General features: G+C 48.7%; 1 protein-coding gene across 6 annotated transcripts; it reads right to left on the reverse strand.

The window, feature by feature from the left end:
- Window positions 1–16,000: 16,000 nt before the first annotated feature.
- TOP1MT (DNA topoisomerase I mitochondrial) lies at window positions 16,001–44,085 on the reverse strand. 6 transcript variants are annotated; one of them, XM_050940728.1, is made up of 15 exons: window positions 41,133–41,204; window positions 40,649–40,731; window positions 37,513–37,628; window positions 36,289–36,410; window positions 33,933–34,055; window positions 32,942–33,129; window positions 31,825–31,969; window positions 29,656–29,799; window positions 28,234–28,419; window positions 25,645–25,713; window positions 24,128–24,242; window positions 23,125–23,252; window positions 22,783–22,877; window positions 19,897–20,046; window positions 16,001–17,477 (listed from the first exon to the last, which is right to left on the reverse strand). In XM_050940728.1, exons 2-15 carry the CDS (start codon window positions 40,678–40,680, stop codon window positions 17,375–17,377), a joined length of 1,716 nt encoding a protein of 571 aa, XP_050796685.1. In that variant the 5' UTR covers window positions 40,681–40,731; window positions 41,133–41,204; the 3' UTR covers window positions 16,001–17,374. The 6 variants fall into 6 exon arrangements, with proteins under 6 accessions (XP_050796685.1, XP_050796683.1, XP_050796684.1 ...); XM_050940726.1 differs by lacking the exons at window positions 40,649–40,731; window positions 41,133–41,204 and adding an exon at window positions 42,884–44,085; XM_050940727.1 differs by lacking the exon at window positions 40,649–40,731 and having other exon boundaries at window positions 41,092–41,359.
- Between the last annotated feature and the right edge of the window lie 19,579 nt (window positions 44,086–63,664).

Here is a 63,664-nt window from a genome sequence, read left to right on the forward strand (position 1 = left end):
CACTTAGGGAAGAAAAACCAAATGCACAAATACAGAATGGGGGATAACTGGCTTGGCAGCAGCACTGCTGAGAAGGATCTGGAGGTTGTGGTAGATCACAACCTCAACATGAGTCAGCAATGAGATGCTGTTGCCAAAAAAAGCAAACGCAATTTTAGATTGCATTAATGGAGGCTTTGCATACAAGTCACAAGAGGTAACAGGACCACCCTACTCGGCACTGGTTAGGCCTCAGCTGGTGTACCGGGTTCAATTTTTAGTCACCAATATATAGAAAGGATGTAGAGAAACTGGAGAGGATTCAGAGGTGAGCGACAAAGATGATCAAAGGAATAGAACACAAGCCAGATGAGCAAAGGCTGAAGGAACTGGGCATGTTTAGTTTGGAAAAGAGGAGATTAAGGGGGGGACATGACAGTGTTCTTGAAATACTTGAAAGACCAGCATAAAAAAGATGGAGAAAAGTTGTTCCCTCTTGTCAGAGAAGGCAGGACAAGAAGAGGCAGTGGGTTCAACCTCCAGCAGGGCAGATTTAGATGAGATCTCAGGAAAAACCTAAATTCCTTGGGAGGGCTTGGAAGCACCTTCACTGGAGGTTTTCAAAAGGAGGCTGGAGCCAGCTGTCTGGGATGGTTTAGACACAACAAATCCTGAATCTTGGCAGGGGTTAGACTAGATGACCCTTGCGGTCCCTTCTAACCCTATGATTCTATGATTCTGAGATAGTTCTCCAAAAACTTCAGCTCAGTGTACAGCTGTGGTCAAAAAGGGTAACAGAATGTTAGGATCTAGTAGGAAAGGGATAGAAAATCAGACAGAAAATATCATAATGCCACTATATGAATCCATGGTGCACGCACACCTTCAATACTGTGCCCATTTCTGGTGGCCTTATCTCAAAAAGGAGATAGTGGGACTGGAAAAGGTTCAGAGAAAGGCAACAAAGATGATCAAGGGTTTGAAACGGCTTCCATATGAGAGACTAAAAAGATCAGGGATGTTCTGTTTAGAAAAGAGACATTGAGAGAGGATATGAAAGAGGTCTACAAAATCATGAATGGTGTGGGAAAAGTGACTAGAGAAGCATTATTTCCCTTTCTTGCAATACAAAAATTGGGGGTTAACCAATTAAATGAATAGACAGCAGTTTAATACAAACAAAAGGAAGTACTTTTTACACAATGCACAATTATCCTGTGCAATTCATTGCCATGGGATATTGTGAGGCCAAAAGTATAACTGGGTTCAAAAAAGAGCTAGAGAAGTTCATGGAGGATAGATCCACTCCTGGCTATTAGCCAGCATGGTCAGTGAGCCAATCCTATGCTCTTCTGACTGCTAGAAGCTGGGAGTGGGAGACAGCAGTGGAGCACTCCAAAATTGCCCTGTTCTGTACATTTCCCTGAAGCTCTGGTACTGGATACTGTCTGAGGCAGGATACTGGGCTAGATGGACCAATGGTCTGATCCAATATGGCAGCTCTTATGTTCTTATGGCTTCATCCTTCAGTCAGCACAAAAGCTGCAAAAAGCCAATGATTTCATTCTTTCCTTTCCCCAGATTGGACGCCTGGACGCTGGCAGGGGTGATGCACTTGCATTTCTGGAATTTGCTTCCCTGGTGGTCCAATGTTATCCAAGCTTGCTGACCTTTCCCCTGTGGTCTGAAGCCCATTTTCTCCCTCAGGCTTTAACCGCTCAGTGTAAAGCTGGGGGAGATCTCCTGGGGGAGATCTGCTCTGGCTGTTTGGCTTTTGGAGTTGAGTCTGTATTTCGTTGACATTAGTGTCACTAGAATCTTTAGAGTCCGGAAAGAGGAGGAGCACTGGAGGGAGCTGGTCAGAGGGAGGGACAGTAAGGGAGATCATCAGAAAACTACAGACACTGCATGAATGTGACTTCGAGACCACACAAGGACCTGGACAGAAGCAGGGTAATGACAGTGGTTAGTCCATATGTCCCTTATTGGTGGGGTAATTGAAAACCCTGCACTTCGCATGAACACAAGGAGCTGATCTGGATGTGGGACAAGTTTCCTGGTGAAGGAACAGCCTCAACCAGATGCCTAAGATCTGCAGGGTGCCGTTGTTCCTGGTTTGGCTGCTGGATTGCAAGAATGGATTTTAGTCCATTTTAACCAGGGCCGCCCAGAGGATTCAGGGGGCCTGGGGCAAATCGGGGGAGCTGCAGCCCATGTACTCACCCGGCTGCAGTCCGTGTCTTCGGTGGCACTGAAGGGCCCCCTGCCGCCAAAATGCCGCCAAGACCCGGACTGCCACCGGGCCAGGGCTCACGGGGCCCCTCCAGGGCCCAAGGCCTGGGGCAAATTGCCCTACTTGCCGCCCCCGCCAGGCGGCCCTGATTTTAACACTGCACTGTAGTGTAGGATCTGTTGCTTAACTGGAAGCTGCATCTATCATGCAGTATAGTGGGTGTTGTCCCTTGTGGTTTATATTCTCTACAGCTGTCATCGAGAGAATAACAACATAAAATCCACTGCCTACATCTCACGGGCACTGCAGAAAGTTCTGCAGCGTGTTCTGAATAGTTCTTGGAACGCCCACGTGTCCGTTAGGAAACGTACTGTCCTACTGAAATACCGCAGAAGGGACCTTCTCTTGGAAAACATCTCTGCAGTGTTGAGTAACCTTTGGGGCTCTCCCAAGCCTGGCATGTCTCTCTCCCATCTGCAGCCTGCCTGAGCCCAGTGTTACCGTATGATTATCAGACTGATCCCGGGTCTCACAGCAAGTCCCTCTTTTAATACATTGTCCAAGAGGACAGAGTGCTGGGTGAGGCTCTGACTCTCCTTTCCATGGGTGAACAAAAACTCCATCCATCTTGCAACTGCAGCCACCAAATATGGTTGATGGGGCAGGAATGGCCAGCATGTACGAGGTGCTGGCAATTGGGAAGCCACTGGAGAAGCAGACGTACCCAGGGTGAAGACTGCGGAGGTGTCTGAAGATGGTGTGATAAGAGACAAGAGCAGATAACTGACCTCAGCTCTGCCTTTCCCGTGTAGCAGTGATTAGCCCGGCACACAGTATCCCAGATGGGCTCTGGCCTGGGCCTTATATAACCACAGCATCACCCACTCCAGGGTAATTATCTTTCGGCGGGACGATGACAGGTCTCTCCCCTATATAGCCAGTGAGTAGGTGCAAGATCAACTTCCCAGCTCTCCTGTTCCTAGCCTGGCATCCAGGGGATGGTGGCTGTGGGGCTATGTTATCCATCTATCACCGTGGCATCTGAGCACCTTCCATGTAAAATCAACAGCAAGAATCAAATCCTTAGTATGGTCCATACTAACTCTGTTTTGGGTTTTATTTTGTAGATTTTATTAATTTACTTTATTCTGGGTTGATTTGTTTAGGGCTTTTGGGGGATTAATTAGGAATTTGGGGGTAGAAAGGGATTACAGGATTAGGAGTGTCCATTCTGCTGATGGGAAGGCCTTTTTGAAGGGGAGGGCTTTGCAATGATTCCTAAGAATGGCCTCGCTTTGGGGCTGCCTGATCTCCTCTGGCAGATTGGTTCATAGCCACATCCCCTCAGTTGAGAACGCTTTGTCCCCAGATCTCATGGCTTGGGGATCTGCAGAGCCCCAGAGCACAACTGTTCCCATGGCAGCTCATAGATCAAAATTTGGTCATTAATGTAGCTAGGGCTAGAACATAAGAACTGCCATACCGGGTTAGACCAAAAGTCCATCTAGCCCAGTATCCTGTTTTCTGGCAGTGGCTATGTCAGATGCCTTAGAGGGAATAACCAGAACAGGGTAATTGTCGAGTGATCCATCCTCTGTCATCCAGTGCCAGCTTCTGGCAGTCAGGGCTTTAGGGACACTTGGAGCATGGGGTTGTATCCCTGACCATCTTGGCTAATAGCCATCGATGGACCTATCCTCCAGGAACTTATCTAGTTCTTTTCTGAACCTAGTTATACTTTTGGCCTTCATAACATCCCATGTCAATGAGTTCCACAGCTTGACTGTGCGTTGTGTGAAGTATTTCCTTCTGTTTGTTTTAAACCTGCTGCCTATTCATTTCATTGGATGACCCCTGGTTCTTATGTTATGAGGAGGAGTAAATAACACTTCCCCATTCACTTTCTCCACACCAGTCATGACTTTATAGACCTCTATCATATCCCCCCTTAGTCATCTCTTTTCCAAGCTGAACAATCCGAGTCTGTTAAATCTCTTCTCGTATGTTCGATACCCTTAATAATTTTTGTTGCCCTTCTCTGCACCGTTTCCAGTTCTAATATATCTTTCTTGAGATGAGGTGACCAGAACTGCACACAGTATATTAAAGGTGTGGACATACCATGGATTTATAAAATTTAAAAGTGCAGCAGCAAACAGCCTTTGCAAGGGCTTGTCCGGAATCCACTAATTACTTGAAGGGCTCCACCCAGCTGCCCTCCGCTCAGGGGTAGCCTTAGTTTATTCATTCCCATGGTGCATTTGGAACAGGCAATGAGGAAAGATGACTCATTGGAGGTGTTTATTTCCCATGCAAGGCCAGAGACTCCCTGCGGGGTGAGGGTGAATATTGGATATTAGGAAACACTATTTCACTAGGAGGGTGGTGAAGCACTGGAATGGGTTCCCTAGGGAGGTGGCAGAATCTCCATCCTTAGAGGTTTTTAAGGTCTGGCTTGACAAAGCCCTGGCTGGGATGATTTAGTTGGGGTTGGTCCTGCTTTGAGCAGGGGTTGGACTAGATGATCTCCTGAGGTCCCTTCCAACCCTGATAGTCTATGATCCTATGATTCATCCTGAGGAATGGAAAACCTGTTCTCTCCTGATGTAATTCCTCCCTAGAGAGCCCCTGACCTCCATTGCACCAGCACGTTCAGCAGGAAATATAGACTCACGCCACAAACCCCAGTCTACAGAACATCCACCAATGTGTGTTGGCACTTCCTGCCAGAACAAGCACTGTGATGATGTATTACTAGGGTAGAACCAGTGGGCCCCATTCAGGGATCAGGGCCCCCACTCTGCTAAGCACTGCGGAGATAAATAAAACGGAGTCCCTGCTCCAGAGAGCTCACAAGCTAGAGCCCAGGCAGGCTTGTCTGGAAGGGGCAGCACTGTTCAGCCGGGCGTCTTGTGCTTTCAACCCCACGAACATGGCAGTGAATGTACTGGGCCCGCAGAGCTGCAGCTGGGAACAGAACTGTGGTAGGAAGGGCGACTGATGTGTTGCATACGAGAGCTAGTGCTTAGGGGGCCAGCGCGGGTTCTTCAAGACAAACCCCTGATTTCTCAACACGTCACCTTCCAGTCCAGACAAGGAGACAGAAAACTGGCCAAAAGCCCAACCCCCAGTGTTGCGTAGCTGATTCTCACTTGGGCCGCGCTGCTATGGTAGCAATAGTCCCTCTGGCAGCAGGAGGTAGAAGTGTTTCCCAGGCTAGCGGGCTGGCTGGTTGCTGTACACATAGGTGGGCACAACTTGGTGATACGCATCGTACCAGAGGAGCCTGAATCAAAAGAGAAATAAAGGGTTCTGCAGCCGTCTCCTAAGGGCGCTCAGCCTGGCCCGGACGGGAGCCCAGCCTCGTGGATTAGCTCAACTGGCAATCCAGGGCTGAGAAAGCTTCATTATCCACAGCCATCCTACCTCAGGGAGCTCATGTGTGAGGCTCTACGTGGAGTGAAGCCAAACCCGCAGAGTTCTTTGTCCTCCACTTGCTGGAGAGGACAAGGATGTGGTGTTTGGGGTGGGGGTGGAGGGTCTTAGCAAAGCGAGGGAGCTCCAGCATTGCAGAATAGCCAAGTAGTTAGGGCATTACTCTACGGCTTGAGAGAGGACGGGCAATTCCCTGCTCTGCCACAGCCTTCCTGTGGGACCTTGGGCAGGTTGCTTAGGCCCAGATTCAAGTGTCATTGAAATCAATGGGAACGAGGCACCTAAATACCTTTGAGGATCGGTGCCTCGGTTCCCCCACCTGTACAATGGGGACAATGGCACTGCCCTAGCTCACTGGGGTGAGGCCAGGTTAAAGACTGGAAGATGCTCAGATAAGACAGCAGAGGGGGCCAGGTAAAAACCTAAGGGATTATTTAGCACCCTACTGAAGCACACAGTGTTGGTGTCTGTTCTGCCACCGCTGTCAGAACAAGGAGGGACCAAGAGCCAGGTTATTACCATAACACGACTCCCAGTGCTTGCCAACGACCCGGGTTTCACTGCACAGGGCTCCGGGCTGGCTCCTGATCTTGGCGGTGGCACAGTGGAGGGGCAGCTGGGAGAAAGCGCAGTCCTACTGACCCTGGGGAAGTTCCTGGAGCCAGTCCTGCTTGTTCAGATTCTTACCTCTGCTTCAGAAATGAGCAGAATCTAGTTTTCCCCAAGCGCCTTCCTCAGGAGACCACCAGGGTCCAGGGATTCGCTGGGTGATGCCTAGCTACCTCACCCCCCAACTGGCCATTCAACTTTAGTGGGGTTGGAAACACCACCAGGTATGTCAGCAAGCCTCCCGGGCACCGGGCTAGATCAAAATTCTCACAAGCTCCTGCATGAGTAGCCTGGGAAGGGTGGAACCCCATTTCTTCTTCCCCAGTTTCCAACACGGCCAGGTGTGGGCAGCCAGAGCTAAAACCAGACTTACTGCATCCGCTGCTCAGAACGTGCACTTACTTTCATGAATTGCAGGGGCTTCATAAGGCTCTAGGTGGGGCCCAGCACTGCCAGTGTCAAACTATGATCCATGCAGACTGTTTGGTGTGTGTGGGGAGGAAATAGGCTTAGATGACCACACTGCATCTATAGACAATTGAGAGCCAAAGAGCTGTCTCTGGCAAGGAGTTTCTCATGCCCCTCACCCCTGTGGGACCTTGGCTCATTTTCAGGGTTTTCCAACAACAAACTTTCATATAGTGTGTGTGTGTGTCTGTGTGTGCGTGTGCGTGCGTGCGCGCGCGCACACTCTCTTAGCAAAACGGCTCCTGCCCACAACAGACTCGGGTACGTCCGACAGTTGTAACTGAAAGCTTCAGGTCGTCATTTCATGACAGATCCTTGGTAAGAAGCAGGTGAGCTCTTTTGAAGTCCCAGGCTGATATGGCTGGGCCGAATGAGCGCGGTGTCCTTTTAATACTGTGTTCACTGGTTATTAATTAGGAGAATACTTAACAATTATATGGGGCTATACCTATGAACAAACATTAATTAAGCCTCTCAATATCCCAGTGAGGTAGGTTGAGTGGATTTGATTATCTCCATTTCAAAGCCAGGGAAAGTAGGGCAGAGGGAATGTAAGTGATGTGGCCAAGGTCAGAGAAAGAGTCAGTGTCATGTAGCATGAGGCATTAAAAAGCAGGAGTTCTCTGTTCTCAGTCCTGTGCCCAGACCAGCAGACAGACTCGCTCTGCTTGTCACTAATGCTGAAACTTACTAGATTTGTCAGTCCTGATTACTGTTGCACAGTATTTGTCAGTGTCGGCGCAGTCTGTGGGGATCATGCACTGGTCGTTGCTGGCCTGGGCGATGCAGGTGTAGCATTTCAGCGAGTGAGCTAAGGAAGAGAAACACCATGCAGATCATAGAAGATGTTCTGATGAGATCTCACAAAGATTTACAACACATGACACATACCCTCTGTCCCTCCATCCCCCAATCCATCTGCTGATAAACACCTAACTCTCATTACAATAGTAAAAACCACTTTCTAATAGATTTGTCTCACTTTTCAACACATATCAGAAAATAATTAAGAGAACGTCGGGATTTCTATGCCAGATCCCTCTACTTCGCTATCTTACCTCCAACAGTGATCAACACTAATGCCTCCTAGCAGGAAAATCCTCCCACAATTAAAGCACTGGGATACTCTTGCAATTCTATACCTGTGAGACTGGCTTTAATAATACTCAGCACATTTAGAGCACTCTGCAAACAGTAACATGGCAGTAGTCTCTCTGGAGCAAAGCTTGCAGTTTCTGTTTACGACTGAATTTTGCACCCTCTCTACACTCCTCCAAGAAACGACAGCTTGGCCTGAAAATTGGTAGGTCAAGCCAGGGACTGGGGTAGAGTTTGTGGATAAAATTTAAAGTAATTTGAGTGAGGGGTTTCCCAGACAGAGCACCCTCAGCTAGTTCAGCACCTCACTGAGATAGGGAAATGCAATTGGCCTCAGTTTACAGATGGGCAAAGGGCAGCACACAGATGTTTGAAAACCCAGCTTTAGGGATTAGGGTAGGTCAGTGACAATGCAAGAAATGGGTGAAATAAATTATGCAGAAAGGCTCCACAAAGCTTTATTTCACTTACAGCTGAGAGACATCAGGGGATGAGGGTGGGGAGTTGGAAGGGAGGGACTCTAAGATTCCCACCTTCCAGATTCTGATGCTTAATAGCTCTGACCATCCTTCCCCCTACAGAAATGCTGGTCTGCAAACCACAAGGCAGGTCATTTCAGGTCATGTCCCCTTCCTTTCTGAGCATGCTGTAATACTGTGCAGCCCAAGAGAGCCGCTGGAAACCTCACCTCGCTCAGCACACAGGACAGCAGCCAGCAACATAGTCAGGCAAGTCCTCATCTTGGTTTGCATTCCTTGGCCTGCACCAGAGGGGTGGTTTATGTACCTCCCCAAGGTTCTCGTGACTAGGAAGGCCGGAATTTTAAAGGTCCATTTCTGACTCGGGCTGGGTCACTAACACCACCACATTCTGCTTCACATGGCAGCTGTGCTGAAGAGCTGCTGCATGGCTTACTGGGCACTGAATCCTCAGAGGAACCAAGAACTGGCTTTTCATGCCCAGTCTTGTCCTCAGCTTGGCTTGGTCTTGGATTCTAGGGGGCTGATTGTCTGGGGACAGCTGGAACAGGTTAGGGATTAGGTCACATCACTGTCTGTAAACCTAGGGCCTCTTCTAAGGATGCATCACCTTAGTCAGCTTTGTAGGGTTATTGTTCATGATCCGTATTATGAATCCTTGTCTCCTCCTCTGATTCCAAGTGAGGGGTAAAAAGAATGGAGTTTCATCTGAGGCACAGAACAGTGTCTGGTGGGGTGACTCAACTGTCCAGATCAAATCTCGCCGTTCAAGTGCTGGGTGCAGAGCCGATGTGTGCTGGACCAGATCAGGGCATCCCCAAGGTATCCCACAAAGCCCAGGCACACATGAAGAGATGCTGCCAAGAGAAGTCAGCAATGCATGGGAGTCTGACAGAGCAAACAAAGGAAAAGGCGGAGGAAACTGTAAGATCAAGTCCAATGCACATGGCACAAGGGTATGGATGTCACTTCTTGAGCAGCGATGTTGTAATAGCAGTAGATGTCCTCCCTCCCCCAACTATGCTAGGACTCTGAAGTTGTCATGATACCGGAGTCAGGAAAATTTGCCTGAGCAACAAGAAGATACTGTCCACCAGTGAGGGGTTCAAGGTCTTTGAGCTCTCCACAGCTCAGGGACGGATAGGTGACCGTTTTTTTAAATAGGCAGCAGGGTTAAAACAAACACAAGGAAGTATTTCTTCACATAACGCACAGTCAACCTGTGGAACTCCTTGCCAGAGGATGTTGTGAAGGCCAAGACTATAACAGGGTTCAAAAAAGAACTGAATAAGTTCAAGGAGGACAGGCCCATCAATGGCTATTAGCCAGAATGGGCAGGGATGGTGTCCCTAGCCTCTGTTTGCCAGAAGCTGGGAACGGACGACAGGGGATGGATCACTTGATGGTTACCTGTTCTGTTCATTTCCTCTGGGAGCACCTGGCATTGGCCACTGTTGGAAGCTAGGATACTGGGCTAGATGGACCTTTGGTCTGACCCAGTATGGTCGTTCTTATGTTCCTGTGATAATGGTGTAACACTCATGGTTCCTCTCCAGATGGCTGTGTCAGATGGTAACGGAGACGACAAGGGAGATCTAGTGCCTAGTGTTTCACAGTGGCAACCAATGAGACGAGGGACTCATGCACACTACTGGTAGTCACGGCAGCTGGGCTGTGTATGCAATCTCCACATGTGACCTTGGAAATGCCATTTACCGCTTGGTGACTCCTTTTATATCTTTGCAAAAAAAGGGAGGTTGAAGAATTGAGTGAGTTGAGCCTCACGATGTGGGAAGAGCCTCGGAGGGGTCGGGGCTGGTGAAGTGCAGAAAATCGCTCTGAAAGATGGGAGCAGAGATTGTTTGGGGGAGCAGCATGACATCCAGATCAGTGCATCCTGTCTATCAATTCCATCCAAATTTGACGAACATGGACCCCTGAAGAGCCAAGCTACATCCCTCCAGAATCTGGCGTGTCATTTTGATGCCTCCGTACAGACCGTTCCATGGCACTCGGTCCCTGTATGGAAGTTGTGACTGCATCAAGGCGAGCACACTAGTAAAAGCAAGAAACACGACTTATCTGCAGGCAGTGAGAGGAGGCAAATGACTGGAGTAACGTGTCCCATCACGTGCTGTGGGTAGGAAAATGCATGTCACTCCCTGGTGTGATCTCACGCTGCGGGGAGCGTGCAGGCGTAGCTAGTAATAGGTAAAACATCATGCAAACCACAAGGGACAGAGCTCTAATTAAGTGCTGTCCGTAGGCTGTTTTCTGTGCACTGCAATTAATACATACGCTCAGCCCCACACGTGCTCAGCAAGGGGCAGATGTTCTGGCCTTGCATCAGAACACCAGCATGGAGCAATAGTTACAGAACCCAAATTCTTAAAGCAAAAGAACTGACCGCCCATGTCAACTGGCAGGTGTTCCCTGGGAGAGAGGCATCAGCATTGCTTTGCACAGGGGATGGGCTGCTGGGGCAAGAGAGGGGATAGAATTCCCTTTGCGAAGGTCAGGGACGACACCCAGGGTCACAGAGCTGGGCTGAGCCCCAAGTAGAGGTGTTCTGGTGACTCTTTGTTGCCACTTCTCTGAATTTATCTTGATTTCTCAATGTAAACGTTACCCCTTGAGTCAGAGACCTTGCAGGCTTAGTTTGTTTCTGCCGAGCCTTTGCACCTTCTTGCAATGACCTGGGCAGGGCTCTCGACATGTTCACTTCAAATAACTCCCTGGAGAAGTTTGCCCCTGAGCTCATTGAGTGCTAGGACAGCAAGAGGTGCCACCCACCAAATTGTGTCTGCTCATGTTAGCCAGCAGTCCTCCAACTCTTCCCCAGCACCCCCCACATCTTAGATATGAGGAACAAACTAACTCTCAGGGTATTTACACTCTGGAGTAGGCATTCAAGGGAGGTTGGGGAATTCTCACCACTGGAGGTTTTGAAGAACAGGTTGGACAAACACCTGTCAGCGATGATCTCGGTTTACTTGGTCCTGCCTCACCTGATTAGGTGACCTCTCGGGGTCCCTTCCATCCTATAATCTTAATGTCGAGATTGCCCCGGATATCTCCTCTTTTATTTAGAGGCAGTGCTAAGGTGCTCGTGATTGCAATATCTGAGCCCATTACCTTTGCTCACGAATTTACCCTCACAACCCCCTTGTGAGGCAGGGCAGGGTTACCAGTCACACACTGCAGATGTGCAAACGGTAGCACAGAGAGGTTAAGTGAGTTACCCAAGCTCATGCCACAAGTCTGTGTCAGACCCAAGACTCAATCCCGGTCTCCTGAGGCCTGGGCCTGTCCTTCAACCACAAGGCCCTCCTCTCCTGTTTGCATCCAGCTAATATCCCTCTAGCAGGTACAGCAATTGCTGATGGGGGAAGGTGATACTAGGGAAGTATTAAGTGTGGTTTTAGCTTCTGTTAATGTGTTTCAATAGGTGAAACAAGGGGGAGAAGCCAGAACCAGCAAGTGCCCCACAGACCACAATATGGGACTGATCAGTGATTAAAGGCACTCACCAAAGACTTGGAAGAAGACCTTGCTTCTGCCGCAGGCTGCCTGTGCGCCCTTGGGCAAGTCACTTAGCAGGTCTGTGCCTCAGTTTCCCATCTCAGCAATGGAGTTAATAGCCCTGCCCTGCCTCATGGGGGATTATTGGGGAAAACACACTCAAGGCAATGAGGTACTCAGGTAATGCAGAGATAAGAGCCAGGTAAGTACCATAGGTACAAACAACTGTTTCTGAACATTATCTTCAGAACGCAAAGGGAAATGTTGGCATTTGCCAATGTGGGGGCATGTCAGGCCCACGCCTTGGAGCTGTGAGGAATTATTTTGGGTCACGCTGGGTTCACAGCCTGCCTGGCTTCACGTGTTAGGACCTTCCAAAAGAAAAACACATGGGCTGCTTAAATGAGTAACACACCCCAACCCCACTGCAAGGCCGGCATAGGGCATTTATAACTATTGATGATTTGTATTGCCATTGGGCCTCGAGGCCCCAGTCAGGGACTGACGCCCCATTGCGCTAGGGGCTGTACACTCATGTAACTAAAAAGACAGCCCGTTCCAAAGAACTCACAGTCCCAGCCTATGATGAGAGAACAACAGGTGGACATAAAAGGGGCGGAGGACAAGCTAACAGGGAGACGAGCCAGTTTGCAGTGACGGGCAGCTACCGCACAACTGCCTAGCCGTTGTTGAGGTGTTTTGGGCATCACCACAGAGGTGAGTTTGAAGGAGGATAGTGGAGGCTTTGGAGTTTTTACTGACGCTCCTCCCACGCACAGGGGACGGCACAGGAGAACATGCTATGTATATTACCGCTCTCTGAACGTGAACAGCCAGGGCAAGAGGGCTGAGGATTTTCAGCATTGCAGAATGAAAACTTGCCTGTTGTTATTCAGATTGTGGCAGCAGCTAGCAGCTCCAGTCCTGGACCAGGATCCCCACTGTGCTCAGTGCTGCACAAACATGGACTGCCCCAAGGGGCTTACAGTCGAAATACAACAGCCCATCATGACTGAAATAACTTTTTAGCCCCACCCTGAGTAGGTTCAAGCTGGAGAACGAATTAGCAGTGGCTGTTTTCCCAAGGCAACAGCTTCACTTCAGCAACGTCAAAGGAGAACCCTCACCCTACAGCTCCAGTTCTCTATTTAGAAAGTTATTAGGAAGTGAAATAGGCGTCTCAAGAGACCTGCCTCCTGTGGTTTAAGTACTGGGAAGGTCCCATGACCCTGTAATAATGAAGCAATCACTAGCTATTTTTAGGAGCTTTGGATTGGAAAATGACTGATGGTACAGTGACTGTTTATTCACAACTTAAATTCCATTCACTCATGATGCCAGAATGAGGTGCCACTCAGCATGTTGACTCTGAAACCTAATGATGTCTCTGTCGTATCAATTATTTCACTGCTAATCAAAGCACACAAGAAAGATGATTGACATATGTGACCAAAGGCCTTCAAAATGCCAGTTGGCAGAGGGCTGCATAAGAGTTACAGGGATCCCCTAGGTCTGGTATCTTCATAGTAGGTCACCAAAGAGTGTCATTTAAGTTATCTACCAAACACCTGGGTCATAGTGGGCATCATACTCATTGCCAGATGTGTGTGCAGATAATATGTAAGGAGCTATGTACATATTCTGGAAATCATGGTCCTAGAGCCTTGTAGTTAAGGGCAGGTCTCCCAGAGGTACATGCCTTAAGATAGGTCCCACCAGACAGGAGTTGAGACAAACACAAGCTCCCTGGCTGACCATTGTGGACTGTGTGGCTTACAGTGGAAATCTATTTGAACGCTGCGTCAAATGCCAGTGAAGAGATTGTGGGGGACTCCTGGAGAAGAAATTAACAGGGAGAGGTGAGCAGCGGGGGAAGGGAGGGCAATCCTACAGAAAATTGGTGCCTCTGGTGAAAGGAGCACTTTGGGGAAGCAGCCTGTATTAGATGAGAGGGCAGCCTGTTAGCGGAGTTTAGGCTCTAGCATGCCTGTCATGGTTTGACTTTGTATGTAACCCTTTGAGTCCAATATTTCCCTTTGCTTCTTCTCCAGTTTCTTCCTTTGTTGGTAAAAGCCTGACGACGTTTATCTATGAACCAATCTACATGCTGCATGTTAAGGGAAGCGGGGTCCCACTGTGCCACTGGTCAGCTGCTCCTTTGGGAGCTAGGGTGACCAGACAGCAAGTGTGAAAAATCAGGATGGGGGGGGGTAGTTGGCCCAAATATCAGGACTAAGACTAAGCCCCAAATATTAGTACTATCCCTATAAAATCGGGACATCTGCTCACCCTATTGGGAGCTGTGGTGCTGGGAATTCTGGGAGTGTCCAGCAGCTCTGAGGCTGGACGCTGCAGGCAGGTGCTCAGGGGGCAGCATGTGCCTATTGCTAACCTGCCAAGGGACAGCGGAGCTTGCTGGAAGTTCAACCCAATAAACATCAAATTGTTTGCGCCTTTGGACTTCAGGTATTGTTGCTCTCTGTTCACGTGAGAAGGACCAGGGATGTGAGGGTGAAGGAATAAGCCCCCTAGCAGGTATGATCAGTTAAACGATTGTTTTACAATACGTCAGGCTTGGTTAGGGAATTGTTCAGAAAGCAAGACTCAAATTTCACTATATAAAGTGGGTTCCAAAAGGAAGTTATTTGGGAACCAACTCCAAGACACAGCCCCAAAGACCAGAGCTGCCAGACCTCTGCCAATCACACCGTGTGGAAGCTGGAGTCTCCCGATGACCTGATCCAGACTGGCCATCAGGAAAAGTTCATCTGCCTTATTGGGAATGGTGAGCGCTGTATGCTGAGTGTGTGCAGTCTGCTTTGGTGATTGTTAATAGAGGTTAAGGATATTACTGGGTAAGGCTCTTTCACAGGTAAAAGACTCCATAAACCCACAGAAGATTATGCCCTCTAGTCATCCTCCAATAACCATTCAGCTGAGGCAGGAACAACACAGGTGAGCTCTGAATGTGTTTAGTGCAGGCATCCTAATGTGGGAAGATGGTTTAAAGGAGGGATCTTTAGAGCTAAGAATTGCTTTCGGGGCACAGGGAAAGTGTATGTTATTGAAATGCAGATGAGCTAATTTACATTTAGGGCTCTCCCAAATTCATGGCCATGAAAAACATGTCATGGACGGTGAAATCTGGTTGCCCCCCCGTGAAATCTGGTCTTTTGTGTGCGTTTACCCTATACTATGCTGATTTCATGGGGGAGACCAGCGTTTCTCAAATTGGGGGTTCTGACACAAACGGGGTTGCAGAGGGCTCACTAGATTATTTTAGGGTGGTTGCAATATTGCCACGCTTTCTTCTGAACTGCCTTCAGAGCGGGTGGTCAGAGAGCCCTGAAGGCAGCGTCTTGCCAGGAGCAGCGCAGAAGTATGGGTGGTAATACCAGCCATGCCACCGTTATTTCTGCACTGCTGTCTTCAGAGCTGGGCAACCAGAAAGCAGCAGCTGCAGACTGAGGGCCCAGCTCTGCAGAGCTGCACAGAAGTAGAGGAGGCAATACCATCCCAGGCCACCCTTACTTCTGTGCTGCTGCTGGCGGCGGCTCTGCCTCCAGCGCTGGGCTCCCGGCCAGCAGCTACTGCTCTCCAGCTGCCCAGCTCTGAAGGCAGCGCTGCAGCCAGCGCCAGTGCAGAAGGGTAGCAGTACCACAACCCCCCCTACAACAACCTTGTGACCCCTCCACAACTCCTTTCTGGAGTCATTGACCCCTGCAATTACACCACCATGAAATTTCAGATTTAAATAGCTGAAATCATGAAATTAACTATTTTTAAAACCGTGAAATGGACCAAAATGGACCGTGAAATTGGTAGGGCCCTATCTATATTACTAGGAGACATGTATCCGCCGAACATGAACTAGAAAAATCATGTTGGGACCCATCCAACTATCAGATTAGAAACCCAAAGTCCCTGCTTCCTAATAGATGGCAGCCAATTGCACACAAGTCCTCTCTCCTGCTTTTACCGCTGTCCAACGTCCTCTCTCAAAGTTAACATTTTAGAGCCCTATTTTCAAATGTGTCCTCACAAAAACTTGCGTGTGCATCGCTTTTGCTGGCAGCCCTTCCGTCATCACCCCAGAGACCAACTACCAATGCAGGTTTCTCCTGAGCTAGGGTTGGGTTCTGTGACCAGATTAACTGGATAAACAAGAGGACCAATATACCCAAAAATATTTCAGATTTTAATGAAATGTTTCAAGCACCTAACTTCAAACAGAAATGAGAACTTAAATAAGTTAAACACATGAGCAACGGTCTCAAAATTGACACGCAGAAAAAGACCTCCAGACCACAGTGACAGGGACTTTATCCACTGAATGACAGAAGGGTTAATTCCAATTTAACCCTTAGTGTGCATACAAAGATTTACTGACAAAAGTATTTTTAGGCTTATTGCTTGCAAGATCCGTACAAAACTTTGTGCTTTGTATCAAAACAAGTGATCTAAAGTGATATGGCAAATATCTTCATTTTACTGTACTGTTCCTACAGTAGATCCCCATGCAGTTTGTGCTGAGGGCAGCTTGCTGCCCTACATTGCCAGATCAGTGAGAAACATGGACTCAGTCAGTGAAGTCGCATACCACTTACTGTCGCTTCTACATGTCCCTATCTAACATTTCCAACCCCTGCCATGGACCTGACACCTTTCCACACTATGAAAATGAATGGATGCGGTGAGATTTGCATTGACTGATGTGGGGTCTAAAGATACCTGCATCTTGATCTCAAGCCCACTGAAGTCAATGGAAAAACTTCTATTGACGTCAGTGGGCTTTGGATCAGGGCCAGAGAACGGTCCTGCTACACCAAGGTTACACAGAGATGTTGCATTCGAGCAGAATTTGCTCAAATCAACATGATTTTCACTCTGGATTTCAATCTCCCTCCGTAAACCGAATGTTTCCTATAGATCACCGTGATTATGCGTGCACCTCCGAACCAGCTTCCCCTCCCAAAGACTAGAGAAAACAAAATATCCTGTAATTCTTACTCATGCTCAGACAGGTTTAGAAAACTGTAGACTATCCCTTCTCGCAGTGTACCCAGGACTCCTGCTACACCCCTTCAGTCATTTTTCAGTGTTTCCAATTGCTTGGCTCCAGCAGTATCATTCCTTAGTGTTTCTTGTCAAGCTAATTCTCAGGCAGAGTGCAAGGGTAGAGACAGCCTGACGCAGAGAATGGAGATGGGATTAGATAATCTAATCTATCTTTATATTACATACTTAAAACTCGCACCTAACCGCCGTCATCACAGAACCGAAAGGGGAAGGAGACGTGAAGCACTTGGCAGCAGAGAAAAGGAATTGAAAGTTCATATTTAAGGCCACTGTGGTCAGGATTAGTACCCCTGGGAGTGGTACCTGTGCTCCTGATTTAAACTTGGGGTGTTCTTTTTACACAAAAAAGGCATGATGTGCACGTATCAAATTCTTCCATTACACGTATTTTCCCCAATACATAAAAACTTCCGAAGCTACCAGAAGAGCAAGAGGTAACATGGGTTCCATTTCTCAGTGGGAAGCCCCATTCTCAGAACTCAAAGTCTTCGTCAGCCATGTCAATTGCCCACGCAAACTTCTCCCTCTGGGTCTTATTGTAAATCTTCTCAATGGGCACTCCAAACTTCTTACACCTGCGGGCAAGCACAAGGCAGATGCTGAATGGTAGCCGAAGGCAACGGCAGCAGCAGGCTGTTGCTATTAGTTCTGCCAGTTCAACACCCTGTCAGGGAAGGATTCTTACCTACTGGGCATTTCCTAACGATTTCGGATTCTGTGGGTTTTCTCTAGGCTGACGTAAATGCTTTGAGATCACCGAGGTGAAGAACCTCAGTTTTATGAGTGAAATGCATCATTTCTCCCTTCACAGCACTATACAGCGTACTGGGCTCTTCCGTTTTCTGTTATACGTTGTAATGGAGGGAGGAAGGGTGGCCTAGTAGATAGGACTGAGCTTGATAAATCTATGGAGGGGCTGGTACGATGGGACACCCTATAATGCCTTGGAGCCGATCTGCGACTGCCAGGAGCAAAAATCCCCAATGGCTGGAGATGGGAACTAGATGGGAAGGGCTCTGAAATACTACAGAGAATTCTTTCCTGGTGTCTCGCTAGTGATCTCATCCACATGCTCAGGGTCTAACTGATCACCATATTTGGAGGCAGGAAGGAATTTTCCCCAGGGATTTTCTTCTGGAGCATGGGGCATGGGCACCTGCTGGTTTGAATTAGTGTAAATGGTGGATTCTCTGGAACGTGACGTCTTTAAAACATGAGGACATCAGTAACTCAGCAGGGGTCTATTGCAGGAGTGGGCGGGTGAGGGTCTGTCTTAAAATGTGCAGGAGCTCAGACTAAATGATCGTGATGGTCCCTTCTGCCCTATGAGTCTATGAGAGACTGGCGTGGGATTCAAAAGACGTGGGTTCAATTCCCAGTTCAGCCTGGTTCTTTGTCTGGGGACTTGGGACCATTTAACCATCTGTAGAAGGAGGATACCCCTTCCCGACCTCTCAGGGGTGCTGGGAGGGATACATCCATTAACAACTGTGAAGTGCTCAGATACCACAATGCTAGAAAGATAAGGGAAGCCGAGTTTCCCACTAGCAGTGCAAGACACCAGGTGCTCTGGGATCTGCATGGGCTTCCAACGGGTGCAACTCAAGCTGTTGGTTTTCACTTAGGGCAGGCCGCTGCACACTGACCGTTCTGGAGGGACCCTGGTGCCACGCTCCAGAACTGCTAGCGCACGGTAGCAGAATCCATACAGCCAGTCAGAGCACGGCAGGCTACAGGGCCGGAGATTCCCACCCAATTTGCCGCATGCTAGCTCACCATACAGACGAGGCTGGTTGGGGACCCAGTTTCCTGAGAGGTCGCCTTTGTGCCCTGGGCCATCCTGCCACAGCTGAGGAGAGCAGAGCTGCCTGAGCTGAAGCTCCCTTGTTATACACAAGAAGAGGTGCTTGCAGGACATTCCCTGTGAGGGATGCTCAGCCCCTCTCCCGGCAGTCTTGGTCCTGCCCAGCCTGGTTTTGTCTGAAAACCCCCCGTTTCTCCCAGACCCAGAGTCCTGAAGCCACAGGCACTGACTTTGTCATTTCCCGGGGAATGCTCAACCCCTGCTCCGCCCCAGGTCCTGCCCCCACTCCACTCCCTTTCCCCCAAGGCCCCGCCTCTTCCTGCTCTGCCTCTGCCTCGCCTGATTCCCTGAGCACAGCCAGCTGTCTCCCCCCAAGCGCCTCCTGCTCACTGCTGAACAGCTGTTCATGGTGGGCGGGAGGTGCTGGAGGGGAGAGCAAGGAGCTGATTGGCGGGAGGGCTGGGGGGGTGGGAGGCAAAAGAGCTGATTGGCGGGAGGGCTGGAGGGGCGGGAGGCGAAAGAGCTGATTGGCGGGAGGTGCTTGGGGGGGGGAAGGAGCTGATCGGCGGGAGGCCCTGGGAAGGGAGAGGAAGGAGCTGATTGGCGGGAGGGCTGGGGGGGCGGGAGACAAAAGAGCTGATTGGCGGGAGGGCTGGAGGGGCAGGAGGCGAAAGAGCTGATTGGCGGGAGGCGCTGGGGGGAGGGGAAGGACCTGATTGGCGGGAGGGCTGGGGGGGAGGGGAAGGAGCTGATTGGCGGGAGGGCTGGAGGGGCGGGAGGCGAAAGAGCTGATTGGCGGGAGGGCTGGAGGGGCGGGAGGCGAAAGAGCTGATTGGCGGGAGGGCTGGAGGCGAAAGAGCTGATTGGTGGGAGGCGCTTGGGGGGGAAGGAGCTGATCAGCGGGAGGCGCTGGGGAGGGAGGGGCAGGCGCTGATCAGTGGGAGGGCTGGGGGGGGGAAGTGCTGTGAGGAGGGTGGGGGAGGAGCAGATCAGTGGGGCTGCTGGTGGGTGCTGAGCACTCACTGTTTTTCTCCCATGGGTGCTCCAGCCCCACAGCACTCACGGAGTCGGCGCTTATGCTTCCAGGGCAAGTGGCTATTTCATTCTGCACGGGCAGCGCTCGCGGCCGTGCTCATGGGATAGGCACATAGGAGTGTAAAGAAACAGCTCTGAAGAGAGCCAGAGCCTACCAGGCCACACTAATCCTGGGATCCAGATAGTTCAGCTTGGATGTGCCCAGAGCGATCTGCTTGTTTTCCTCTTTGTCCGTGGCTTGAACGTTCAGTTTCAGCAGCTGTTCTTGGATCTTCTCCAGCAGCTTCTTTTTCTTCTCCATGGCGCTGGCGGAAGAACAGGGACAAGTCAGACAGGACAGTAAGAAAGGGAAACAAAGCAGGGCTGAAATAGAGCGGTACGCTACAGTGCGGCCCCTCTGCACTCTGGCAGTTCTACAGACGCCACGGCAAGCAAAGATACCGGACGCCTCGCTTTAACAAGAGAGACGGAGCCTGCTGCTCTGACCAAGCCAGGAAAAGGAGCCAAGACCCACGGTTTGCCTAAGCCACGAGGATCGAGACCCAGAGGTTTTGTTTAACAGTCACTGAGACCTAAGGCGCTGATCCGTTAAAGTCAGTGCAAAGGCTCCCATTGGTTTCAACTATAAAAGCTTGGAATTGTAGCCAGTGGTTTTAGTTTACTGTTCATTTATTGTGTGATATTATAATGAATTAACATGTTAACTTATATACAATCATTGAATGCTAAACAGAGTTAAGTTATAGGATTATAAGAGGATAAGACTGATCGGCAGTTAGAAGGGAATCATTGTGCATTAGGCATCTAAGTAAGTACGGCTGAAACGCAAGGCCTACTGGCTGAGGCCTGTAACATTTTAGGCCTTTTGCTAAGATATGCTGACATAGCTAAGTGACTGAAGAATAACCCGGTGCCCTAAAATGAAGGGAAAAGATGCACTAATGGGTGATATTGCAAAAAATTAACAGTAAATTTTTTTTTTTTTTTTGCTTACGAGATACGTAATCACATTGTTCTAACACGTGCCCTAACCGCAAGGTGCATCAGTGCTAATGAGAATAAAGAGAACCTACACAACCTATAGAAATTGGGGTCCCTTAAGTATCATGGGGCCATCAGACCAATAAGGAAAAAGAGTGTTGACCCTTTTATGGAAATGCGCAGAATGTAGGTATAGACAGAATCACATTATACAAAGGGGGTGGCCAGAGTGGAAAAATTGAGTTCCTATGGGAAACTCCATGAGGGACCATCCCTTTACTGAGGATCAAACCATGAGAGACCCATCAGACCCTAACACTGTAATTAAGGATGAGAGTATAACTATAGTTGTAACGTGTGCATAGGTCTGTGCAGCATTTCTGTATGCTTGGGTAATCAGAGCTTTAATTGTAACTTTAATAAAACTCATAAAACAGACTAGACCTCGTACTTGTGAATGTCTGTGTGGTCACCACTCTTGGTCTTTGCATGTTCCTAGAGACTCTATATCTGAAGCAAGTAGCAGAGGTGACCTACACTCTGTTGAGCTTGAAGCTAGCCACCAGAGCCGAACCCACAGTGGTATAACACCCCATTACTACGTTCACTTTAAATAAAATAAAAGGCTACCGGATAAAGGAGGCACAAGGTCATGGATATATGGGATTAGTTGGATGGAGAGCGTTCCATCGTCTGCAAGGAAATTCGGTAACCAAGACCAATGATGTGGGAGCCTGTGTAAAGATTAATGTTGGAGAAGTAAGATTGAAAGACTCGTCTGCTTGGAAAGAGTCTTTGACTTCAGCACTGTGCACAAGCCTGTTAGACCTACAGAGCATCCAATCTGCTAGTCCATGAAGCAACCAATGACCCATCCTAGAACCAATGGCTGCATAGATTGGCATCGAGAGGTTCAGACCACATGGCATGCAGCCTAGAAATGTTCCTAAGATAGTGATGAGGAGGATTTGGTTAGGGCACTAAGGTGGATCTCAAAAGACAGAGCTCAACAGAACAGAACACCTGGGTTTTTATGTGGTCTTCGAGAGTAGGGTCACCATGACAACCAGCACCCAGAACGGAAATCAGTCTCTGGGACGTGAAGCAATTCAGAGCTCTGAAACCACCACTGGATGGCAAAGGTTCCTTCTATGCATGCCAGTGTTCCTCCTCCTCATCCCCTCTTCTGGCCAAGGGCACAACTTTGTGCCAGATCAAATGTATCTATCCACAAGAAGCTTGAAGCATGTGCCATGTGTCTGGGTAGTATTTTATAGCAGCATCAATAAAGGTGTCGAAAATCTGCCTTTATACAGGATGATTTCCCATAAAGAAGCCCCCCAACCTCCACTCTTGCAGGCTCCAGGCCTAAGAGCCAGGTCAGAAGCTGATTTTTAACCAGTAGGCCATGCTAGAACATCCTCAAAATCACGATGATCCCCAGTGACTCCCCCACTGATGTTTCACAGCAAGGATTTTCTAAGCTCGGAGTGGCAGGAGAAACTGAAAACAAGGTTAAGAAAAACTACCAAGACCGATCCCTCTCCCCAGTCCACAGATCCTGTATCACCCAGGCCTGGTGTTCACGACAGAGTTAGGTTGCCATAAGGCAGCTGACCTCGATCTAACTCTATAGGAGAATGTCGCTCCTGATGATGTAACTCACCCACTACACCAGCTTAACTCCACCTCTGTGAGAGGCGGAGCGCTCAGGTCGATGCAGTTAGATCAACGCAATGTCCATGCAGACACTGTGTTGCTTACATCGACTTTTGCCAGCTGGGGCTGACAACCGGAGCCCCACTGCCCGGTGAGAGCCTGAACCTGGGTAGTGGGACTCCGGCTGTAAGGGCCCCACAAAACCAGATAAAGAGCTGCAAGTGCTCTTGGTCAGGACGCTCACCGCCAACAGCAGGAGCATAGCATGGACATTAAAAATCAAATTAATTACTGCGGTGGCTGTATGTCGACTTAAATCAACTTAATTTGAAGTCCAGCCATGCCCCCAGTCCCGCCCGCTTCCCTTTGCTAACAAAGACTGTGATACACAAGACCCTCACGCTTTAGATTTCACATCCTTTTTGGCTTTGAGATCAGCCTTGGCTCTCTTCAACTCCACCTGCGCCTCGGCCAGCTGTTCCTTCTTGGCATCAATCTGGGAAAATAAACACAAACTACCCTGAGTTTTCCTTCTCCCTGAAGGCGGCCTGATGTCACTTCCGCCGCAGCAGCGACCCAGTGTCACCGTCTTGCCTCCATCACACACGCTGTTGAGTTTCCCTGTCACCTCCAGGCCAGCTCACACAGCACCTTGTCACAGTCAGGACTAGCAACCCTGAAACGCATCTGATACACAGAAGCAATAACTCTTCAGACTGTTATCAGCATCCTGCCTCTGTTACCTTGGCCTGGAGGTTCTGCATCGACTTCTCAAAGCTCTTGGGCGTGGCTCTCTGATGGTTACACAGAATGGCCACTGCTCGGTTGGCTCGGTTGTAGGAAAGGAGTTTCGCCGCCACGTTGTCCTCAGCTGGAAAAACACAATGTAATTATATTAAGCAGCCGGTACAGGAAACGGAAGGAGTGTAAAAATTACAGGCTTTCAAGATGGGAATTTTTTTTTTTTTTTTTTTTTTTTTTTTTTTTTTTACTGATTTACAGGATATTCCTACTTACCTGCAGCCTTCAAGTTTATTTCAAATTAGTTCTAGTGGCGTTGTATTACACCATTGAGTTTGGCTCTGGCAGCTACAGCCATAAGTTAAACAGAATTATCTGCTTGTTTTAGATCTAGAGCTCATAGGAACTGATGAAACCATAGGCAAGTAACACAATCACAAGGCCCACTATCTTCTATCCATTGTATTAAAGTTTCCAACAAAGTTATGAACATCATCACATACCCAACTCCTAATACATCCATGCACCAGTTAGAACTACAGAAATCAATCAACTACATACTGATCAATCTTATATCTCTATAATCCTACACCATAACTCTATTTAACATACAATGATTATATAGAATATGACATGTTCATCATATCACACAATAAATGAACAATAAACTAAAATCACTGGCTTCCCAATGATTTATCAGAGGTTGGAAGAAGGGCTGGGGGTGCACAGGGTTTGCCCAGTATCTTGCCCCCAGAGATAACTAACAACTCATGCTTCAAAGCAAAGCCAAATAATAAGCTCAAGATAATATCACTATCCCACTGTGCAACAAAGGCAAACATATTCCCTTCCTGACTATTATTTCACTCATTTGGTATCTGGGAGGCTTGATAACTTTCACCCTAACTCACATTAACTGCATGTTGCTATGGGCATGTGGCACTTGATTCCACTGCCTCTTGTGGCCATGAGTTCCACAAGCTGCCTAAGGAAACATTCTCTTACCATTCGTGAGCGCTTTCAGCTGCTCCTGCAGAGTGATGGAGGCGTTGTAAGTTCTGAACACCTTGGCTGTCAGCCCGTCCATCAAATCCTGAAGGTGTTTGTTCAAGACTGTTGTCTGAACAAAGAGACAAGGCACAGGGGGAAATTAGTGAAAAGCAGGAAAATAAAGTGCTTAGTTTTCAATTTCCCTTTTATTTGTAAGCGGGCAGACTTTAGGCACAAAAAAACTACAGTGATGAGAAGCACAGAAGTGTGTAGATTTCTTGTCACTTTGCACATGAGTTCTGAAATTGGTGAGTATACTGGCTCAAGTATACTGGCATAACTCCATTGAACTCAATGGATCTGCACTACCTAATGATCTGGCCCAACATCTGCTTGAATTTATACTGCTGAGCCACACAGACTCACAGTCCCACCAGAAGAAGCAGATACTAAACAACAAAACCATTGGTGTTTGTGCTTGGAAGGTCCAAAACGGTAGCAGGACCCGAGACCCTTGTGTTCTGATTACTTAGCTAGGCGTCCTTGCCCTCACGGATAAGAACCCTCCCACAGAAACAACATGCATTTGAAGACACAACGTTTCGGGCTGTGTGAATGCAGCGTAGGGGAGCAGACTGGGTACAAAAGCTGGGGTAGTGTGGAAGGAGGAGATCGCAAGGCCTTGAAGTGCCCACAGAAATGGAAACGATTCATTAACGTGTATTTATGGGCTGGTGGCTAACACATAATTCAGTAGGAGGCCAGATTCCAGGAGAGAAACCACAGAAGGTTCCGGGCTAGACTCTAAATTGCCCTGCACCTTGCAGACGCATTGAAACCACTCGCATGTCAGAAAGGTCAGGTTAAACCCTGTCTCTGCACAGGTGGTGGGTACCAGAGAAGCAGGCCCTCGGTCTCAAGGCCCAGCCTTGCTTTGCCTCTCTTCTGGAGGGTGGCTCAGGCTATCCCCACAGAAACTGCTGGATGTAGGCCATTTCTGTCAGCATGGCGGCCCTCAGGAAATAGCCACTTGCCCTGTCAGCGAGCGAAAGCTTTGGCTCTGTCTAAATACGGCCTCCAGACTGTGGACCCTCTTCAGACTTTGAACCCCTGGACTGTTTGGAGCTGTTGCAGTTTTCTAACCCGCTGGAGATAGCGGGTCTGTCACCAGGGTCTGGGGTCCAGAGAGCCCAGCTGCTGAGTTACTACTCTTGCAGCAACTGGGTTGAGAAATCAAAGATTACAGTGGGGTGCTGGGGGACACTGCGGGTTGCACTAGCTAATCATGGGAGAAGACAGGCATTAAAAATCAGAGTCATGAGTTAAAATGAAATCAGTGGCCTCATCCAACTGACCCGCTTACACACACACTGTAATGCCAGGTCTGGCAGTCTCTCTGCTCAAGGGAAGTATGGAATTGAACTCGCTTGGAGTCCTGCAAGCAAGACTGGGGCAAGTGTTTGCACTATCTGCCTAGCTCAAGTTGGCACTACCAGCCCCTCAGTTTCAAGAGCAAGACGAATCCAGCTTACATTCAGCCTGTCAAAGAGGTCGTCTCCTGGGTCTTTGTTCTCCATGAATAACTGCAAGTTCTTGAACACCTGCAACGACACAAAGAATTACACCAAAGGCCACGCAGATGTGCTGTGGGAACTCTCACGGAGATCTCACTGGATGCTTCATCCAAGAATCCCAAAGCAACGTTAGCTAAGCCTCAACACCCTCGTGATGGATATATCACACCACCTTCCAGCAGAAGGCTGGGGCTCCTAGATTTAATTCCCAGGTTATCCACTCTCCCTGTGACCCTAGGCAAATGTTTTTCCCTCAGTTGCAAGATCACCCATCTGCATTTAGCTTTACTGCCCTTGTGAGGTGCGTATCACACTATGTTACAAATCAGGAAAAGGGACACAGAGGTAACGCTCTTACCCATTGACAGAGTGGCAGCATGAAGTATAGACCCCAGGTGCCTCTCTGCCGTCACTAGATAATGATGCATTTGAATCATTTGCTAATTTAGGCTGAAGTCAATGAGGACAGAAAAATATTACCCTAAAGACACAGAGACCAGTGACATATGGCCCAGTATATTTTTTCCCTCTATACTATAACTTGTGATTAAAAGAGCTTGTCACTCACGTGTATTTCAGTGTCTTTCACCAACTTACAAGTACAAACCCAATAGCGTTGGATGGTCTGAGGAACATTTGCATGTACAGGGTACAAATAACCACACTGATTCCAACCCACATGATGTCAATAACTACAAAGCAGGGGAGGAGGGGGGAGGGAGGTGTGGAGTTTGAAAATAAAACCTCTGAGCTCAGAAGTGTTAAGACACAGAAGAGCTCGAGTTAATTAGGAAGTTTAGACTTGAAATTAGACGAAGGTTTCTAACCATTGGAGGAGTGAAGTTCTGGAACAGCCTTCCAAGGGGAGTAGTGGAGTCAAAAGACATATCTGGCTTCAAGACTAAGCTTGATAAGTTTATGGAGAGGATGGTATGGCAATTAATTGATCTTTGATTATTAGCAATAAATATGCTCAATGATCTGTGATGGGATGTTAGATAGGGTGGGATCTGAGGTACTACAGAGAATTCTTTCCTGGGTGCTGGCGGGTGAGTCTTGTCCACATGCTCAGGGTTTAGTTGATCGCCATATCTGGGTTCGGGAAGGAATTTTCCTCCAGGACAGATTGGCAGAGGCCCTGGAGGTTTTTCGCCTTCTTCTGCAGCGTGGGGCACGGGTCACTTGCTGGAAGATTCTCTGCACCTTGAGGTCTTTAAACCGCGATTTGAGGACTTCAGTAACTCAGACATAGGTTAGGGGGTTGTTACAGGAGTAGGTGGGTGAGATTCTGTGGCCTGCATTGTGCAGGAGGTCAGACTAGATGATCATAATGGTCCCTTCTGACCTTAAAGTCTATGAGTCCATTTTCCTAGGAGAAAAATTGGACCAGGTATCCAGCTGGCGTGAATCTCAAGCCAACAGAACTACACTGATTTCCACCAGCTGAGGGCCCGGCCCTCGATGGCCGCAAACGACAGGCTGCAGTAGCCAATCAGACCAGCGCCCATATTTTGTTTCAATTTTCTTGAGGAAATAAGACCATCATAAAGATAGAAAATATCATAATGCCACTATAAAAATCTCTTGTATGCCCACGCCTGGAATGCTGCAGGCAGTTCTGGTTGTCGCATCTCAAAAAAGATGTATTGGAATTGGAAAAGGTGCAGAGTAGGGCAACAAAAATGATTGGGGTATGGAACAGCTTCCATATGGGGAGAGATTAATAAGACTGGGACCGTTCAGTTTAGAAAAGAGACGGCTACGGAGGCATATGACAGAGGTCTATCAAGTGGGGAGGAGTGAATAGGGAAGTGTTTTTTACCCCTTCACATAAACACAAGACTCAGGGGGTCATCCAATAAAATGAATAGGCATCAGGTTTAAAACAAACATTAGGTTGTAATTCACACAGTGCACAGTCAACCTGTGGAACTCATTGCTAGAGGATGTTGTGAAGGCCAGAAGTACAACTAGGTTCAAAAAAGAATTAGGTAAGTTCATAGAGGATAAGTCCGTCAGGGTCTATTAGCCAGGATGGTCAGAGACGCAACCTCATGCTCTGGGTGTCCCTATACCTCTGACTGCCAGAAGCTGGGACTGGACAATGAGCAATAGATCACTTGATAAACTGCCCAGTTTTGTACATTCCGCCAAAGCATCTGGCACTGACCACTGTTGGAAGACAGCATGCTGGGCTAGATGGACCACTGGTCTGACCCAGCACAGGTGTTCCTATGCTCTTATAGGAAGGATGGCCAAGTGGTTAAGACACTAGCCTTGGAGTTGGGAGACATGAGTTCATGTCTCTGTTTTGATACAGTCCCCCTGTGCATTCAGAGGTGAGTCATTTAGTCCCACCATGCCTCAGTTTCCCCATGTGTACAGTGGCGATAATAACGCTATCCTACCTCACCCGCGGGCTGGGAGAATACATGCACTAAAGATTGAGAGACGCTTAGGTACTAGGGAGACTAGAGAAGGACAGAAACCACAGATCGATTAGCTACCTGTGGGAGTGCATGCGAACCCCGCCCCAGCACTGCTCACCGGTTTCTCCACAGGCACTTTGTTGTAATACCGGATCGAGTCTTTCCCCAGGAAGTCAAACTCCACAACGTGCTCCTGCCCGTCCAGCTCTGGGTGCAGCTTAATGTGCTCAACACGCAGGGAGCAGCAGCCAACCGTGTCTGCAGTCTCCCCTTCTTCCTTCTCGTTACCGGCTCTCAGGGCCAGCTGGGAGGAACACAGCAGAGCAGGCATGGAAACCCCTCATCTTCCAATATATACCGCCTCCCCCCAAAACCAGTGCTAAAGAGGCTACGATGCTGTGAGAAACACACTGGCCACGTCTACACTACAGCATAAAATCGAAATTATTAAAACCGGTTTTATAAAACTGGTTTTATAAAATCGATTTTACGCGTCCACACTAGGGCACATTAATTCGGTGGTGTGCGTCCATGGTCCTGGGCTACCATCGATTTCCGGAGCGGTGCACTCTGGGTAGCTCAGTAAAAGAATGAGACCAATAACTTCGATTTCCGTCCACACTAACCCTAAATCGATATAGTAATATCGATTTTAGGGTTACTCCTCTCGTTGAGGAGGAGTACAGAAATCGATTTTAAGAGCCCTTAAAATCGATTTAAAGTGCCTTGTAGTGTGGATGGGTACAGCGTTAAATCGATTTAACGCTGTTTAAATCGATTTAACGCTGTAGTGTGGACCAGGCCCCAGTGTACTTCTTTCCACCAAGGGGCCGGCACAGCCCAAGTCACCACAGACTCTAAATGCCCCTTGAGTTTCTTTGCTCCATCTCCATCATTCATCTTTACGCTCATATTTACAGCCCTTCGACCAACTGTGCAGAAATACCCTGGCAGGAATGCATCTCAAGGACACTTGCTATTCAAGTATCATTATGCTTATGCCTTCAGCTAGGCCGGAGAGAGGCAGGAAATAGTTCAGGGGTTAGATGGCACAGGGGAGGGATATCGGAAGAGGACATAGGCTCAGTTGCGTTTACAAGCTGTAATGATAATACAGCCCTGTTTTCAACAGAAGACTTCACTGTCACAAGCAGCAGCATTGAAATAACCCTTACAACAAAGAATGCTGGCGTCAGCGGATGCAGCATCGCTTATTCGTCTGGGCAAGTGGCAGCAGGCACGACAAGCACCACACACACGCTGGAAATCAGCGTGCGTTGGGAGGTAGCACAGGCAGGGCTGTGTTTTCTAGGAAATGTGTGTAACCGTCCACACGGTCCTGTACCACCAGCTTGCTTTCACAGACAGCTCCTGACATTTCCCATTGCAATTCACTTCCACGTTCTCTGTGACCACGAGTGGCTTCCACTCATGGGCTAACCCACGTCTCGCAGCTCCCAGCAAGTGCGAACGTAGCTCAGCTAAAGTAATTTTACAAGGAAAACACCTAGCCCAACAAGACAGAGAAGCAAGCCAGCACCTTGTCAATGAAGTAAAGGGCCACGGATCTTTGCCGTTTCTTCATCTCCCTGGATTTCCAGTCTGCACGGTATTGAGAGCGGATCTTGTCGACTACATCTTTTAAACGTCTGGCTACTTCATATTTCTGCCAGTCCTTCTCCCCCTGGAAGGAAAAATGGATGTTTCCACTTGCCCTGCACAGCATCCATTGTCACCCAGCCACTGTCACAGCTAATAAACAGAGCTAGGGAAGAAACTGCTTTTCCATCCTGCAAAACATTTCGTGATAATTCAAAAAATTTCCCATACTGGGCTGGGACAAAAAGTCGACATCTAAAATGTTCACCAATCAAACATCTTAAAAAAATAATTGGTTCAGGTCAATCCAGCCATTTCATTTCAATCATTTCAAAACATTCTGTCTGGATTTTGACCATCATTTCTCAACAGGAGTTAGCTTAAATTTCTAAGCGAAAAGCTTTTTTTGAGCCGGAAAACCGGAGTTTTTCATTTCAACAATTAAAAGTAATAATAATAATATTTTTTTTGGTGTAGAAAAATCAAGCAGATCCTTTCTCGTGAACATTTTTTGATTTTGACAAACCAGCCTTTTCCCAACAAAAATGTTTTGTCGAACAATTCCTAATCTGCTCCAGGAATAAAACCCTTTACAAGGAAACTGCCTGGTCCCAGACTGGACCTACTTTGATGATAGAATATCATTAGGAACACTGTCCAGGTTCTAAACACTGTTCAGTGTTCGGATGATTTTTTTTTTTTTAAATCATCTATCCATGTCACTCAAATTAAAGAGGAATAACTAAAATTTTTGGACGAATGGTTTGGGTGCCCCCTGATGGCAGAAGCACTGAACCAGTACTGACTTCACAGTACTTATTGTAAGAAGCTCATGCTATTAGGAATATAAATCAAGCAATGATAAAGCACTAACTCTCCATCGTTGCACATCTATCGTATTTGATTACTAACAGATTGTTCGATGTGAACCTAAGTGGAATCTAGCTGAGTTAACGTTACAATGAAAGCTTTGATATTGTGCATGTTTATTAACCTTCCTGTTGGACTTGTAGAACATATCCAGATTTAAATTGCCTTTTTTAAAGTAAAAAGGGAGAACAAAGCATGTTGCTAATATTAAGCCTAATACGGGCCAATTTAGACTATCAAAACCATCATCGCCAGGATTACTGTAAAACTGAACAATCTCCCCATGTTCTACCCATCTTAGTGCATCATTATAACTAGGGTCCTAGCAAATTCGTGGTCCATTTTGGTCAATTTAACAGTCATAGGATTTAAAAATTGAAAATTTCATGTTTTCAGCTATTTAAATCTGAAATTTCATGGTGGTGTAATTGTAGAGGTCCTGACCCAAAAAGGAGTTTTGAGGGGGTTGCAAGGTTATTGTAGGAGGGGTTGCGGTACTGCTACCCTTACTTCTGCGCTGCTGCTGGCGGTGGTGCTACCTTAAGAGCAGGGTGGCCAGAGAGTGGTGGCTACTGGCCGGAAGCCCAGCACTGAAGGCAGAGCCGTCACCAGCAGCCATGCAGAAGGATAGCATGGTATGATATTGCCACTCTTACTTCTGCACTGCTGCCTTCGCTGAGCTGGTCCCTCAGTCAGCAGCCGCCACTCTCCAGCTACCCAGCTCTGAAGTAAGTGACAATACTGCAATCCCCCTACAATAACCTTGTGACCTTCCCTGCAACTCACTTTTGGGTCAGGACCCTCAATTTGAGAAATGCTGGTCTCCCCCCCCATGAAATCTGTATAGTATAGGGTAAAAGCACGCAAAAGACCAGATTTCACAAGGGCTCTCCCGGCAGCTCAGTGGCAGAGACGGGGGTAGAACCCAAATCTCCTGATTCCCAGTCCAGTGCTCTATCCATTAGGCCACTAGGCCTCTCTTTAAGACAAAAGGTCTTTCTATACAAATCCAAAGTCAGAGGCATAACTGCAAAACCTTCCAATTTCAAAAGACTCTAGCTTTTCTCGCAAGGCTTGTGACGTCACCGGGGTAGCCACACGATGCATTGACAGTCTCACCGGACAAATATGCACAGAAGATTGTGCCAACTGCTCCTCTACAGGCACATACGTGGACTGTGGCATAAAAGGGGTCAATCAAATGGCAAACAGATGGTCTGACAAGGAACAGCACACCCACCTTTAGCTTGGAACTTGGGTTCAGCATGATGTACTTAATCGAGTTCTGGATGTTCTCAGTCCACGAAGCCAGCCATGTGACAGTGTTGTCACAGCGCACTTCCTTCCACTTGTGACCCGATGGAGGCTCGGGGGTTTTAGAGTCCCTGTTGGGTGGAGAGGATGCAAAACAAAATTATGACCACTCCCTGGGCCCTTGTGTTCAAAGACCAATCAAAACCAACCCAATGCTAATGACACGAAACGCCAACCAAGGGAAAAGAAATGGACTTGAGTCCCCATGGCTTCTTTTTTAACAGGCAAGATTTGTTCTTGTAAAGGAGTAAAGAGATTTTCTGCTCAGTTACAATATTAAACATCCAGGTCTTCTACCCAGAAGACTAGAAACAACTGGAAAAGTAGTGGATTTAACGGTACTGGGTACACCCAGAAACTGAATCTCATGGAGTGGGGAAACGACTTTTTTACCCAAACCGCACAATATCGGATTAACACTTATTTAACTCAAATCCAAGGAAGAAATATTCTTTGCTAACCCTGCCCTCTTTAATGAAGGGCTCGGAAAGTTTCCAACCCGCAGCTCACAGCCCTCCATGCAGTCCTCCAACAAGCATAACACTGACAACTGCATTCCTGATATTTCTAAGGTAGAAACAAACAGGATTTGGGATGGGACAGGGTATGAAACGAATCTCTCACGCTTTCTTCAGACCCCCCAAAGAAGCTATAGAGGGCACCCCACCATGAGTTTCTCCTTGGCAAAGCTTTAATAAGAAATCCCTGGACAGATGTGAGATTGGAGTTGACTGGCTACTCCTGGCCACTTCATCTGTATCTATGCAGGATTTGACTGTGAAATGTACCTGTCACGTAGAAAGGGGAAAACTCCTCAGAAGAGGAAGCTCAAGATGTCCCATGTGAATTTACATTTCAGGAGTAACAGTAGAGCAAAGCAGTGACCTAGCACCGCTGGAAGCAGGTGAGTAGCAGAGCAACTTGAATACAGCCAAGGATAACGCCAGGGAGAAAATGTTGGCCTTTAATGGAGCAAAGTCCATGGACACCAGCTGAGGATCTGGCCTGAAGAGTTAAGTTCTAGCTAATGGGAACTCACTCACTTGCTACAGTTTATGATGACGTCCTCTGGCATGATCCTCTTCTTCAGCATGCCCATTTTAGGGTGGTCCCCACGTCCACGGAACAGCCCTGGGGGCTCGGTTTTGAAGTTACCTATTTTCTCCCGATGCCCGTCGAGGATGCAGTACCCATACTCCTCCTGGATCTTATCTGCCTCCTCCTTCAGTTTCTGATTTAAAAAACAATCCATGGTGAAAACGCTGGTCCCAGGTGCTACCCGCGGTGCTGCACCTACTGTTACCCACAGTCTTCCGGAAGAAAGTTGGTTCACAAATTCAAGAGCTTTAAGAATCAGAAACCAGCCCCCTGCCATGGAGTTTCAAATCGACTGCCAGCAATCAACCAACAGCACTGACAGTGAGAGGATACCCAATGGCTGGAAATAAGTCAAACTTCTCTTTTTGGAAGCAGAGGGACTGGAAGAGGCAGAACCATTATTAATCGATACATTATTAAATGATCCATGGCTGTACACATACAGGACATAGGCACTGACTCCGTGGGTGCTCTGGGTCTCAAGCACCCAAAGAAAAAAAAATGGAGGTGCGCTGCACCCATCAGCCTGAGCTGTTCAGCAGGGTCATCAATCAGCTGTTTGGTGGCTGGCGGGAGGCACTCAGGGGAGGGCAGAGGGCAGCGAGCAGGGCGTGAAGAGGCAGAGCCTGGGTGAAGCCTCGGGAAGGGGCAGGGCCTCCAGGCAGAGCCTGGGTGGAGCAATAAGTATTCCCCTGCCCTACTTTAAGACAAGAGGCAGCAAATGAGAGTGACAAACGGGCAGGGCTGGAGGATGGTAACAGGAAGAGGTTATAGACTACTACCCAGGTAACAGATACATGATTTTGAATCAGAAGTATTCATTTTCCAATCGCATAGAGTGACGCACAAAAGCTGCCATAAGGAAATTAAGCCACTCACACCCAGACTAAATATTTACCAACCATCCACAGAAGTCGTTAGAAACAGCATCCTAACCTGTTTCTCCTCTTTGGGCAAAGCTTTCCGGGCCTCATTCTTGTCCACAAAGTACTTGTGCATCTCTTTGAAGTCACACTTCTCCAGATGCTTTATCTTCTTCCGCTCCTCCGAGGTCATTTCCTGAGCAAAAGCCAGAAGAGACTTGGAGAACAGGTAGGCAAATCTCATTTATGACTGGGGATAAGCACGGGGGAACAATAACCTAGGTTTCTGGAGAGTCTGCTGAGCAGCAGTTTTACAGCTGTGCTATCAATGCTGAAATCAAAGGCTAGGATTAAACTGCACCTGAAAAGTTTATTTTTCAAAACTAGTGGCCACTTTTGAAAGCCTGAGCCTGTGTACAGGCAGGGTTGACAGAATTTATTTGTTCATAATTTCAGTGGATAATATCCATGTTTATTTCTAATCATTTTGTCCAATTTTTTCTTGATTTAAACTTTCATGATTGTGTGCGTGGGGGGTCAAACAATGATTATTTAATGACAGCTGCTGCTGAGATTCAAAAAGTTAACACTTTATAACCGTTCAAACAGAAACTGTCAACATTCAATGTCAAAACATACAAAGTAAATATCCTTAAACCAAAACTCTCCTAAGTTCTCAAGCAGTATTTTTCTTACCTTGCCTATCTGTAAATTTCAATTACTGATGGGAACATTTTTGCTTTGGATTGCACATGTTTGGTGAAATCTCCATTTACCAATAAAAACTGAATATGTCAAGTCTGTGTGTGGGGATCACTTCATACACCCGTGCAATGCAACCCCCTCTGGCGTGGAACAGCACCACTAAATCACAGCTCAGAGCAGACCGGGAGAAATTCCAAGCCAGGCCCACACACAAGCCCGATCTATGTGGGGTTGCTGGGCATGGAAGCATTATCACCAGTGGCCAGGTGCACATAATACCTGCTCTGAGAGGAGTCACTGTTCTGTGAGATTTTTCTCCTAGAACAGAGAAGTTCTCACGTTTAGCTGCTGAATGATAAAATATTGTTGCCCCTGAGCGGCTAGTCAGAGCTCAGAAACCTGGCGATGTTCCACTTGAGAGCCCCTGGCCCCTCTCCCACTCTGGGTGGCGGGGTTGCGCGCTCCTGCAGGGAAGCGCGGCGGCGTGTCTGGCTCTGGCCGGGTGGCGCGGCTGCCAGACATGCTGCTCTGAGCAGCATGGTAAGAGGGCCGGGGCTGGGGGGTTGGATAAGGAGTGGAGGGTCCTGGGGGGCAGACAGGGGGTAGCTGGATGGGGTGTAGGTTCTGGTAGAGGCAGTCAGGGGATGGGGAACGGGGGGTTTGTATAAAGTGTGGGAGTCTCAGGGGGACTGTTGAGAGGGATGTGCGGATAGAGGTCAGGGGACGGGGAACAGAGGGTTGGATAGGGGGTGGGGTCCCGGGGGCGGTTAGAGGACAAGGGGGCAGGGTTGGATGGGCTGGGGGTTCTGAGGGGAGCAGTTAGGGGGCAGGAAGTAGGAGGAGGTACATAGGGGGTGGGGGCCAGGCTGTTTGGGGAGGCACAGCCTTCCCTACCCAACCCTCCACACAGTTTTGCAACCCCAATGGGGCCCTCGGACCAAAAAGTTTGCCCACCCCGGGCTAGCTTCTCTGCCTACAGCCCTACACCTCTTTAGCCAATACCAGACCCCAAACTCTCTCTCTACGCTTCTCCCAGGGTCACACCATGCTTATAGGCTCTTGCTAAGCTTTCTTTCTCTGCCTCAATCGCTCTGGTCCTCACCTGGCCCCAGCTCGACGTTTTTCCACACTCAAAGACATGCAGTCAGGCTGAACAGAACCCAGTGAAACCCTCTGCCCCCGCGGTGCGAGCTTCTGGACAGACTCTTACACCTTGTTTTAGACATGACCCCTTAACTGTCTCTTAAGTGAAGGACACATTCACACACCAGTTTCAATGAGGTTTAACTCAGCCCATAACAAGGCTTAATCCAGCTCATACCCCCAACCACTGTTCACACACACACACACACACACACACACACACACACACATCTGCCCTCTCCTCCTTTCATCTAACACCACCTCCTATTGAATATTTTAAAAAACCCTAGGTAATTAATACCCAAAAACTAACGTGAAGCAGTCCGGGCCGGGACGCTACAAACACCTCTTGACTCAAACGCACAAAAGCAAGGATGTGAAAATGCTAAGCCGCCTCACGGCACATTCCCTCTACTGCCCCACCCACAAACACGCCCCTTACCGTCCCCATCTCTATCAGACACCACAGGCCATGCACCACAAGCTCAGTTCCGCCCCCTAGAGACGCAGCCTTCCATCCCCACCCCCACATACATTCTTATGGCCAAGGAGCAGTGACTACGCGCCCACAAAGCAGGTACCTTTCTCCAGTCATGGAAGAAGTTGTTCTGGAAAATCTCCTTGGTTGTATATTCGTGATCTAGCATTTTTGCATAGAAGGTGGCAATTTCCTCTGTGGCCACATTCAACTTCACGGGTTTGCCTGTACAGGAACACAGTGTGCTTCATCATTGGTCACCCACCTGCTCTAATCCCCCCTCCATCCAAGCCGGCTGCGGAGTAACACTTGAAAGCATGAATTGTATTAGTAGGAGCATTGCCAGCAGATGGAGGGAAGTGATTATTCCCCTCTTTGGCACTGGTGAGGCCACATCTGGAGTATTGTGTCCAGTTTTGGTCCCCACACTACAGAAGGGATGAGGACAAATTGGAGAGAGTCCAGCGGAGGGCAACGAAAATGATCAGGGGGCTGGGGCACATGATCTACGAGGAGAGGCTGAGGGAACTGGGCTTGTTTAGTCTGCAGAAGAGAAGAGTGAGGGAGGATTTAATAGCAGCCTTCAGCTTCCTGAACGGGGGTTCCAAAGAGGATGGAGCTGAGCTGTTCTCAGTGGTGGAAGATGACAGAACAAGGAGCAATGGTTTCAAGTTGCAGTGGGGGAGCTCTAGGTTGGCTATTAGGAAAAACTTTTTCACTAGGAGGGTGGTGAAGCACTGGAATGGGTTACCTAGGGAGGTGGTGGAATCTCCATCCTTAGAGGTTTTTAATGTCAGGCTTGACAAAGCCCTGGCTGGGGTGATTTAGTTGGGGGTTGGTCCTGCTTTGAGCAGGGGGTTGGACTAGATGACCTCCTGAGGTCTCTTCCAATCCTGATAGCCTATGATTCTATGAAGCAAATTAACTCTAGAGGCTCACGTACTGTAAGGCAAGTACCCCTCTCACAACCTCACCATTTATTATTTTATTTTAAAGAACTTTTTTTCTTCCACTATTTTCAAACCAAGGGGGGAGGGGGACCAGGGCAAAAACTCATGATTTCTGAATGCCCAGGATTACTCTAAATGCATTGGCTTTTTAAAAACTGTCGGTGTTTTAACTCCACGTTCTGCAATCAGAAAGGCTGCAAAATTAGCCTCTTGCAGGCCCATGGACCCGAACAGACTGGTTAATACAGGCTCTCATCTCAGAGCGAGCGACAGTCTGCTTCGGACGAACTGTATTCTTTGTTCAGTCCATTTTATCAGCAGCACTGTGTCAGGAATATTGCTACGTTTTGCAGTATCTGTAAGAAAACAGAACGCACCATCGTAATAGAACTTGACATCGTCAGGGAGCGGCTCGTAGAGAGGGGCGAAGTAGGGGCCTTTGTGCTCCAGCTGTTTCCATTTCACCCCATCGTCTGTCTTCTCCTCTTCCCACCTTATAGAGAAAAGCACCGTGAATGGTTAGGGAGCGTCTCAGCATGTGCAATTCCCTGCTGCTCCGTTTGGGATACCACCATCCCAGGACACGGTGGGGACCGAACCAGTGAGCTTCTGTAGGCATCCTGAGAGAAATGGGTCTTAGGAAAAGATTGGAGCAGAGGCTTATGGATCAGCTCTGGAAGGTACCCCCACAGGGAGACGGATAGTGTGCAAGGAACCAGGCTAGGGAGGATGGTCTCGCTCTAGTGGACAGGGTGCTCAGGAGACATGAGTCCAATTCCCAGCTCAGCCACTGACCCCCTATATGACCTTGGGCAAGTCACTCAAGCCAGCCCGTGCCTCCGTTTCCCCATCTGTGCAATGGGGATAATACTGCGCTCCCTCACAGGGGGTGGTGAGGCTAGTGATGAGCTCCGACACCATAGTGACACAAGCATCTAGACAGAAGGTATAGAGATGGGAGAAGCAGTTGAATGGAGGGGAGCGGAGTGAAGGGGGTACATGGTAAGCGATGAGGGCGGATAAGCAGTGTGGGGCTTGAACACAATACGGTGGAGAGCAGGGAGACTGTGAGACAACCCAGTCATGTTATATTCACTTCCAGACCCCTACATTTAACATAATTAAAAACGGGGCCGCAGTGTTGTTTTTATGCAGAGCCCCTAAATGCCACAGCATAACACTTATGGCTCCTTTCGTGACCCAGTTTTCTCTAACAGCAGCACTTGCAGGAGGATATCTGTGCACTCACCTTTTATTTACCCCCAATGCATTAGCCTCCAAGCAAGGACTTGGGAAGGGGACTGAAAATTCCAGCTGACGAGCTGGGACATAGACTCAGGCTTGCACAGCAGCTGTGGAGGGACGGAGGTTATGCTGTCTGCTATGCGCCCCCTCCCGTCCCCAGCTGGCTTCAATTCTGTGCGACTGAAACAGATGACACATCTACACTCAAGAGCAGGAGTGAAGTCACTTCCCATAGCCTGCTGCCAGGGCAAGGACACCCTGATCGGTAGTGCTCACATGTGTAGTCCTCACGCTAACCAACTTTGCGCCCTCAGCTAATCAGCTGGGATTCTAAGACCGCTGCAACCCTAGCTGTGAATGCAGACCCTTCAACAAACATCTCTGAGAAAAATTAGTTGAGGGGAGTTTGGGGCTGAGGGCGATCTAGAGAATAGACACATTTTGTGCCCTTGGATTTTGACAGACTAAGGATCACACCATGCTGTCATCTCATCTCATCATGCCAAAACATTGCCACGCACAAGGCAAACTGGCGAAGCCGAAGCATGCTCCGCGCTGCCCTGCCAAACCCTGGCACAACAAGCAAAATGACGAAGGAGGCCCCCAAAACCTGCTGAGAACTTCCACGCTTTTCTGAGTGGGAGCAAAAAGTATTTTAGCTTTTCCCCTCCCCTGGAGGTTGTAATACGGAAGAGAAAGAACACATCAGACCGGCAGGTTTGCTGTCTGCAAAAAGACAATCAAGGCAAAAATCGGTCTAAAGAACCCAGGAATTATGGGACTACATTGAGTTACACCAGTTGAGGATCTGGCCCAAAGCAGCTCTCTATTTGAACCTTTGATAGACATGCTGTGAGGACGGTTCACATGATCCAGACGGACGCTGCACAGATGCCTAATTTACCCCAGACTGACAATTTCACCAACGCCTGACCCTGGTGGGGGGAGGGATAGCTCAGTGGTTTGAGCATTGGCCTGCTAAACCCAGGGTTGTGAGTTCAGTCCTTGAGGGGGCCATTTAGGGATCTGAGGCAAAAATCTGTCTGGGGGTTGGACTAGATGACCTCCTGAGGTCCCTTCCAACCCCTGATATTCTGTGATTCTGCCTTTGCATGCAGTATTGCTGTAACACAACCCACACTCAGTGGGGTCCTGATCCTGAAAGAAATCTTTCCTGAACCCCTTCTTCTGGCCTTCAAACACCCCCCAAAGCTCATCTTTAGAAGCAACCTCCCCACAGACCTGGACCCACCAACTCAAAGCGGCACCAGGCTCTGCCAGAACAACAGATGCAGCCGTGGAGGTTTATCTGCAGGTTTTGCAATGACCAACACTTTCCACAATGCACCTTTCAAGATCCAGGAGTCCTACACACATTTATCACAACATGTGGTGTACCTCAGCCAGTACACTAAATATCCCACATACAGAGGTTGATTAAGATTTATTGGGGCCCTGGACACAAAGAACATTTGAGCCCTCAGACCTTGGGGGCCCAGGGGCACCAGAACCAGGGATCCAAGGGGGCCATGTCCTCCCCCCACTTTTAAAAGTGGGAGGCCATGCCTGTGCACTTTTTAACATGGGTGTACTTTGGGGGGCAGGAGGACCACGTTGGCCCCCCAAACTTCAAGCCTTGAGCAGGCACGGAGTGACACCGGCAGGGGCTGGGCTTCACAGCTAGGGAGCTGGCAAGGTGATCAGCTCCCCCGCCATGAAGCGCAGCCCCTGCTAGTGGCACCAGATTCTTCCCAGTGGAGGGGTGGGGGGCGCTGAGGTGGGCCAAGGTGCCCCCTTGCCACAGGGCCCTGCCTCCTGCTCCTCTTCTTCCCCCTGAGGTCTCACCCCTCCAGGCCAGTAGCTGGAGCCAGACCATGGTAAGAGCTGCCCAAGGAGCCTGGTCTGCCGTGGGGGAGCCCCAGACCCTTCACCTGCCCTGGGCGGCACACCCCACGAGGCAGGGACACTGGCTGGGGGCTGCTCTCGGGCCCCCCGGGCCCTCTCCCAGGGCAGGCGGAGGGTCCAGGGCTCCTCACATTGGCCCAGGCACCCTGGGCAGCTCTTACCTCTGCCTGGTTTAGCCAGGGGCAAGAGGAGCAGGGGGCAGGGTCACAGTTTCGGTGCCCCCTCCTTCTACCCAGGTTTCAGCACTCCTGTGGGGACCCCCAAATTAGCACAGGCCCCACGGGCCCAAATAGCAACTCTGTGGGTGAAACCAGACAATTGCTATGCTCTTGAATGAACACCCAAAAGACAAATACACATCACCTGTGGGAGATCACATTTCCCAAAGCGATCATTCCATAACCGATCCATCAGTCCCTCATCCTCCAAGGAAACCTGCACAACACCTTCAGGAGACGAACCTGGGAGCTTAGATTCATAACTTTGCTAAACACTAAAAATCATGGACTGAACAGAGACGCTGGATTTATTACAACAATCTATAACCCACTAATAACTAACTTCCGCAGCTGTTTCTCTCCAGCTCCTTCCCCCCTATGACTGGAGGGGTGTTAACAGGCCATTTCACCATGAATGGTCCCCGGAAATATGTATTTATGCTAAACAATCTATCCCACACCTTGTATTTAGCTGTGACACTGAGTACAGTGCCCAGACCTGGAGCAGAGCTCGGGGCAGCTTGAAAGCTCGTCTCTCTCACCAACAGAAACTTGGTCCAATAAAAGATCTCACCTCACCCACCTTACCTGGCTCTGCCACTCACTATTCCCTCGCAAGCGGCACTGACCTGCCAACGTATCAAAGACTGGAGGCTGCTGAGCCACCCACAGCCAGGATGGGGGTGAAAATGATCCACGGCTTGTCTAACCAGCACCCCACCACACGGAAACATGCCCGAAATCCAGTCACGTCACATGGCACAAGCTGCTACGACAGCTCCATGGGTAGGAGCGACCACATGCAAGAGACAGGCACTCTGCAGCCAGCCACATGCTAACAGCAGTCTCAGCTCAGTCACATCCCATGACCTTTCACGTGGAAGTGTTTCATCACCTTCCTACACAGCTCCCTCTGGGCTGAGCTGCAAAGGCAGGTCCCTCCAGCTTGGCATTGCTTTTGAGAGACTGGCACTTGTCATTTAAAAAAAAAAAGTTAAGAAATGCAATTCCTATCAAAACAATATGCAGGTTGCTGGACTTCATCCGATGCCAGGGCAGCACAGCATCCTGGGAAATGTAGTCACAGACGGTGTGTTGGTGTGGAGACCACAGGGTGCAAGCTAAGCTAACTAGTTACTATGCAACCACCTCATCAGAGCCACCCGGGGGGGTGGGGCAAGTTGCGCAATTTGCCCCAGGCCCCACAGGGGCCCCCATGAGAATATAGTATTCTATAATATTGCAACTCTTTTTAAGGGAAGGGGCCCCCAAAATTGCTTTGCCCCAGGCCCCCTCAATCCTCTGGGCAGCCCTGCACCTCATTCAGCTCTAGCAAGTAATTGAAATATACCCTCCACTCAAGGAGGTAGAATCACTAAATAAGATTCCCCATACCAAGAGGCAATGCAAATTATACCGTTTAAAACAGGGCTGGACTCCACATAATGTAAGAACTGCAGCTAAGTTATTGCTGAGGGAAGTACTGGTCAGCTCTGCCAGGAACGCAGTGGGACTTGTTAAAAATTCCTGACAACATCCAACTGATGGCTCCATCTTCTAACCCAGCGGTTTTCTCATTTGCCAACCCCTAAACATTTTCAAATGGAGGTGCGGACCCCTTTGGAAATCTTAGACAGTGTCTGTGGACCCCCAGGGTTCTATGGGAATGACAACCTTTCGCGGACCCCTTAGACATATTGTAGGGACCCCCAGGGGTTCGTGGACCACAGATTGAAAACCACTGATCCAACTACCTGAATTCTAGCTTTCTGAGACAAAACTCCAGCATACAGTGACATCTGCTGGCTACACCAATAAACGCAGGTGCTTTTTAAACATGCTGTGTGTATATGGTACAGTATAAGGATCTCTCTATCTTGCAAACTGTCCTTTTATTTTTAACCATTTTCTTTTGCCTTAAAGCAGTGGGGCAAACACGTCAGCATTAACAAATGAGATGATGCCCATGGGTTGAAATTACACCGACTGGTCTAGAGCGTACATGCATGGGTGTATTTTCATAGCTTCATAGACTATCAGGGTTGGAAGGGACCTCAGGAGGTCATCTAGTCCAACCCCCTGTAAAGCTGGTCAGAAAAAAGGAAAGATTTAGCAAAAAAAACTCCATGCATTTTTCCTGTTTTGTTCCCTCTCCCCCCTCCCCGTCCCAAATCCAAAAAGTTTTGAGATTTCCAAAAAAATAATGTGACCTCCCCTGTAGCTGGTTGGAAAATGGGAAAAATTCCACCAAAAAAAGTTAATAAAATTTGATATTTTGACATTTGAAAAGATCAGTGTAAAATTCCATTAGCTCTATAATCCCTAACATCTCCCCCCAGGTCAAACCCCAGCACACTCTGGTAACCCACCGAAAGCTTACCACTTCCACTTGTTTTCCTCTTTCTTCTTTTCCTTCTCATCTTCCTCCTTCTTTAATTTCTTGTTTTTCTTCTTGTCTCCTTCCTCTTTGCTTTTCCTTTTCCGCGATCCCCCCTCATTCTCCACCTCCTTGGATTTCTCTTTGCTCTTTCTTCCCTTCTCTTCTGTGCGTTTATTTTCATCCTTTGCTTTTCTCTCCTTGTTTTTTTTCTTGGCCTGGTTCGCCTCCTTTCCTTGTTTCTCCTTTGTTTCCCTTGTCTCATCTTTCTCCATCTCATCTTCCTTTTCCATTTCCTCCATTTCCTGTTTACCTCCCATTCTTCCATTCCTTTCCCATCCTCCTCCCTCTTGTTCATCCTCCTCCTCATCCTTCATTCTCTTGTTTCTTTTCCTCTCTTCCTCCACATCATCCCTTTTCTCATTCTCTCTCTCATCCTTTCCCTCTTGTTCTTCTATCGCCCCATCTTCTGCCCTTTCCATTTCTTGCTCATCTTCCACCCTTTCGTCCTTCTGCGATTTTTTCCTTCCCGTCTTTTCTTCACTCTCTTTGTTCTTCTCTCCTTCCCTTTTCTCCCTCTTGTTTTTCGCTTCCTTTATCTTTTCTTCCCTCTTTTCCTGCCCTCTCTCTTTGTGGTTCTTTCCTGCCTTCACTTCCTTATTTGCTTTGACATTCTTTTTCTCTCCCTCTCTGTCTTTATCTTCCCTTTTCTCCTCAGTCTCTGCTGCTCTTGCTGGCCATTGGGCAGGCTTCTCTTCTCCCTCTGCCCTTTCTTTGTCTTCTGTTCTGTTCTTTCCTCTTTCCATCTGTGTTTCACCCTCTCCTGTATTGGCCCTGTTCTCCGCCACCCCTGCTGTCTCACTCCCTTGCTTTTGCTTTTCGCTTTGATCACCAGCCCCCCCATCCAATCCCTCTGCATGATCCCCATTCTCCATCTGCTCGGGCTCCTTTGCTCTTTTCAACCTAGGGCGACCCTCTTGCCTTGCCATCTCCTCCAGCCCTTCGTCTTTTCCGGAGATGGCTTCAGTGATTCCCTTCTCCTCCTTGGCTTTGCTGGGCTCTGCACCATCTCGCTTCTCCTGGTCCTTTCCCTCCCTTTCCTTTTTAGGTTCCTCTTTCTTACTCACACCCCCTTTACTTTCCTTTAGTTCACGTTTCCCCTTCTCCTTGATCTCTTTCTTCCTCACTTCTGTTTCCTTCCACTCCCTGCTCCCTCTCTCCTTTTCCTCTTCCCTTTTTCTTTTCCGGTCTTTGACTCGTTTCTCCTCTCTGAGCCCCTCAGGGATGAATGAACCTGGCTCCCGCTCAGTGGTTTCCCCTTTCATGATGCCTTTGGCTGTAACGTCCACTTCCTCAGCTGAACCATCCAGATCTCCAGAGAACGCTGTGTTCTCACCACCAACCCCGTTGGGTTTTGTTTCCTGGTGTCTTGGAACCTTACCAAAAAAATGGGGGAGGGGAGTTAAAATTAGCAGTAGATGAGAAAATCTACAGACCAAAGCCTAGATTTTGTCACTGCATCTCCAATGGGCACGCTCTGTACCCACACATGGGGCAGATGCTTCTCAGTCTAACCTCGGATAACCAGGCGTATGCATTGGTGGCTCAGGGAAGTGTTATATAAAGATCAGGTTCAAAAAGGCCAGGTGACAAAAGCACATATGGTAGGGCTGCCAAGCCCTAGGGCTCTGTACTAGGCCCAGTCCTAGTCAACATATTCATAAATGATCTGTAAGGGACCACAAAAGCGACGGTACACTGCAAGACTCTGTAAAATGGGAGGGTTGGTTGCTAGGCAATAGGTAAGTAGTAAGACTGCACTGACGCATAGGAATTAAGAAATTATTGAGTAAGTATTGACATGATTTGTTAATATTAATGATTATGGTTAATTATGGACACTCAGAATGCTACTGATGGAACAGGGGCAGGCACTGACCTTATGGTAATTGAGGTACCAAAATAAATATGGGTATACATCTGTCATAAACATACAGCTACGGGTAGCATAAAATCCCTCCTTTACCTGTAAAGGGTTAAGAAGGTCAGATAACCTGATTGGCACCTGACCAAAAGGATCAATAAGGGGAGAAGATACTTTCAAATCTGTGGGGGAAGGGTTTTTTTGGTGTGTTCTCTCTGGAGACAAAGAGAGAGACCAAGCAAGTAATCTAACTCCTACTGAATCAGGAGCGACTCTAGGCATTTTGCCGCCCCAAGCAGGGCAGGCAGGCTGCCTTCGGCGGCGTGCCTGCGGGAGGTCCGCCAAAGCTGCGGGACCAGCGGACCCTCCACAGGCAAGCTGCCGAAGGCAGCCTGCCTGCCGCCCTCACGGCGACCGGCAGAGCGCCCCCCCTTGGCTTGCTGCCCCAAGCACACGCTTGGTGTGGGGGGGCCTGGAGCCACCCCTGTACTGAATGATACATCTAAACTTACAGAAATAGTAAGTAATAGTAAGGAAATGCGTTAGAGTATCTCTTGTTTTAGCTTGTGAATTTTCCCTGTGCTAAGTGGGAGGTTTATCCCTGTTTTTGTAACTTTAAAGTTTTGCCTAGAGGGAATCCTCTGTGTTTTGAATCTGACTGCCCTATAAAATTACCTTCCATTCTGATTTTACAGAGATGCTTCTTTTATTTTTTCTTTATTATAAAGTTTTGTTTTCAAAGAATCTAATTGGGTTTTTAGTGTCCTAAAACTTTTTGTTTTGGAAGGTGGAAGAAGCAACCAGGGGGGCGCCCATTTTAGACTGGATTCTGACTAATAGGGAAGAACTGGTTGCAATTCTGAAGGTTGAAGGCAATTTGGGTGACAGTGCTCATGAAATGGTAAATGTCATGCTTCTTAGGGAAGGAAGAAGTGAGAAGAGCAGTATAAGGACAACAGACTTCAAAAAAGCAGACGAACAAACTCAAAGAACTGGTAACCCCCTGGGTAGAAAACGTAAGGGAAAAAGAAGTTCAGGAAAGCTGGGAGTTTCCCACAGACAGTATTAAAGGTGCAACAGCAAACTATCCTGCTGCGAAGGAAAGAAAGGAAGAATAGTAAGAGGCCAATGCAGCTTCATCTGGAACTTTTTAATGATCTGAAAAATCTAAAAGGAGATACCTGGAGAAGTTGCTAAGGGGGATGTAACAGGGTGCTGGCGAGGAGAAACAAGCCAGGCCCCTGTTAGCCCTGTTCTGGAGGAAAAAGGGTTAGTTGGGCTGGCTGAGGGGCCATGCCCTAATTACCAGAGGGGATCCACCTGCAGGCCTGGGTAGTCAGTCTGCCCTATAAAGCTGGCTAAGAGACAGGAAAGGGAGGAGTGTGGGCTCCAGATCCCTGCTGGCTGGGAAGCTAGCTGTCACCAGGAGTGTTGGTCTCTGTAAATACCTGTAAATAATAGGGGGTGGGAACAGACACAAACAATAAAAGGACACGGGTGGTGCACCTCTGTTGTCTCTGGGTGTTTTGGGGCCTAGACCAGCGAGGGCCCGGATACAGAGGAGTACAGAAGAATAACACAAGCATGTAGGCCAAGGCACAAAATGGAGTTACACAGAGCAAGGGATGTAAAAGGCAAGAAGAAGAGGTTCTTTAAATACATTAGGAGCAAGAGAAAGATGAAGGAAAGTGTAGGCCCCTCTACTTAGCAGGGAGGGAGAGCTAATAATGGATGACATCAAGAAGGCTGAGGTGTTTAATGCCTATTTTGCTTCAGTCTTTGCTAAAAAGGCAAATTGTGACCAAAGATTTAACACAATTAATATTAACAAGGGGGGAAGGAATGCAAGCCAAAATAGGGAAAGAACAGGTTAAAGAATATTTAGATAGCTGTATTCAATTCAGCCAGGCCTGATGAAATGCATCCTAAGGTACTTAAGGAACTAGCTGAAGCAATCTCAGAACATTAGCAATTATCTTCGAGAACTCATGTAGGACAGGGGTCTGGAGAAGGGCAAACCTAGTACCTATCTTTCAAAAGGGGTACAAAGAGAATCTGGGGAATTATAGACCAGTCAGCCTAACTTTAATGCCCAGAAAAACACTGGAACAAATAACTAAACAATCAATTTGTAAGCACCTAGAGAATAGCAGGGAGATAAGTAATAGCCAACATTGATTTATCAAGAACAAATCATGCCAAACTCACATAATTTCCTTCTTAGTTAGAGTTACTGGCCTAGTGGATGGGGAGAATCTGTAGACATGATATAGCTTGATTTTTATTAAGGCCATGAGCCAGTCTTATAATCAAAATATGGAAATGTGGTCTAGATGGAATTACTACAAGGTGGGTGTACGACTAGTTGAAAGACCATACTCAGAGCATAGTTATCAATGGTTCACAATCAAACTGTGGGAGTGTATCCAGTGGGGTCCTGCAGGGGTCAGTCCTGGGTCTGGTATTATTCAATATATTTATTAATGACTTGGATAATGGAGTGGAGAGTGTGCTTATAAAATTTGTGGATGACACAAAACTGGGAGGGGTGGCAAGCACTTTGGAGGATAAGATCAGAATTCAAAATGACGTTGACAAATTGGAGAATTGGTCTGAAACCAACAAGATTAAATAATAAAAACAAGTGCAAAGTACTGCACTTCGAAAGGAAAAATCAAATGCACAACTGCAAAATAGGGAATAACTGGCTAGGTGGTTGTACTGCTGAAAAGGATTTAGGAGTTATAGTGGATCACAGACTGCTGTGATCCACTATAACTGGATAGGAGTCAATAATGTGATGCAATGGTATTAACAGGAGTGTCATATGTTAAGACATGGGTGGTCACTGTCCAACTATACTTGGCACTGGTGAGGCCCCAGCTGGAGTACTGTGCCCAGCTCTGGGTGCCACATTTTGCGAATGATGTGGAAAAACTGGAGAGAGTCCACAGGAGAGCAACAAAAGTGATTAAAGGTTTAGAAAAATCTGACCAATGAGAAAAGCTGAATAAAACTGGGCATGTTTAGGCTTGAGAAAAGAAGATGGAGGGATATAGATATTCAGGCCTGCCTGCAAAGGCCTATACTTTAAGAATGTAGGTGTATTCTTATCGCTTAGCTAGTTATATAGGTATAAAAGAAAGAATCAAAATCACTGTCTGTGTAATGGCCTTCTCTTACTGTGACAGGCTAAGGCCTTCAGCTAAGATGTAGTTAGGCAGCCATAAGCTGGGAAGTGTCTGGTCACATCCTCACATTCCAAACTAGTCACATTGAAATAAGGTGCTATTGGGAACACAGTTCTGTCCTGATATTCCTATCACCTCCAGAGAAAGGGTAGAGCCTAGAAGATGTAAAAGGAAACTTAGTTTGATAGCATCCTGTCTGGCAAGAACTCACTTATCAATAGACACAGCTGGAAAACCCTTATGTCTGTATAGATGTAGTTGTGAAATCCTCACTTCTGTATTGTTTTGTATGTTTATTTGCATGGTCTCTGTCTGGTTCTGTAATTGTTTCTGTCTGCTGTATAATTAATTTGTTGGGTGTAAACCAATTAAGGTGGTGGGATATAATTGGTTAAATAACCATGTTACAATATGTTAGGATTGGTTAGTTAAATTTCAGTAAAATGATTGGTTAAGGAATAGCTAAGCAAAACGCAGGTTTACTATATAGTCTGCAGTCCATCAGGAAGTAAGGGGGGGAAATGGGAACAGGGAAACAGGGACTGTGGGGAATTGGGATCACGGGATTTGCTAAAGGGGGAATGGGAACAGGGGACGAGAACAGGGACACAGGCAAGGTTCTGTGGTGTCAGGGCTGGGAAGGGGGACACTAAGAAAGGAAACTGGAATCATGCTTGCTGGAAGTTCACCCCAATAAACATCGAATTGTTTGCGTCTTTGGACTTCAGGTATTGTTGCTCTCTGTTCATGCGAGAAGAACCAGGGAAGTGAGAGGGTGAAGGAATAAGCCCCCTAACACGGACCTGATAACAGTTAAGGGCTGTTACAATGAGGATGGGGATCAATTGTTCTCCACGGCCGCTGCAGATAGAACAAGAAGTGATGGGGCTTAATCTGCAGCAAGGGAGGTTTAGGTTAGATATTAGGAAAAACTTTCTAACTATAAAGGGAGTTAAGCTCTGCACTAGGTTTCCAAGGGCAGTTGCAGAATCCCCATCACTGGAGGTTTGTAAGAACAAGTTGGACAAATACCCATCAGTGATGGTCTATTTATAGTTGGTCCTGCCTCAGCACAGGGGAGGGACTAGATGACCTCTAGAGGTCCTTTCCAACCCTACATTTCTATGATTCCATGTAACGGATTTGCTCATTGTGGGTGTCACAGCAGAATGGCATGGGTGTCCCAGGCATATGGGTGGCATGAAAAACGAGACAGAGATGCTTTTGGAGAAATGGATGAATGGGGCAGGCGGGGTGGCATCAGTGGCAGATGAAGGGGTTAGAAACCAAGCGAGGTAAGCAGAAAGGGATGGGATTACATTTGGCCTTGGTGATGAAGAGAAGTTGTGCGATGCACATAACGGAGTCAGTGGAGAGGCTGAGAAAGGGGACAGGGCACAGGTCACTTGCTGGTTTGAAATAGAGTGAATGGTGGATTCTCTGTAACGAAGTCTTAAAATCAAGAATTGAGGGTGTCAGTAACTCAGCCAGAGGTTATGGGCCTATTACAGGAGTGGGCAGGTAAAGTTCTGTGGTCAGCAATGTGCAGGAGGTCAGATCACAACGGTCCCTTCAAGTCTTTGAAGCTATGTGAGTGTCAAAGGGGACTGTACCAATACAAGCCTAGCTCCGGAGCTAAGGTAGATCAGCACAGCTTCACTGACGACAGTACAGCTACATGGATTTACACCAGCTGAAGGTCTGACCCATTTTTTCCAATCCATCAAGATTGCTGGATAGCCCATAACTACCTTATAAAGAGTTCACCTTCCGGGAACACGTAACTCTAAGAAATTGAAGTGCCCAGGCATCTCCAGTCACAACAATTTAAATACTGAATCATTTACAGAGGCTGCAGCAGCTCCAGGAACTTCAGAATGCTTCTTACCAGGTCTCTGTCATCAGTCACCAGGAGTTTCCCTTGAGGGCCAGTTCTCACTTTCTTTGGGGCATGCGCTGATCTAGAACAAACAGCACCTTTTATTATTTATAAACGTGCATGACAAAGATCAGCCCCACATCCCGCCTAGCTCTCCTCAGACAAGCACCACATTCCCTTTAAACACACCAGCCTATGCGATGACTGGCCTTATGAAGCTGGGTCTTTAAACATGCTCATAGGCAGCGCGAGAGTCCTCTGTTTGGGGAGGCAAGTGCCAGCAGCAATCTGGAAATGGGGAGGCCCACCAGCGCCTGGACCGTGGCCCTGCCCGAGGCCCCACACTCACACCGTCTCTTTGTGCCCTCAAGATGCCACTCACTCATCTCTGCCTCTTTCTATTGTTGCCAACCCTCCAGGATTGTCCTGGAGTCTCCAGGAATTAAAGATTAATCTTTACTTAAAGATGGTCATGTGATGAAAGCTCCAGGAACACATCCAACCAAAAATGGCAACCCTACTTCTTCCCCTGAGGCCCATCCTGTTCCTCTCCACATCCTTACCGGAATAGGGTGGGAAGCCATGGCCCCATCACTTTCTCCTGCCTTAGGTGAACAATGGGGTGGGGGCAGCGGGGAGGAGAGGAACAAGCAGCAGGAAGGGAGAGGCCTCGGGGGGAAGAGGCGGGGCGGGGGTGGGGAAGGGTGAGGGCCTGGCCTCGGGGGAAGGGGCGGGGGTGGGGAAGGGCGAGGGCCCGGCCTCGGGGGAAGAGGCGGGGTGGGGGTGGGGAAGGGCGAGGGCACGGCCTCGGGGGAAGAGGCAGGGTGGGGGTGGGGAAGGGCGAGGGCACGGCCTCGGGGGAAGGGGCAGGGCGGGGTTGGGGAAGGGCGAGGGCAGGGCCTCGGGGGAAGGGGCGGGGCGGGGGTGGGGAAGGGTGAGGGCCTGGCATCGGGGGAAGAGGCGGGACGGGGGTGGGGAAGGGCGAGGGCAGGGCCTCGGGGGAAGGGGCGGGGCGGGGAAGGGCGAGGGCAGGGCCTCGGGGAAAGGGGCGGGGCGGGGGCGGGGAAGGGCGAGGGCCTGGCCTCGGGGGGAAGAGGCGGGGAAGGGCGAGGGCCTGGCCTCAGGGGAAGAGGTGGGGCGGGGGCGGGGAAGGGCGAGGGCACGGCCTCGGGGGAAGAGGCGGGACGGGGGCGGGGAAGGGCGAGGGCAGGGCCTCGGGGGAAGGGGCGGGGCGGGGGCGGGGAGGGGCGAGGGCCTGGCCTCGGGGGGAAGAGGCGGGGCGGGGAAGGGCGAGGGCACGGCCTCGGGGGAAGAGGCGGGGCGGGGGTGGGGAAGGGCGAGGGCAGGGCCTCGGGGGAAGGGGTGGGGCGGGGCGGGGGTGGGGAAGGGCGAGGGCAGGGCCTCAGGGGAAGGGGCGGGGCGGGGGCAGGGAAGGGCGAGGGCAGGGCCTCGGGGAAAGGGGCGGGGCGGGGGTGGGGAAGGGCGAGGGCCTGGCCTCGGGGGGAAGAGGCGGGGCGGGGGCGGGGAAGGGCGAGGGCCTGGCCTCGGGGGGAAGAGGCGGGGCGGGGGCGGGGAAGGGCGAGGGCACGGCCTCGGGGGAAGGGGCGGGGCGGGGGTGGGGAAGGGCGAGGGCCTGGCGTCAGGGGGAAGAGGCGGGGTGGGGGTGGGAAAGGGTGAGGGCAGGGCCTCGGGGGAAGGGGCGGGGCGGGGGCAGGGAAGGGTGAGGGCAGGGCCTCGGGGAAAGGGGCGGGGCGGGGGCAGGGAAGGGCGAGGGCAGGGCCTCGGGGAAAGGGGCGGGGTGGGGGTGGGGAAGGGCGAGGGCCTGGCCTCGGGGGAAGAGGCGGGGCGGGGAAGGGTGAGGGCACGGCCTCGGGGGAAGAGGCGGGGCGGGGGCGGGGAAGGGCGAGGGCACGGCCTCGGGGGAAGGGGCGGGGCGGGGGTGGGGAAGGGCGAGGGCACGGCCTCGGGGGAAGAGGCGGGGCGGGGGTGGGGAAGGGCGAGGGCCTGGCGTCAGGGGGAAGAGGCGGGGCGGGGGTGGGAAAGGGTGAGGGCACGGCCTTGGGGGGAAGAGGCGGGGTGGGGGTGGGGAAGGGCGAGGGCACGGCCTCGGGGGAAGGTGTGAGGGTGGGGAAGGGCGAGGGCACGGCCTCGGGGGAAGGTGTGAGGGTGGGGAAGGGCGAGGGCACGGCCTCGGGGGAAGAGGCAGAGTAGGGGTGGGGCAGAGCAGAGGCAGGACCATGATCTGGGAGCCAGCTGCCCTCCCCTTCTATGGAGCTTTGCTTCTGGCACTCCAAAGGGGGCAACAGGCCAGTGCACCACCAGAGGAGGGACCCGCATCGCATCGTGGCTGGCCTCTTTTCGGGATGCTAACCCTCCCCGGCCTCTTATATGCGCCGTCCAGGAATGTGCCAACCTATCTGATGATGGGATTGGTGAGCAGAGCCCATCAAAGCAATGGAGACTCGCCCCCGTCAGGTGAGGGAGAAGCCACAGAACACAGACAACAACCGAGTACGGAGCACAAAAACATGAACCAAAGGGACAGGGGTGCAGGTCACAGAGTGAAAACAAGGGATCCAAGTGGGGACACCGAGCAGAGAATCCCAGACAGTGCCCACTGTTCCGAGAAGGAGCTACTGGACACTGCCTGAGGGAACTCTGCCCGGGGACCAGACACTAGAAAAAGGCCCCGGAGTCAGAGAATCTCCCATCCAGCATTGTCCTGAACTGCCCCACGGCCACCTCGGCCAGGGCTAGGAAGAAGTTGGTGAGATGGTCTCTGGGCTGAGCAGGGAGTGGGTAGAGGAATGGATGTGGGAAGAAGAGCAGCGAGAACCTCAGTAAGAGGTTCTGCAAACAACTGGTGCAAAGCAGACAGGGGCCCGTTGGAGACTACAGTCCTCTGGTTTATCCACTCAACAGCTACAACAACCACACAAGCTTCCCTCACAACAGCCCAGCACTCTGCTGCCATCCTGATGCTACAAGCTCGCTGAGAAAGACATGCAAGTGGCTTCGTCCATACATGGACTATCCTGGGCCTTTCCAGCCATTTCAACGAGGCTCCTGCTACCAACTGGACCAGCGAGACGTGGAATCAAGCTACTTGTGCACGGGCGGACATGGCTGGGACCAAGCACTGATCACCTGGATTAGAGATGTCTGAAGAATACCCTGATTCCTCCACCACGCTTCTAATAGGAGTTGAAATGACAGGGGGTATAAATCTTAAACTCATGTAAAATCCTGTTATCTCTGTAGCTGGATGAGGTTGCAAGACAACCCTGATGCAATCTGAGAGCAAGGACAAGACAAAATGCCCTCAATGAAAACTAACATGCAGCTGAAAATGCTACAAAAGGTACAGCGTGCAAACCTTTCAGCGCTCCCCTCCCTGGGCTGGCTCTCTTCACCCTCCTGCTCCCTCGGATGAGAAACTTCATGGTCGTTACAATCCGGACCGTCGGCAGCTGTCTCAAGGACTCTGAAACAAAGAGAGAGTCGGTGTGGCTGATTTGAATCTCAAGCTGGATGCATTATAAACTGATGCCTTGTCAAAGCAACAAGCAGAGGGCTAACCCGTCTTCAACGCAACAAGCGACTATATGCCACAATCTCACTGCTTTGCGCTGCAGCACCACTAGCTGTGTCTCTATTTTTAAAGGGCTGGACAAAAACTGCATACCTGGGCTGTTGAATCTCACCTTATGAGAATGGATTGGCTTACGGCAGCGACAGAGGGAAATGGTGTGGGTCAGACCAATGAGTGCAATTAGAAAAGAAAAATGTAATTTACTTGTATTATGGCATTGGCTAGAAACCCAGCTGAGACTGGGGCCCCGGAGTGCTTGGTGCTGTAAGAGACAGTCCCTGCCCTAAGAGCTCACAATCTAAATAGACAAAGGGTGGGAGAGAAAACAGGCACAGAGAGGGGAAGTGACTTGCCCAAGGTCACCCAGAAAATCAGTGGCAGACCCAGGAACAGAGTCCAGGTCTCCTGAGTCCCAGTCCAGGGCTCATCCATCAGATCGCCATGGCATCAGAGATGGAGGGTGTAGAGCAGGGGTAGGCAACCTATGGCACGCGTGCCGAAGGCAGCACGCGAGCTGATTTTCAGTGGCACTCACACTGCCCAAGTCCTGGCCACAAGCCTTGGGGGCTCTGCATTTTAATTTAATTTTAAGTGAAGCTTCTTAAACATTTTAAAAACCTTATTTGCTTTATATACAGCAATAGTTTAGTTATATATTATAGACTTATAGAAAGAGATCTTCTAAAAACATTAAAATGTATTACTGGCACGTGAAACCTTAAATAAGAGTGAATAAATGAAGACTTGGCACACCACTTCTGAAAGGTTGCTGACCCCTGGTGTAGACAGAGAGAGAGAAAAGAGATGAGACAGACGCTTGAGACAGTGCAGGAAAGATGCACCGTTATCCATTACACAAAAGAAAGGAGTGAAGCCAGGAAAGGCAAAGAGATGCAACAGAAGCAAGAGAGAGAGACATGTAATCACTGTCAAGTTGATTGACAATACTTTGCAATTAAATACAGCAACTAATAAAGCTTGCACTGCTGGGCTTATTCCTGAACCTCTGGGGGTGGGTTTGTGGAAGCTGGGTAGCAGTTATTTTTCACGCTGGCTTGTAGGCAGGTGATTTTTGAAAGCTGTGCTTATTATATTAGAGGCAGGTAAACAGACTCAAATGTTTTCCTGAGACTGCTTTTCCCTAGAGGCTATCGCTGCACTTGTCCCAAGGATGCTGAGTGATCGCACATGGGACGGGAGATGGGCCCACTGGAATCTCTGGAGACTGAAGGACCAGCTTAAACCAGCGAGGGACTACAGCAGCAGCCTGCTGACCCAACTCGCCGGGGTGCATCAACAGCGAGGCTCCCATGAACGGGAGAGAACCAAGGGCCGTAAACGCCAGACCCAACTCACCCCCCAATCTCTGATCCAGCCAGTCAAAACAAGAGAACCTGATGGCGTAGGACACAGGGCCTGTGACAGGAAACAGACTCATCCAGGCCCACAGGTCTGGGCAGCTGGCCAAGCAGCAACAGCAGCAGATCAACATTCTTTTGGTGTGCACCGAATGATACCCTTAGCTCCTCTGATGAGCTGTCTGGCCCAAATCAGCTCCTCCAAAACGTGAAGGGGCCATCACACAGTCATCTTGCCTTTTAACCCCACAGATCTGGGCATATGGCTTTCAAGGGGAATGAGCCACACAACTCCAGTTAATTTCAATGAAAGTCGTGTAGATGAATCCCGTGCTCGGCTTTGATTTACCCACCTGGGGTGGGAGTGGGGACACTTTATGGCAACGAGTGCTTCTGAATGTTCACTGCTGCAACTGGTGTTGGAAACACGTTAGAAGTGGAGGAAATGGGGTTAACACAGAGCTGCCCGCTCTTAAGATTTGTTAGGACTAATATTAGATCAGATACATTAGTCACTAGAGTTAACCACTGCACCTGCAAAAAAAAAAGTCACTCCCAAAGGGGGCGGGGAGGGGATGGGGGGAGAAGATGTGATATAGCTTTAAGGAGTAAGCATGCCATATTCCTGACCTGCAGATGTCACTGGGGAGCTACCATCCCAACAGTGGGTCTTTAACCCACATGACTGTGCCTACAGCAACTCTTTACAGATACACCCAGCATGCCCCAGGGCTGATTTCATTCTAGCCTTGCCTAAAGGCAAGCAACCAGTCCGTAAAAAAGTTACAAACCCCAAAGCAAGCAATGTCTGCTTGCCTCACTAACTACAGTATGCCAAGAAGCATTGTGGATGTCAATGCAGCCTTCTTAAAGTCAGCCTAGGATAACCAGACAGCAAAAATGAACAATCGGGATGAGGGTGAGGGGTAATAGAAGCCTATATAAGAAAAAGACCCAAAAATTGGGACTGTCCCTATAAAAATCGGGACATCTGGTCACCTTAAGTCAGCCCCCCATCCAGAAAATCGTCGGCAGAGCTTCACTGTAAGAGAAAAGGAACTGGCAGAGAAACAGTTAAGTGTCTTCATTCAAATTCCCTATCACTGCAGTTTCACAGGATCCCCGCTGTCAACAGGGTCTGCTGCATGCAGGGGACAAGATTTCAAGAGTGATGACTGATTTTGGGGGGGTCCATTTGAGACATATTAAGAGGTCTGGTTTTTGGAATGTCCCAAGAACCTGCCCTCTGGAAATCAGCCTCTTTAAGGTGTCAGGTTGGGCACCAAGTAATTAAACACTAGTCACTTTGGGAAGAGCCAGGGTTATGAATGAATGAGGTTAACTTGCAGTACGCGCTCACTGAAATGTCAGAGAGCAGACAACCATCCACTGCTGCTTAAGGCTTGATGCAACTTCATCCCCAATACTGAAGAGATGCAAGCGCAACTTTACATGAAATTATCCTTCAGCAATTAGTTAGTTTCTCTTAGGACACAGGATACTAGCTTATAACTGTGCTTATCGGAGCTGCTTCCTTTTGGATTGGTTCCCCTCTGCTTATCTGACACAGTGACTGCCACTTCTATCTCTGACATCAATTCCCAGAGCACATGCAGGTCAAATACAGATTAGTGGGAACTGTTAAATCAGAACCCACACCAGGGAGGGCAGGGAGAAAGCTTTACAAACATCCACATTAGCAGCCTTTGCAGGAACCACAAACAAACTAAGTAGGGTCACAAGCGGAGATATCCCAGGCTGGAATTCCAGTCTTCAAACAAACTGCTTTCCAAAGCAAGGGGGTTGGATGCAAGTGTGGGGGGTTGTGAAGTGTTGCCAAGTTACTTGATGCCCCAAAATTTTGGAAAATCAAATACAGAAGCAGCTCTGAAAAGAGATCAGTTTCACTCAAGGGGTTTCAATTACAGCTGGCTATTCAAAGGGACAAAGCCAGTGTTGCTGGACGTGACTCAGGCTGACATAACCGTGTGCTGTGGGAGAACAGAAAAGTCTTGGTCTTTAACAAAAGCCCCATTGGCCTGGATGTTTTCTGCATGGAACAAGGGATTTTAGGCACCTTACTAAAAGATATGCTCTGATTGGTCATATATGTTATTGGGCTCACTGGCATCACATAAGCAGGTATAATTGAGTTAGTCATGAGTCACTGGGCTCAACATTGTCCCATAACAAAGAAATAGAAACCCCTCCCACTACAGGAATCACCGGATGAGGTTCTATTGCCTGTGTTATGCAAGAGGGTCAAATGAGATGATCATAACAAAATCCATCAGTGACATGCTTGATTCTCTCCAGCAAAGGAAGCGAGGCGGTCACGTGTCTGGTATCTCCATATATTGACTAATGCTCAGAAACCTCAAGTGACGTTCCAATTGGTACATGTTAACACGGACACCCAAGGCAGTATTTCTCTCCAGTTTGGTTTGGGATTTCACTCTGCCTGCGTACTGGGTTTGGAGAGGGTAACAGCAAAGAACTTGCTGAACTGGTCCTGGCAACTCCAAGGTCTAGCTCTGGTATAGACAAGCTCGAGGCGGGCAGGATGACAACACATTGGTAACTGCTCTCTTTCTCCTCCAGAAACGCAGCAGGTAGGGTGAGCTGAAGAGCCCAGAACATGGGTTTAGGGCTTAATTTTCTATTTAACAGTTGTTCACGTGGGGTCTGTTCTTATTCGGAGTCACAGAGGCTTTGTCTACACTGGCAATTGAATGACAACACTTTTGTCTTTCAGACAATCCCGAAAGACATAAGTTTTGCTGCAACAAGTGCCAGTGCGAACAGCGCATTGTCGGAAGGAGCGCTCTCCTGCTGACAACACAAACCTCGTTCCTTGAGGGCGGGAGTTTTTTGTTAGCAGGAGAGCCGACAAACAGTGGCGACTCATTTCCTCATATGTAAAATGAGGATAATTCTTCCTTGCCATGTCTGTTTAGACCATAAGCTCTTTGGGAGAGGGACTGTCTCCTCTTAAGTGTGTGTGCAGTGCCAAGCACAACGGAACCCCGATTTCAGGTGGAACCTATCAGACCTAGGGTAATATAAATAATAATTATTCACAATTGACTTTCCCTCAGCACCACCATTGGGTTCAGAGTTCCCTGTGCTCCCTTATGGCCTTCCGTGTATTCTGCAGATAAAGAAGGGGGAAAGGTATTGGATTTTTTCCCAAGAGTTACACAATTTCAGCTCAACTCATTAAGCAAGTAACCGACATACTCCGTGAAATATGTCAAATTCCTAAAATCTGATTAAGTCTAAAGAGAACTGGGGTCTCTGTAAATCAACACGTGAGAGGCTGAGCGTTGACTCGTTACTTAACCTCCTCTTAAAATAAGAGCACGCTGGGGTAGAGAAAATCCTTTTGACTCCCCTGCAAACATTTAGGGGTTTAACTCCCCCTCCACCAACTCTCTCATTCCAAGCAAGAGGCTTTGGAGAAGTCACTGATCCTAAAATGAGGGAAGTGAAAATTCACCAAGTTCACATTAACTCCTTCCTTTCATATCACAACACAACCCCAATATGTAGTAAAGTATAGAAAAATACAAACCTATTGACTTTAGAGTTGTATTGTCTTATCTTAGTGTTTTCTATAAAGCCCATCACTGTATTTACTGAGTACTCGTAACAAATCAACAGTCCCCTTCGATATTTACTCCACTCTGCTCTGAAGCAAAGGATTAAGGGCTTGATCAAATGCCCACTGAAATCAAGTGGATACTAAAGTGGGCGTTGGATTGGGTCCCAAGCTGGATGTAATGATTACATTGAAAACTGATGTCTTAGCCCTGCTTTCCTAGGCAAAGGAGAGGTGATAATTTAGTAGCTGGGTCCCTGCTTTGCTCAGAGTAATGCCACAGTGAGTGATGTGAGTTTCTCATCAAAGGGAGAAAAAAATATCAATTCAGTACAGTAGCAATTTGTATAAAAATTGCAGAGCAGCAAAGTTCCAACATTTCCCTGGTAAATCTGAGGCCACAAACAATAAGAAAAGTCTCCCAGTGCAGAAAACCTAGGAAAAGAAATAATATACAGCAATTATGGAAAGCTTAAGTCTCACCAGAAGTCTGGGTAAGTGAAACCAAGGTTACAAACAACCAGAATGCTGTCAAAAGGTAAGTTTCTTTTAATGTTCCTCTAGCATAGACAAAACCTAAGTGTTGATGCCTAGAGTCTTTCCCACCCGCTCAAATCTCCCATTATTGTTACCACCGTTGCATCCCGCGCTGCTCTGAGTGGTGGTTAAATCAGTGTCCAAGCTACACCAGTATTTTCCTGCATAGCACTAGGAGAAATCGCTAAGGAAAGTCAGGCGGGCCTGAGCTCAGGTGGCTAGCCTGAGCCACTGCCAGTGCCATAATGTTACACTGCTATTTTTAGCGAACTAGCATGTATCTGCCTACCCGGGCTGGTTGGTGCACTCCCGGCAGCAGTGTAGACACATCTTTGGCAAACAGTTGCTCCTTGAGTATAGCATGTTTGCACGTACGACCTCTCCTGTCCACTTGTGCCATGGTCCATTCCCCACCCCTCCACATGCTGAACCATTCATTTCTCACCTGGGAGTGCTCTCTTGCCCTGAAGCTGGAATTTTGGTTGGGATGGATTCAGACTCCACCTGAAAGAGATTTTATTACCTTGGGATCCAAGCAATGCACATTCTTTGAGACACAATAGCAGCTTGAAAAGAAGACCATTAGCGACAATGTTCCCAATACCAAAGATGCCAGCGCCACTCAGCTAAAGCCTGGGGCACAGAACCAAATATATTCCTCGCACCCTATAGCCAAGTTTACCCATTTTAACTCTCAGACAGGCCAACATTTTCAATCAAAGGGACCTAAAAAGTCCATATTTAGGTGCCTACATAAATGACCTGACTTTCAAAAGGGCAGAGGCACCTGCAGTCTGTGGGAGTTTCTGCCTGGAACATAAATTGTTTTGGCTAATACACTCTTTGGAAATGCGTTGGATAATTTCCAGAACAAATATATGGAACTTACAATCCAATGTTAGAGGTGATGCAAAGAGTCAGAGTGACAGATGATGAAGAATGGATTGAGCTACATTCTAGGGCTACAGAAATACGACAATGTAGCAACCGAGTTATGGCACACGTACATCTTAAGAAGTCCTATTAAGAGCAGGTGAACTCTTCTTGTAGGCAACAGAGATGAAGCGAACTTCTAGGAGGGATCTGGATGAGAGCAGGGCGGTGGCCCGGAGAACAGGGGTTGGGAGATTGAGCCGTGGTTTTGGTGAGAGCTTGGAAACAGATTATGAAAAGGGATGACACGGTCAACATGGGAGCAAGGGAGGACAGAGGCAGAGGTGGAGGAAGATGCAAAAGGAGATGGATAGATACATAAGCCAGGGCACGGCTACCTAGAGCCTTGAATACATGATGCTCAGCTTGAATGTGGCCCTAAATGTTTATCCCATGGGGGAAAATGAAGCTTTGTTGTATTTTCATATTCAACATTTCAACGAGAGAAATTGGTCTTTCGTTTGTCTCAAGCCGATTTCTGCACAACATACCATAACAAAACAAACCCCTCGGCACTGACATGCAGGCGATACCGTTGACACACCACCTGCCAAGGGTGAAGTCTTTAATTACAAAATTCAACTCGTCCACATTTTTCTTTTAAGTCTTGAATAGACTGCCAAACTCACAGATGGTTCTGAACATGGTATTGCTTAGAAACAGCTCTGCTCATGGGCCATATTTTTAATCCTGCCTATTAGTTACAGATACCTGTAGGCATACAAGGTCGGTCATTCCCTATAAACCCACCAACTCTTGAATTCACACTCCTCTGTCTGTAATATCACAATCAGAGTCGGGTAAATTCAGGAGGAATAACAGCTGAGATCTCTGCTCTTTGGGGCAGGGACTATCTTTTAGTCCTGTGTTTGTACAGCACCTAACACCCTGGGTTCCTGATCCAGGACTGGGTACCCAAGGCATTACGGTCATACAAATATTTGCAACTGGCACAGATCTGCATCGATACAATAACATTATCGGTGAATGAACTACCATGCTTCAGAGAATGTAGCCCAGCTCCTGGTGCTAACAGTGAGTTAGACGCATTGACTGAGGAGAGATCGGACATTTTGCCGGACCGTGGCAATCCTGTAAACAACACAACTTGAGGTTGCAATGAGGAAGGGACGGAAAAGCAAAACCAGAAAGCTGGCAGTGCCACATGTCTCTGAAGCAACAGGCTGCGCTTCCGAGGCCCTACTGTGGGAAACACCCTCATTACGAACCAGACTCCAATCTACTCCACACAAAGCCCTTCTGACATCAGTAGGAATGGGCACAAGGCTCCCCCTTCACTGATCCAATGGCAGGATCAGAGCTGTCGATTGTCAGCTCCTCAGAGCAGGGGCCTAGTCCACCGCGTGCTCTGTACAACGTTGAGCAAGCTGACAACAAGCAGCAACTAACGCAATTCTGAGTGTAGCTACTAATCCTCTCCGTATCCATCGTCATACCCCGAGGAGGAGAAAAGAGGAGGGGAGGGGAGGTGACTTGGCAAGTGGCACTGTATAGATCAGATTATCATAACATTGCATTAGCATAGTATTTCCCTTCTTAAAAATAGAGACCAAGGCCTGGTCTGCAGTAGAAGATAAGGTTGGTTTAACTACGTCGGTCAGGGATGTGAAAAATCTACACCCCTGAGCAGCACCGTTAAGCCTACCTAAGTCCCCACGTAGACAGAATTCGTCCATTGACCTAGCTACCGCCTCTCAGGGAGGTGGCTTACACCTGTGCTGATCGGAGAACCCCTCCCATCAGCACAGGTAGGGATAGCTCAGTGATTTGAGCGTTGGCCTGCTAAACCCAGGGTTGTGAGTTCAATCCTTGAGAGGGCCAGTTGGGGATTGGTCCTGCTTTGAGCAGGGGGTTGGATTAGATGATCTCCTGAGGTCCCTTCCAACCCTAATAATCTATGATCTAGGTAGCATCTATGTTGCAGGGCTTCGGCAGCTCAACTATGCCTCTGTAGCTTGTTAAGGGGAGACAAGCCCCAAGTGATCACGCTTTCAGATGAACACACTGTGTCCACTGGATGCAGAGACACAGGAAAGCTCTATCCGATTGGCTTCGGAACCCCGCACCGAACCAGATGTGCTGGGGCAGTGGGGCAGTACTAGCAGAAGGGAGAGTGTGTCAGCGATGGTGATATAGCATTCAGAGCTGCCTGAGACAGAACTGGCAGGTTTTGTTTGCCCATTTGACTTTTGATAGTCTTACATCCTTACTAATGCGTGTGAAGAACAAAGACAAAGACACTGGGTGTTGCATCTGCCCACAGCCAGATAGGGGTTATAGCATAATGAGGAAAGATAAAGAATAGAGCTGAAGTGTTGCTGGACATGGTTGCAATTTGATAGGTGAATGTACAACTCCTCTCTCAAGACAAGGTCAAGCAACCAGTTGGGAGGGACAAGAGGAATGGGGTGGGGGGAAGAAGTATTAAAAAACACTAAAAGCCAAAGAAAAAAGGTGGCCTTGGCCAGTACACAACCTCACTCCCTCCCCCTCGTATGGGATACAAAAGAGGTGGGACCGAAGCCCCCAGCCTCAACGCTCCAAAACGGAACATGACCATAAATTGTAAGGGATGGGACCTGGGACGTGCACGACAGGTCTAGTTAGGCCCGATAAGGAGGAGGAGGTGGGAAAAATGGGGACAGGAAAAAATCTCTACTGGTGTACAGAGCTGTAGCTCTGCTTGCTTGATTAACCCCAACAGACATTGCATTGCCTGCGCTTTGGACTCTGGCCTTCTGCTTTCTGTCTGCGTGACAAAAACCAAGAGAGGCCGAGGGGAAGTCCTCCCAGAGTGCTCTCCTCTCCAGCGCCTCACATCACTTCCTGGATTTTCCACGCAGGTCTCCCTCGGACCGGTCTCCCTCGGACCAGGCTCCGCCTAACCCTGCCAAGCATCTACAATCTGCCAGGATCCCAGCGCGGGGCGATGTGACTCCATGCACTTCATTAACATGCTCATTCCACTGTGCATTGTGGACTTACTCTATATTTATATCAATGCACACACATCACACAGTACGTCCTCCAGCTGCTGCCAGCTTTGCATTGTGAACATCACTCTTCTCCTCTGAATCTCATACTGCTGGTTTCCCTAGAGCAGCACTGAGAATCCGAGAAATGTACGGCAGAAAGAGGCATGGGATTCCCAAAGTCTTTAAGACATACCTGTCTGTGCTTGGCCTTCTCCTCCTCTGGAGCTTCAGACTTTTCTTCCAGCTTTTGGCTGGAGATTTCATTCTCAGCAGCCTCCTCTTGCTTTAGAGAGCTTCTTAGCAAAAACAGACAGACAGAATGGCAGGAAAGCAGGTTTCACCAGCAGGCCATTTTGCATTTGAATAAATGAAGCAGAGAAATTGAAGCAGACCCATTTCTATTCTCCTAGGCAGCTCCCCAACTATCTCTCAGCTTTTCTGCTGATCTACCAGATTAAAGGTTAGGACCCTCTGGAGCCAGCATCCACCTCCCACTGCTAACCTGCAGATTCATCAGTAGAACAACCTCGTCTATAAGCCAAACAAAGAGACATTTTCAGAATCTGGCAGTGCTGATAAGCTGAGCCAATCGCTCCTTGACGCAAACAATGGGAGGGAAAGAGCTGGCGTCATCCCCAATGCTAGAGGGCTCAAATCCAGCTAAGAGCATGAGTAGAAATGAAGTGGTTTCCATCCTAGCCCCTTGTGGAAAAGTAATTCACTCCTCGGAATCCACCATAAAATTCAGCACGACTTGCAGCCTTCTGCTCAAG

The sequence above is a fragment of the Gopherus flavomarginatus genome, chromosome 2 (assembly GCF_025201925.1).
Source record: "Gopherus flavomarginatus isolate rGopFla2 chromosome 2, rGopFla2.mat.asm, whole genome shotgun sequence".
In the NCBI taxonomy this organism is placed as follows: domain Eukaryota; kingdom Metazoa; phylum Chordata; order Testudines; family Testudinidae; genus Gopherus; species Gopherus flavomarginatus.

What these genes read in the sequence shown, in the direction of transcription:
- TOP1MT (XM_050940726.1), bottom strand. Translation starts at nt 43,869, where the DNA reads ATGGCAAGGCAAGAGGGTCGCCCTAGGTTGAAAAGAGCAAAGGAGCCC. An exon ending in ACCCAAGTTCCAAGCTAAAG is followed by an intron (nt 29,800 to 31,824) that starts GTGGGTGTGCTG and finishes TTTTCCTTCCAG; the next exon opens with GGGGAGAAGGACTGGCAGAA. An exon ending in TGCAGAACCTCCAGGCCAAG is followed by an intron (nt 22,878 to 23,124) that starts GTAACAGAGGCA and finishes TTATTTTCCCAG; the next exon opens with ATTGATGCCAAGAAGGAACA.